General features: G+C 40.3%; 1 protein-coding gene and 1 non-coding gene across 3 annotated transcripts; both read left to right on the top strand.

Moving 5' to 3' along the window:
- Positions 1–19,613: 19,613 nt before the first annotated feature.
- Positions 19,614–58,260, top strand: LOC148008181 (uncharacterized). Of its 2 annotated transcripts, XM_087674442.1 has the most exons (5): positions 19,614–20,036; positions 20,958–21,082; positions 21,403–21,513; positions 21,630–21,720; positions 57,711–58,258. In XM_087674442.1, exons 1-5 carry the CDS (start codon positions 19,971–19,973, stop codon positions 57,819–57,821), a joined length of 504 nt encoding a protein of 167 aa, XP_087530568.1. In that variant the 5' UTR covers positions 19,614–19,970; the 3' UTR covers positions 57,822–58,258. The 2 variants fall into 2 exon arrangements, with proteins under 2 accessions (XP_087530568.1, XP_087530567.1); XM_087674441.1 differs by lacking the exon at positions 19,614–20,036 and having other exon boundaries at positions 20,871–21,082; positions 57,711–58,260.
- Positions 58,261–60,653: 2,393 nt separating this feature from the next.
- Positions 60,654–60,726, top strand: TRNAF-GAA (transfer RNA phenylalanine (anticodon GAA)). The gene has a single exon. It is a non-coding gene; the product is annotated as a tRNA-Phe (tRNA).
- Positions 60,727–72,089: the final 11,363 nt, after the last annotated feature.

Below are 72,089 nucleotides of genomic sequence, written 5' to 3'. Positions count from 1 at the left end.
TTGCTTGGTACTTGGCGTATATACATAGGCACTCTCATAATGATTCCAAGCCTATTCCAAAGTTGTGCATGAATGTCAATGTGAGCATTGATTCCCAACAGCTGGACATATTGTATTTTCATGCCCTTTATTTGCCTAGCAGATACTTGGTCTTGTTGGAAAGGATGTGCTGTCTCCAGTTTTTTCAAAATCCTCCTAAAAACTTTGTAGATGAATCCTTGTCTATGGATCGTTTCCGACAACATCAATCTTTCAAGAGGGATCATCTTCATTGATACCTTTCCAATGTATGGTGGATGCTTTTTAATGAAAATCTCTCTTTTTGGAGGAATCATTCAGATGGTTGTGTTGTGTATTAGTGTTTGTGTTGTGAGTTCATTTATGTCATACGAACGTGGTGGTTTCCTATTGGATTTCGTGTGCGAGCTACGTTTTGGAGAATTGTAGTGATGGAGTCATGGATGGAGAGTTGAAGCTGATGCTGATGACGAAGAAGCAAACTCTTATATCCTTTACAAATTTGTTGTGATTTTTAGTTTAATCAGAGGTGTTAATGTCTAAAGGGTTTTCCTTTCTTTGTATTTTTATATCAGAAACAGGTTATAAGTTGGGGACGTGGTGGATGGATTCTTTTTGAAGAGATATTGACGATCAAAGTTGAGCTTTTCAATGAACTTGTATTCCCTTTTTCCTGGGTCGCGAGGACGCTTCCTTATTAAGTGTGGGGATATGTTGAGTGTTGAAATGACTTGTTTTTTTGGCTGATTTTTGTTGTTTTTGAGAGCTGAATGGTTGATTTTATGAGATGATTGATTGGTTTAGAAGTGGTTTGAGAGTGTTTTGGATGATATTGATTGTGTTTTGGAAGTTCATGATGTTTGTTAGTAGTTCTGTGATGTTCTGATAGGTTCTGATTGGTTCTGTATACCTTCTGTTTTGGTCTGTTTTGTTCTGATTGTCTTCTGTAAGGAGGGATGGAGTATTGATTGATGAAGATTGAGATATTGAGAAAGCTTATTGAATGGTTTGTGAGAGTTTGGCATGGTTTGAGAATGAGTTATGAGGTTTTGATGACCTTCTGTAACCTTCTATAGGTCTTCTGTAGAGCTTCTGTTCTATTCTGTTCTGTTCTGTTCTGTACTGTAGCTGTTCTGGTACTATTCTGTGACTGTTCTGTATGCTTCTATATGTGTTCTGATGGATGAGAGTGTAGCTTGGGAAAGTTTTCTAGCCTTGGAAAGAGGTGAATACAAGTGTAAAAGAGCTGAAAGAAGTGGAAGAAGTAGCTGCTGAAGACTCAAATGAAGACTAGAGTGAAGTGACAGTAGTGAGCTATGAAAGGACACTGTAGTGGCTCTGGTGACTCTTCATATCAGACATACCTCTTGGGAGGGGTATCCACGACCTAAGAGGGATTATTGAGAGTGATTTTGAGAGATTGTAGAGAGGATATGATGTATTATTGATGGAGAGAGAGAGAGAGAGTGAGAGATAGCCAATTCTACTCAAACAGAGTAATTGTATATGAGAGATTGAGAGAGAAGACTATGAAGATATTGAAGATGAATACTATGTGATGTATTTCCATTTAAAGATGGTGTATTCCTTTGCTTTCTTTGTTCTATTGATGGATTTTGTGAAGATGTTGAAGAATATGGTTGATTCTATTAAATCCGTGGGAGGTCTACATGATGCTGCATGAAGATTTGTTGTGCCTGGTGTTCTTTTTTTCATTGTGATCATACAAAACATGATAAACAAGCTTGTTGATGTTACAAGATAGATTTTCTTGCAAGAGAATTCCCTTTTCCTTGGTGTTCCTCTCGGGGCTCCAATGCCAGTTCATGGAAGAAAGACTTGGGAGACCCTCCCAAGACTAGCTGATTAAAACTATGTTTGTAGTATCGAACAATAAAAAGAACTAGCCTAGTGGATAGTTACTTCGCAGTTAAGTGCACTCGGGTGATGACACTGCTGAGATGGATGACCTCTTGGGAAGATTTTCCTACATGCTAGTGGGAGCTTCTTACGCATACTCAACGGCACCAATGAAGCCTTTGTAGCCCATTGCCAAGTATGCCAAGCAAGCATTCTCTCTTTTATCCCCCCCCTTTGCAAAACTATAAATTGAGGGCTTGGGGATGACCAGGAAGGGAAAACAAGAGCAATCTTGATGAAGACGAGACATTGATTGAGAAGTAGGAGACTCTATTTCGTTAGAGAAAGAGATATCATTCCATTCAACCAAGGAAGGGGATATGGTGAAGGTCTCTCATCCTCTTCTACTCTAATCCGAGAAGAAAAGACACTGAAGAACTTTATCCTATTCTATCAATCCAGTTAGAAGTCACATCTCTACTCTCATCTCTATTCTGTCTACTAGAGAGAGAGAAGCATTGCTCTCCACAAGGCAAGAAGAACCATCTACGAGGCCTACATCATTGAATCCCGCAATAACCATCATCATCATTGAGAGTCTTACACCCTTGCCAATCGATATTACTGTCGTGTTCTTCTTCTTCTACAAATCATATTTCCGTCATGACCCTGAAGAAAAAGAATTCAAAAATGGAAATCGTGAATGACCCTACAAGTGTGGAAGCAACAGTTGGAGTTGCGAGCATAGGAGTCACTAACGGAATCACAGGTGTGGATAACAACCCTTTACCAATCGCGATACCACATGTTTTTCTAAAAATTTATATCTGAATTCAATAGAAATAAGATAAGTCTCTTGAGAAATACTGTGATCTTAGAGTATTCACTTGGTAAATTATTAGAACATCTTATAGGCTAGAAACTATTAGCTATGAAAACCTAGAACTCAAGAGAAATCATGATGAATTTTAATGTTAACTCCATAGAAAAGAAGACTAGTGAATTCAAGACGAATTTATTAAAAACGAAACCTTGAAGAAACTAGCCAAGGATATAGATTTAATCTAGAAGCTCTGATAGGAGATTAAAAAAAAAAGAAAATGACTCTAAGTTAAATAAACTGACTTAAGGCCAAGAAACTTGGTTACAAGAATAAACCTTAAACTGGGAAGTTAGAGATCCCAAAATCTAGATACCCTTAGTTAATTTCCAAGGGAAAGAGCTCACTATGTGAAATTCAAGTATCAATTGCTACTAGATTAATCATCACTTGAAATTTGCATGATTGACTAAAGCCATAACTACTTGAAGATATCAATATTGTTTGTGATTTTCTAGATTAGATCTTGATTGAATTGAGTATTGGAACAAAGGAAAAATTGAGGAGCCCTATACCTCCCCCAAGGATAGGTGCTAAATCTCTATACCAAGAGGGGATGTTTTTACCACCGCAGAAGCATGGACCAACCTTGATGGTGAGAGGTCTCCTAGCAAGGATCGTATTAAGTAAGAGGTGGTTAAGGTGCGAGGGGGGCTCTGGCTAGTAAATCCTTTACGCACCTAGGAACTACTTGGTCCCCTATATGGCCCATGTTCTACTTGGGACACCTAAAAATGCTAGCTATAGGTGGATTTGATCTTGGTGACATGCATATGTGATGGATGAGGCAGTACGTGAAATTGTAATTTTTCTCATGTATGGGTGGGAGAATACACATTATGGAACATAATCACTGAATTTGTTTTATTTTGATTGTATGTCCATGAGTAAATTACGCAAACGAACAACAGTGCATAAAATGATTCTTTTTAATTAATGAAGTTATTTTTTATATGTTTCACGTAATGTCGTAGGTAATTAGATTACTAAGAACTTCCATAGAGGAAAGCCGGTGGATGGATTCGCGACGAATCCAATCCTATGGCAAGGTGGTCTCGGTTAGCCGATTCATTGACTTACCTAGGGTTTGGTCTTAGATCCCGAACTATAAATTATCTTAGGGGAAAGGTACGACGACTGTGCTAGAGCATTGTGAGGGATTTCATAAATCCTTAGTTTGCTACTAGAAAAAAGCATTATACTCCATGAACCAAGGGTAATGGCAGTCGCTCCTTCTGGACAAGAAGCCTCTCGATGGACACCTTTGGATGTGACCTAGTTGTTGATAGGTGATTGTTAGGTCAATTAGGAACCTTCAGGTGGATCCTCCATGGGTAACGGCAGGATGCTTCCCTTGCAGGGTAGACCTAGGGTTTTAGAGCTAGACAAAATTTGATCATTCTAGTTAGAGTACAGATAGCGATGGCTGGAATGTAAACTTTGGGTGACTACTAAAATGTTACTCGTCAAGTAATAAAGGCGGGTATCTTACAACTAGTATCAAAGCCAAAATAAATAAAAACTTGGTAATTGTAGCCTGAGATATGAGTTTTTTTCCTTCCCTTGCTAATATGTGTTTTTATCCTACCCAAAGAGACAAAGATTGGGAGCAATTCCTAGTCTTTTGAGCAATGTTTACATCAGCAATGCATTTTGCAGATTATGGATGGAGAATGCAAATAATGCAGATTCTGGATTGCATCTATGATTCTTCTCCACTATATCGCGAAAGATACTGGATGATAAGCGGTGAATATTGTTATATTGATGCAAATCATCTTGCCTTCCTTCAGACCAATTTGAAGAGGATAAGATGGATGGAAAACCTTAAAGTCGTGAAGGTTTATTTCTTCCATGAAGCCAGAGTGAATTTGACTTTATTCACTAGAGGTTGGGAGGTTAAACTAAATTGATATATTTACAAGGAAGCAACAAAGTTCATCCCAGCAAACCGAATTATAGTTGCTGGTTGCTCTAAACACCGCAACTACGTCAAACATGGACTTCTTGATCTTCCTTTAAAGTACCAATTTTTATATATCCATTCTTCAAAGTCTGATTATTACCCATGGATGTATCCAAATGATATGCTTAGATTGTATTAAGGAAAATTTCTCTCCCAAATAACCAGCCATCCCAAAATAAACCATGTATTTTTCCCCTTTAGCAAAAGAAATTATTTTGTCTATCCATTGAATATGAAATTGGTTACCATTCTAGCAATTAAGAATTACGAGTCATTAGATATATCTGAAATCCATGGTTAGATTCCTTAAGTTAATTCAGAAAACTTTATCATTATGTAACCTTCTTTGAAAATTTAATATAAAGTATTTTTATCATTCTGAAATGATTTCTCTTTTTGAAAAGATACGAGAAAATTGTATAATAACATTCATAGAGTTGACTAGAGAAAATCTTACGATACCACATGAAGCTATTCCTACCCTTAATGCTGCTGAGATCCAAGAAGAGAAGTTCCTGCTTAAGCAAATCAAACCACCTGAGTTTGATGGCCAAGGCAAAAACGTCGAGGTTGAAGCAGAAATATGGGTTGAGTCCATGGAAGATTATTTCATTACTGCTGGAATCACCCAAGCTAATCAAGCAATGATAAGTAAGTTAAAGCTAATAGGAGAAGCTTGAATTTGGTGGAAACAATGGTGTAAAGACCAAGGAATCTCTGAAGCGTATGCTAGTTGGGACGTATTAAAGGATGCAGTGCAAGAGCTGATGATACTTTTGGTTGGAGTTTTCAATACGTGCAAATGAAAACCTCTCATATGGTCTCTTCCTAGGGGTTAGTGCTAGTCTTCTTATTGTGCACAAGACGTAGTTTGATTAGTTTGGGAGACATGTCAAAGAACTCTAGGCAAGCCAAGAGTAATGTCATGCACTCGAGGACCCAAACTCTGTATAGATTGTTGTGCATATATTATGTGAGTGCACGTGCATACTTAGATATTACATAGTTAGAAGACTACTAGTCTGGTTCCTTGTAGCAATGTGTGGATAAAGCAAGGGTTGAATGGGGTGGAAAAAATTTGTCGATGTTGAGGAGAAGTACACTTGAAGGCTTCTTGAGACATCATTTGTGATTTTGACAACACGATGTAGCATAATTGAGCTCATTGACGCCTTTGCTTTTGGTCAGGTAGCTGCTTGTAGTGTTTGAAGAGTACGTTGTACTTACCATGGTCTTTTGTGCCTTGCTTACCACTATTGATTGCAATGGTATTGAGATGGAGTGCGAAAAAGAATCGTACAAATGGTTCAAGGTGGTAGGTCTAACCATAGGTGAGACAAGCTCCCTATGTATGTTTGCCCTTAATGTGCCCTGAACAATTATGAGGGATGTGCGAAGGGCTAGGGGACTAGGGACAGAGCCAGCCGACTAAGGTCACTGGACATACCTAATTTGAGGACCCCGAGGTGCTGTGCTGTGATCGTGAGTGCTTTTTTTTCTTTCTTTTTCGTGATTTTTTTTCTTTTTGTTTTTTCTTTTGTTGATTTCTCTCTTTTTCTTTTTTCTCTTTTGTTTTGGATAAAATGAATACAACCAATGCAATACATTGAGGTTATCAGCCTTTCATTTGGACTAAGAAATGTCGAGATCCAAAGGTTGTGAAAAATAGATATTACAAGGATGATTGTGTTACTAGCCTCGATACCAGAGGAACAGTTGTTGAGATGAAGAGATACATTTGAGATTTTGCAAACCTCTATGTAACTTATGAGACATTGGAACAATTGAGGTAGCAACTACAATGAACCGAATGTAGAGTCTGGCTAAGAAAAGGAGAGTAGCCAATGACTATGCTTTGGGCCATGCTCAAATGCAATGTGTGCTTTTTGCAGGGGTGATTTTCTCTTCCAACAAGGCTTTCGTCACAGCTCTTTTTTTCTTGGTATTTCTGTTGCTTTCTCCATAATGGTTCTTGTGGGGTTGGTGGTCTTGTGGTGACTTGGACATTGAATGCTTTCATATAGAGACCTATGTCATCTTGCATTTACTTGGCAACTCGTGAGAGTACATGCAAGTCATATGCTTCGACCATAATGAACAGGTGCAACTAAAAGAGACATCACTTATCTGAATCCCACAATGTTGACTTCGATGCATATCACCTGCGCTTGATTATCATTGCTTGTGTGTGTGTGTGTGTGCTAGCTTTGCTTCTTTTGTGGTATTATTCATACATAGTCACAAAACATATTGTTTATTTATATATATGTTTATAAATCCATGTCACTTCATGAGGATAAAAACCAATTGTAAAACTCAGGATTGTACTAGAATGTGGCACACGCATCTAGTACTCGTGGTAGCCTACTCAATAATAACAAATATTTTGCAACATCGAGTAGCATGGTAACTTGTCCGAGTCTACTCACAACATGTAGCTCCTCCTCAGTGAGAATTTTATGAATTAGAGAGTTCTCTTGGCTAGCTCTCATACCCCGAATGGTAGTTAGTACTCGAAAGGAAGTTGGTGCCACATAGGTTGGGTCTCTTTGAGACTGCCATTTGGCCAATCACTCCTCTGAGACCATCATAATCTAGGCTCCAAGTTCGACCATTGTAGCGTGGTTTTCAAACCAATGTTTTTCAAATTAACTTCAACCCTTTGATTGCCACTTTAGTTTCTCTATCTCAAAGAGGTTTGGTTGGCAAAGCACTTCATTGAATGTCAATGTTAAGCATAGTTCGTCAACTTCCTCATCATAGATGAGTTGCATGTGTTCATATAGAAGACTTCCGTGGGTTAAGAGTGATACAAAATTGTCTGCAACGCTCAAAGCACTTTCTTAAGATAACCAACATCATTTCCCTTACAGTGGCTGCCCCCAGGTCATCAATAAATACTTTCAACTCATCTGGGGAAATGTCACCAAAGGTCTTGTCTGCTGTTCGTTGCCACGATCCAGGTGCATTGCATAAACCAAAGGCCATCACATGGTACACAAAAGTACCAAAGACAGTAATAAAAGTTGTTTTCAACTTGTCCTCTTCTGCAATTGCCATCTGGTTGCATCCTACAAAGCAATCCATGAACGAATATATTTCCCTACCCGCTAATTGATCCAAAATTTGGTCAATGAATGGCAACAAGTAGTAATCTTTAACTGTCTGCTTATTCAGCTCTCTAAAATCCACACATAATCAGATCTGGTTGTTTTTCTTCTTCCTGATAACAATGGGTGAACACCATTCTGTGTGTTGTACAGGGAAGATCAAACCAGCTTTCCTTAGCTTCTGTAACTCCTCAAACAGCCCGTCCCTCAATTCAAAAGGCATACGCCTTACCTTCTGACACACAGGATGACTGCCTTCTTTTACAGGAATAGTATGAACAACCAGGCTAGGAGGAATACCTCTCAGCTCGTCATAACTCCAAGCAAAGATATCGCAAAATTCTTGAATCAAGGACACATAGTCCTCCCTTTCTGCTAAACTAAGCATGGAACCTAATTGAATTGGCCGCGAATCATTTGGCGTGCCAAGATCCAACTCAATCACATCTGCATCTCTTATCTTATCTTGCAGCTCTATCGGCTCATTTAGAGTTATCTGATAGATATCCTCTGTAGTGGACCCCTCTTTAGATTCATCGCTGGATGATGTCTCACTACCAGATGGATCATCTGCTGTCTCTAATTCAGTAGACGATAAAGGAGCTCTCTCACTTTGAGGAGACTCAGGATAAGCATCAACTATTACTCGATTAGCACCTCTACCTAGAACTACTTGACCAACAGATATATCGACTTGACAGTCTGTTCATAAGATCCAAGGCCTACCTAGCAAAACCCGATAGCTAGGACGTCTTGCAAATCTTATCACCTTAAAGTCCAAGAAGCATTCTACACTTACAACTATAACATGGACCTTAGTAACACAACCTTCTGGTTGCCTTAAACTATCATCAGCCATTCTCAGAAGGGTGGAGCTGTCTTTCTAGATGCCTAGACCCAACCTCTCCATCAACTCTGAACTCATGATGTTGACGGAGGATCTAGTGTCTACAATGGCATGTTCCACTAATATTCCATCCACATAAGCTGGAACCCTAGGGCAGTTCTTTTTAGCATGGTCAAACCAATCTTCCCCTACTCGTGCTATGCCCAAGGGTTCTACAATGTACCTGATATGCAAGATCTTCTTAAATTCCTTGCGTACTCATGGAGATAATTTGATCAATTGCAAGAGGTTCACATCTGGTTTAACTTCGCAAAGAGAACTTGCTAAATCAAAGTCATGATAAGTAGCCAAAGCTCTCTTTTCTCGCCAAATCATCCTCTCTTTTGGTCTTTGGACCAGTTTCGGTGCTTCTTTCTTAGCTCTTACCTTCTTTCTTGGCACTTCCTCATCCTTTTTTTAGGGTCGCCTTTCTTGTCAATCGGTCTTAGTGGTCCCCCTTCTATGCTAGGATTTTGAACTTGTGTCCCCTTATCCCTTTGTTCAGGGTTTGCCTCAACCGGTTTTGTATTATCTTTGTCAACCTCTTTAACCTTTTGGCCTCTTGTCACGGCTCTTAAGTTAGAGGTTTCAGCATCATGGATTTGTACAGCCTCAATAAGGCTGACCCCATTGCCTTGTGGCAACTCTTCTATATTTGTTTTTCCCCTCTGCAATATTTGTCTTGGTGCATCATTATGCTACAAGTTATTTCCTTGCGCTCTATGATTCACTGGGCCTGGCTGTTTACTCCCTTGTTGGAGAGAACTAATCTTACTCAAACAGGTAGCAGCTAAATGACCCGACTTCCCACAAATGTCACATTTCACATTTGGACAGTTTCTAGGGAAGTGCTGTCCACCACACCATTTACAATTGAATCTAGAGGGTCCACCCTCTTCAGGGCGTCGACTCCCTATCAAATTTTGTTGCTTCTTTAAAAAATTAATGTTGACAGCTATTTGTCGATATTGTTCGGAAATCATATCGGTCTAATGCTTCATCATATCCTTGACTTCGCCAAGGACATTAGATGCACTCAACTCGTAGCCTCGATCGTCGATCCGTCGTTCCATTGGCCTAACAATCTGATTTGGCATTGGCTATTGACCCACAGGAACAACATTAGAATTGGAAACTTGGCCTCCAACATTTGGTGGAGCCAACTGACTTGCCATAGGCATAGTCACATTGGGAGGAGCTGGCAATAAAGGTACATTCGAAACCATACTCCCTCTCCCAATAGGGTTAGTCATAGGCATCCCTTGACTTCCATTCGTCAATGATGGATTGCCGCCAGGTACTAAACCCCCATTAACATTCATTCGAGAGGAGTAGGCCATTTGTAATCGTGCTTCTACTCCCTCTGCCCACGTAATAGCGGTGCCTCTATATCTGCCAAGGCCACACTGCTCAATTGTACTTGGATATTAAAATCCAACCCATGCAAAAAGTATTGCAATTGGGCAGCTGGTGGAATGAGAATGTAAGTTTGCAACTTACGGAATACTTCCTTCAACTTCTTAGAATATGCTTTCACATTCTCGTGAGGATCTTGACGTGTCACATTCAAGACCCGCAACCAATATTGGCCACCTCTTTTAGGGGCATATTCCGCTCGAAAGGCTGCATAGAATTGATCAATGGTGGTTATGGTTCCAGACTCTATGCTGTGATACCATACCGCAGCCCTTCCTTTTAACGTCATATTGAAGAACATCATGAGATGTCCCTCGTCTTGGATGCGATAATTCAACATCAATCTCTGAAATTCACAGATGTGAAATTTTGCATCCTCTTCTGCTAACCCATTAAAAATGGGCAAGGGAACTCCTAAGGCTGGTAAATCCGGCGTCCCTGCAGGAATCGCAATAGGCTGTGCCATGGTGACTATCAGATTAGCAATAGGAGCTTACAGTGAACGGATTCACACCCCCACTTGAAGTGGGTAAACTTAGTGGAGAAGAGGAAGAACTTATGCTTCCTCCTGCCCCTAATGGAATAGATGGAGCAGTTAAGTGACTCAGACCCCTGCTTCGTATACGTACTGGACTACTCCTTTGAGGAGAATAACGACTTACGATCTCTAACCGCCATCTAGCCCTCTCAGCACGTTCGACTTTTTGTATTTTGGCTTGACGGTCCTTGTCAGAGGACATAAACCAACTACCTTTTGGTCCCTAGAAACCCTAGATCCGAAAACCACCACTTATAAGTGGCTCCCGGCAGACACACCACTGATGGGACCTAAAACGGGCTAGCACTGGCTTATGCACTAGCCGGACCTCTATCATGCGCTCAACAACCCCACGGCCTCGCGGCCAGGGGCGTTGATGACACATACATTGCCTTCCTAAACATCTTGCGTTTGTATCACATCTCGTAGTCCAACTCTAACCCAATTAGCACTCCTCACAGGGAGTCCCAGCACATTGCCAAATGGCACGAAGTACAAACATAGGAGGTCCTCCCACGGCTGACTGTCGCTACCTCACTGCGACTCTCCTACATCTTGGGGATTGGCGCCTCGATGCGTCGCTAAACATATATAACACTTCGCACATAGTTCTCTCAAGGTACCAATTATTTCGTTCCAGGATGTACCATACCTCACTTTACTTTCCCCTTAGACCCAACGCTTAGCCTACAGCTTGGGACAACCTTACTCACTCAACGTTGGTCATGATCTAGAGAATACAGATGCTATGCATCCAAGAGGTATTGTCTGATACCTTTTATCATTTTATGCTTCATGCAAATTGTGAATGTCCATGTGCTCAAACAAAGAAAAATCAGCATTGTGCTTAGTGCAAAAGCATTCTTTCAATGAATTTCTCTGACGCGTAATTGCTACGTTGGACGAACCTAGCACTGAGGAGACCTCGTGCTACTAGATCATTGTTTTAAATTAACGACCGATCTATATGATATGTGTAGATGAAAACAATTAGCCTTTTCTTTCTCTCAGCACTTAAACACCACTCTCATTCTCTCTACCCCCTCGCCGTTTAGATTGTGCACGATGCATAGGTTTAGGGTAATATTTTTCCATGTTTTTTATTGTATAAAAAGCAATAAAAACTCACTAAAACATAAAGGTAGGACTGAACTGAGGCTAAACCTCATACTTCAGACCCCCCATACATACACAAACATGAATCTTATTTTTTAGTATTTTTCGCATACTCAAAACCTATTTTTCCCTTATTTTTACCCATTTTCCCTATTTTTCTTGTATTTTTTGCAATATTAAATAACTAAAAATGCAAAATGAGTTGTGGACTATGGCCCTTAGGTTCATTTGCAACAAAAACACAAATTTAGTTGGTGTGTCTCATTATATTTTCCATTTATATATCAAAAATACCCAATTTTTTCCTATTTTGCGTGTTTTACATGTTTTATTCTATTGTTTTCGGCCATACGGCTCATGATTTTCTGGTTTTCTGATTTCAAACAATTGGAAGACATTGCAAACTACATTATTATCCATTTATAGCCCATATGAACGATGTCTCATGTGAGAAATGCGGGATCTAGAGCATGGCATAACCGGAAGCTATGGAGGATGGAAAGAGAAGTGTAGACTCATGATGGAATGGACACTGTTTGTTACACAAGTGAATTAGGTTCCAAGATTGAGACTTGGACTCATAAACACAATCTTGTGTATGTCGACAATGACATTGACACTTTACTGAAATGAAAAGAGTACTCTCATTGCATTAAGAAAAGGAAGCAAGTACAATGCTTTATAGGAAAGTAGAAAACTGCAGTAGGCACCATTGTGCATATGGGATAAGTTAGCCTGCATGTCCTTGACCCTGAGACTCCATACAAAGAGGCTGTTTGAGTGTGATTGCTGATTCTCAACATCTCATGTATCAAATAGCATAAAGAATCAGATTTTCTTATAAAAACACATTACCAATTGTATTTTCGGGTTGCGGGTTTTTATGCCTCATTGCGGGACTGATTTCCAGCCGCCATTAATGCTCATGACGACTCACAATCAACAATCTTCGTTCCTCTTGAACCACGGAGCAATCCGGTCTTCATTGGACAAGCATCCGTCATCCATTCTTCTTCTTCTTCACTGCACGAATCTGCCCTTAGAGAAGAGAGAGGGAGTAGAGAGAAAGACTGATTTCTGTTCTCTCTCTATAGTCCACCATTTTGCGCGTGAAGGACAGCGATATGGAGCGAAGAAGTAGTGGATCAGCCCTGCCTTATCATTGCCATGGCTTACTTACAGCCATGAAATCGATTTTTTTGGGGGGGGGGCGTCGTTTTTCCCTGCGCCGATCTGGTTGACAACATGCCACCCTCCTTTTTTGTGAGATTTGGGGGTAGGGGGTTCCCAGGAGGCACCCCCTTTGGCCCCCTCGTTGGCCACCCTTTCAATTCTGGCCTGTTTCCCAGCCTTTCTTGCATATGATGTCCGAATCGCGTTCCGAAAAATCCTGGGCGTCTGCCTCGGCATCTCGAACTGGCCGGCAGCTTCCCTGACTCGCATAGGCACATGGAAAAATTACTAAAAATCCGCCAGTGTCACACGGGCATCTTTAGAGCTCTTGACGCTTAAAATCGTCCTAGGTCGAGCCACCGCCTTCTACGTTGAATATTTTTCCCTTGATATTCGTAATTTTTAGCTATTTTTAAGCACTTCTCGGCATCAAAACTCCGCTCTCACTGTATGGAAGCACGGATTGATAGTAAGAGCTATGTGTGTGTGAGAGAGAGAGAGAGAGAGAGAGAGAGAGAGAGAGAGAGAGAGAGAGAGAGAGAGAGAGAGAGAGAGAGAGAGATGAGATGTGGGAACTCTAATGATCATAATGTGTGACCAACCTTCCCTTTATTCAAATGTCACTAAAGGAAGAAAGAATGAAGTGACAATGATGGGCGCTCACCATATTGGGGGTAAATGCACCTATGCCTAGCTCCTTTTGTATTAGCTACACAGACAATGATGCACAGTGTATTAGTTACCTACACACTTGTATACTATAGAGGTGATGGGTGCCTATCACTCTCACTTTATTCTTGATCCTTTTAGTGATATTTGAATAAAGGGAAGGCCGGTCACACATTGTGACTGCTGGAGTTCCCACATCTTGTGTGTGTATCTCTCTCTCTTTTGCTCTTGCTCCTTCCACCATAGCTCTTGCTTCTGCTCCATGCTTCCACTTTAGAGCTCACTCCCTTCAATTGGTATTAGAGCTATCTTCTCGACTTGGCAGTTTGTGGAGTATACCTTTAGTCTACAATTTTAATGGTAGCCATAGCTTCTTCCATTCGAGGTGAGCTTTGACAAAGCTCTTTTAAGCCATGATGGCTTGTAATAAGCAAAATAATACCTTAGCCAATATTCAACATTAGGTCTACGACGCTAGAGATCTCTCTATTTGCAACCCATAGATATAACAACATCTATGGTAGCATATGCATTCCACACTACAACTTGCTTCCTCCAGCTTGTATTGTCTTATTCCAGGCCATGGGTAGACTTGTTTAAGTCTCATGAGGTGCTTCCCCAACCCCATTCCCATTAGCAAGAGTAGCAATTGGAGCAGCAACAACAACATAAATTGCACCTATTGCTGCCCCCCACTTCTTGATACTCTCACGTATATTCTTTAGCTCATGGCACTCTCCCAACTCTTCCTTGAAATTGGTCTTGTGATTCTAGCATCATTTGAAGCTCTTGGGATCAACCATTGATTCACAATTTGTGACAATTTGCTATCATATAGTTCATGTTTAGGGGGTCACTTATGCTTCATGGGATGTCTATCATTTGGGGATGCTATACTAATGTATTGGAATGCTATGGGATTGATTTGAGTACTCATTTGCTCAGTTTTATAGAGTTTTTTACTACTATAATAAGTAGGGATGAATACCATTATATCAAGGATCTTGTATGCCTATTGCCATTGGATGCTTTTTGAGCACTTTGGATGCTACATTGGGGTATATCATTGATCTTACATGCTTGGTTATGCTCTTTACATGCTCTTGAGTTGAGGTTGGAGCTTTGACTCTTGACATTGGTTGTCATTCACTATTATGTGAGGTCGTTTGATGCTATAGTAAGAGCTTTGCAAGTTACTTGGGTTAGATGCTCCCGAATATATATTACTTGGATGTTGGATATATGGATACCTTCCACATGATGTTTTGAGATTTTTTAGCTCATTAGACATTCAACTTTATTCTAGTGGGAATTGTTGCTTGACACTTGAATGTTACATTGAGCATTAGGTTTTCAATTGAGCTTGAGGGTCTTACACTAAGACCGTGGGACTTGGTGATATGTACATGCTCTCTCATGCTTATGTATGTAGTTGATGCCTACTAGGCTAATTTGACATTACTTTTGGGTTGGTACCTATTTCTATCACACTGTTGTCAATGATGTATGCATCTTGATTGGTTATGCATTGAGCTTCCATTACATTGCTCAATCCCTTATGCCTTTAGTTGGTCTATTCTGTTACCTGTGAGATCTACTCTATGCATAATGGTTATGCCTATGGGATACGTCTTAGTTTGATATATTGATCCTTTGATAGTTGTCATTGCCAATCTCATATTCACTCACTCCCAGTTGCAGTTATTCCCTGGCAGTTGTAGTTTGTCTTGTATCAGTGATTGCCCCTCTTTGGCATTGATTTCTTACTATTGTACTTCATTTTCAATATGTTGTAATTGCAATTTACTACACTATTTATGCGAGCCATCACCTCCATTTGATAGTTCTTTGCATTGAGTTTGTGGACAGCTCATTACTTTGTCAATATCCCTTCTTGATTTGGTAGACATTTTGCGGCTAATTAGTAGGTTATTATAGCAACTCGTTTTGCCCTTTTGTGTATTTGCTTGGTCTCAATATAGCTAGTGGTTCCAATGATAGAGTTATCTTTAATATTGATAAGTTGGATGGCACCAACTACAGCTACTAGAAGGCCCAAATCTTGCAAGTTTTAGTGCAGAAAATGTAGGTTAAGCCTTTGTTGAAACATGAGGGTGTTAAGCCCGAACTTATTGATGCAAAGGATTGGGCTTAATTGGATGAGCGATGTAAGACCACCATCATTTTGCCCCTCTCTAAGCAGGTGTTCTATAATGTTGAGTCAATCCACATGGGACTTGTGGGATAAGATTTGCAATGTCTATGACAAGTAGAGTCTCACTTCTTAGATGTATTGGTTGAAGCAACTCATGGACCTTCACATGAAGGAGAGCACTTCCATGTCAACCCACTTAAATGAGTTTCATTCTATTATCAGCCATTTGTCTTCACAAGGGATTGTAAATCTTCCCTCTATACATTTTGTACTGCTATATGTGTAAACATGCCTTCTAATGGGCTAAAGTTATAGGACATAGAGGGTGCACTCCTGGGAATGAAGAGGTTAATAGAAAGAATGTTGATGCTTCCCACACTTCTCATGCGTTGACAGTTAGAGGAAGTAATGGTAGGAGCGCTAATGACTGTCGTCGAAGAGACTCTCAACAATCTTGTTCTCAGTCACATGGAGAGTCTTGTAGTAACTCCTGTGGCCATAAGTCCTCATTGATTTGTCATTACTATGGGAAAGCAAGACATATTCGGCCACAATGACATAAAATGCATGACAACATGTGTAAGGAAAAGGGCGAGGGTAAAGTACAAGATAAAAATGATGATCACAACATTGTTCCTAGCAAGCCCAATGTTAAGATTGAAGAGATTAATGTCATGCAAACCGATTTTGATAATGATTTTATACTTGCAGCTTCTTCACCCCTCATAGAGAGTGGTTTCACTCCTATCATAGTTTGACTGGATTTGTCTGTTGGGCATTAGAGATTGTTGGTACTGGTGATGTCTAGCTATAGTTTGATTCAGGTAGCACATTTACATTTACTCTTTGTGATATATGTCATGTAGTACTGGCTCTCATAAAGAACCTCATCTTTGTTGGCACTTTGGATGATGTAGGTTATGTTATTTCTTTTGGTGATTTCTCATGAAAGATTACCTATGGGAATCTTGTCAATGCATGTGGTGTTAAGTCCCATACTCTGTGCCCCTTGCTTGTATTTGGGTTAGTTTACCATGTTTTGGCAATGGATGTAGTTCCACATGTATCTCTTTGGCATTGTTGACTTGGGCACATGTCCTTAAAAGGAATGAAAATGCTCACTCATTTGTAGTACCTTCCACTCCTTGACTATAAGTGCTTTGAGTCTTGTGATCATTATTTATATGGCGACATGTACACATGTAATACACATAAAAAGTCTGGTATGACACACATAAGTAAGCCTTTGGCTCTTGTTTCTTTGAATGTATGTGGTCCCATACCCTCCAAGTTGTTAGGTGGCGTGAAGTATTTCGTTACCTTCATTGATGACTATATACATAAGATTTGGGCATATTCTATTAAGCAGAAATCAACAATCTTGACTACATATGAGCATTGGCTTGCTTTGGTTGAGAACCACTTTGGGTATAGGTTGAAATGCCTTAGGTCAAATAGTGGGGGTGAGTATGTCTCTAAAGCCTTTAAGCAATTTTGTGACGAAAGGGGTATTAAGTATCAGTTGATTGCCCCAGACAACCCGCCCCAAAATGGTATGGTTGAAGGTGCCTATGCCTAGCTACCCATGTATTAGTTACGCTAATAGTACCTGCATTGTGTATTAGTTACTCACATAGTTGTACATTGTAGATAGCGGGTGCCCATCATTGTCACTTTATTCTTTATTCTTTCAGTGACATTTGAATAAAGGGAAGGCCGGTCAACCCATATCATCTCTTCTCTCTCTCTCTCTCTCTCTCTCTCTCTCTCTCTCTCCTTCCATTATAGCTCTTGCTTTCACTCCTTGCTTCCACTTTAGGACTCACTCCCTTCAACATGCCACCTGTAGTGTATAGGTGTGTGGGTGACTAATACACAGTGCGGGTATCGTCAATGTATGTAATATACACAGGCGGTTAGGCACATGTACCTTTACCCCCAATAGTAGCTACATTCCCCCCTACGAATAAGGCAGGTTTAGGTTTGCATGATCTAGAACATCATATTGACAAAATTGCCTCCAAATGGATAACAAGAAGTATTCTACACCCTCTCCATATTGCTTCACATGAATGTGGGTCATTTCTCTATTGAAGACTGTCTAAAATGGAAGAAATTGTTTGTACTAATTACTACATTCTCTAAGATCCCTATCTTTGTGGAAAAGTCATTTCACATGGTTAAAAACATATGATCTGCTTGGTTTATATATATTCTTTTAGCCATAAGATGAACTTCACCCTCCCATGGGCTCTCAAGTCTCAGTATGGGGTTCTATTTTTTCTATGGGTTTACATGAACAAACTACCTAAAGCAGGTTGGAGGCTTTGCAAAAAGGGTATTCATATGTGGGAAGACCTTTGGGATTTCCAAAGCAAACAATGGCTCGGCCTAGACATCATCCTTACCAAATTTAACCTTAAAAGGGGTGATCTTGCATTAATACAATACAAAATTGACAAGTTGAATCTGAGCCTCTTTAATGCCATCTAGATTAGAGGCCAATTTAACCATAGAGCCTTCACCTAGGATAATGGGCTCCCTCTCCACCATCTCCATCTCCTAGACTCCCCCCCCCCCAAAAAAAAAAAAAAGTAAACTGATAAATAAGTTGAATGATAAGTGGCACATTCGTTGGGATAGTAAATGTGAATCTGGATGAACATATATGTGGTCCCTAAATATGCCAGCTAGGAAGGCCACTTGTTGTGGTTAATCTTTCACAAAGGGTTATGGATAGGAGAATGAGCTTTAAAATTGGGTGTTGGAGATGGCAAAGTTCTAAATGTAAGTTTGATTTGGAAACCCTAACTCACTTGTTCATATATTGTAGGTATAATAAGGAAGTTATGGCTTTTCTCCATTGGGCAATTAAGGATTTTCACCCCCACAAAACCTCTTGGAAAGAAGTTCTATTAGGAGAGGCTAATGTCCTACCTACTGAATTCTAAAATTTCATTAGAGCCCACTTTCTTTACCAATCAGGTTTGAAAGAAATGATGCCTGGTTTAAAGGTAAATGCTCTTTAGTTGTCCATGAACTAAAGTTTAATTTGTTTGGTAGGTTGGTAACATGTAGCAAGGCCTTGTGAAGCAGTTAACCAAGCGGCCTAGAAAGACCTTCAAACAACTTGGAAGGCTCGCTACTAAGGCTCAAAAAGCCATTATTAGGTCCCTAAGAGAAGAACAAGAGCTTAGCTAGATCCTCACCACCATAAGAGATGCAATAAGACACTATTGATAGTCTTGATTGGCTCCCTCAATATGAGCCAGACCTCCTCTTTTGTTCACCTTGTGCCACTAGGCTTCTATGCATGCTTTTAGAATGCTGTGGAGTCTCCAAAACAATGGCTAGCTTTGTAAACGTTGTGATGTATCTATGACAATGACTATCCTTCCCTCTATCATGCTTAACTTCTCTCTTTTTTTGTGGGAAGCTTCTACCCATTCTGGATGGTCCTCAAGGCAAGTGTCTGGATACTTTATGTCCATGTTGTAATATTTGCTAGATAATATTTACACATTCAGCAAAGTGACATTATTTATTTATCTTTTTTTTTCTCATTCTTGGCGTTCAACTTTTTGTTTTTAGCTTTCATAGCTTTTAGATTTTAGATTTTCGATGGAGCTGTTTTATGGAATAAGAAACATAGACCCAATCAAGCAAGAGACACAGGAGACAGATTTTATTTTTCTACCTTTCTCAAAAAAAGGAGGAAATATTGCAGACCAAATATGTAACATCGGGGGACCGAGTCCCGCCCGTAAGACAGTGGGCCTGCCCACAGGAATGCCTAACGGCTTGTAAACTGATTGTAACGAACGCTGACAAGTCGCGGTGTTTTGACAAAAGTCTCCCTTCTCCTCTCTCTAATCCCCCCAACCATCACGCCCCTTTCCTTCCCGTTTTGTCAATGGCGGATGGATGAGAATTTCTAGCTCCTAACCTTCATTACTCTTAGTCGGTGATGGGATGGATCGTAGCCTCCCGCGCGATCGCGGTTCAATCTAGCAGGCACGCTTCATCCTTGCCTGCGGGAATTCAAAAACTTTAGGCCTGCATTCGAAGAAGAAGGAGGAGGAGGAGGAGAAGGAGGAGGTGGTGGTGGTGGAGGATTAACATGATCAACGTAATCCAAACGTAGGCCCGGGTTCAAACAAGAAAAAGAAGAAGAAGGATTACGATGATCAACGTTCGGCAGAGCATCGTCAACCGGCGGCCCAGACCTCCTACATCAACCAACGATGAGGTATGCTTCCACTTTTTCTTCCTTAATTTTTTATTTGACATCTTAAGGATCCGCACAGCTAATAAGATTTAATTAAATTACTACAGCTAGGCTAATTGCATATGGATCCTGGTTAGGTTTGACTAACATAAGCAGTGCAGTCACTTTGCTTTGATTTATACTGACATTTCTGCGCACATGCAATAATACACTATGATATTGGGCTAGCAGCATCTTTACCCTGGTAATTTCGCTTGCTGAGTAGTGTACCACAGGATATGTCACCTTTGCTGAAGTAATTTCATCGGCTGAGCTGTTTACCACAGGACATGTCACCTTCACCCTGATAATTTTGATTGCTGAGGTGTTTACAATAGAATCTTGATGTATTTTGGAAGAATAGACAGACCATATGTGACATTGAGTTGGATGGTGAAATTCCCAGCTTCTTTAGTAGGAATCTGACAGAAAGGATTTGGTGTTAAGGAGGAAGCCGAAAGTGGCTGAACCTGTCAACTGTCTCACTGCAGCCCTTTCATAAGGTCTCTCACTTTTGGGATGAGAAAGGTAGGATGGCAAAAGGGCTTGCTTGGGCATGAAGTGTCAGTTTATCTGAATATAGGTGATTGTTAAACATACATCATGTAAACTGCATATCTTGGACGTCTCTGCATGTGTGTGTGAGTGAGTGATCATTCCCACCTTTTCCCAGAGATTGCTGGATTATGTTAACTTCCCTCCACTATGAAGTGTTAGTATTGGGTTATTGATGTTATAATTAACTTTTCTGATATTTTGCTTTTCAAATACTCACTATATGTTTTTATGATATATCTGTGCAGATTTTGCTGCCTAATTATTTAACCTGCTATGGTAATTTGTTTCAGTAGTAGTCTCTATCTTGTCAATCAGACAGTTTTGACAAGTCTCTGCTATTTGCAGAGCATTGATAAGGAGTTCAATAAAGAATTGAGCTCTTTACACAGAAAGCAAAATCATTATGCTTGGAAAGAGGCTGAAGTACGCCAGTCTGTTTCCCCACAGAGAGCAGAAACTTTAAGACGGCAGTAAGATGCTGCTTTTGTTTTGTCACTCGATTTCTCTATAATGTCATTGCTGCTATGGTGAAAGAAAATTGTTTACAAGTCTTAAAATCATAAGTCTATACTTTGAAAGTATGGGTGACAGATGGACTCACATACTTAAGACCACCAATCTCTTTAAAATGTGTGATGTGGGAGATGGACTTACAGTAGAAACCACCAATTAATTAAGAATTTGATCTATTTTGTATCCAAATATTTCTATCCTGACATTGGATCTATAGACTACAACAATTGTAGCTCTATAAGTATATAATCAGTTCACGAATTGTCATGTAAAGCAGAGCTGAACTAAAAGCAGCCATGGATGAACAATTACAATTGCGAGAGGCTTGCCATCAGCAATTGGCTAACGAGGAGAAAAAATTCGACCGCTACAATGAGTACCTTAGAAGGTACCTACTGTATTGGCTGTTTTGGCAAGTGTGAGGTGATTGCCAATGTTAGAATGCTTATTTTTGTGCAGTAAACACTTTTGTTCACCAAGGTATTTTTATTTGCTTGGTCATAGGTTTTCTGGTCCTCATTCCTTGGAGGAAGAGATAGCAAGGCAGCAGCGCAGAAAAGACTATCTAAAAGGATTGATGGATGAAAACATTCGGGTGTGTTTTTGTTATTTTGTGTATTTGATTGACTTCTTTGTTTGAGATACATTAGTTAGACTTTTGCAATCGACTATTGGTTCTTTTAATAAAATGCTCTTGTTTTTTTAGTCTCCAACTTTACTGTTTGTGTCTTTGTTGGGTCTCCAACTGTTTTCTGTTGTTCTTTGATGGTGGCTTGGGTTTGGCACACAAAATTGTTATGGAAAACAAGTCTGTGCATACATGTGAAACCTAAAACTATTGCAGTCATGGTAAACTATTGATAGTCTTATTTTCGAAATTTGCTGTGCATACATGTGAAACCTAAAACTATTGCAGTCATGGTAAAATATTGATAGTCTTATTTTTGAAATTTACAACTGCAGAAACTTCTGGGATTTTTAATAAATCTTTTAAGGCAACCATGAGAATGTAGAGGACATAGATTGAACAAGCAATATAATCAAATGACAAACAAAAGCAGGCCCCTCATAGCTTTGCTCTCTTGTACTTCATCTTGATGTTTTGTGGACTCTACATGAGAATTTGGTGCAGCAAATTCCAACTCCTCAAGTTATCTAGCATGGGCAGCTGCAAAGAGAACCCATACTCGATTGTCTAAAGGAAGCTCAAGGGATAGTTGTTCTTGATTTTCTACTGCCAAGATACAATTCTCGCTCTTTGGACTGTGATATCCTTTGGATCTCTCCAAACATTTGTATATCTCTCTGTACAAAAGGATTGTTGGTCTATTTTCTAGGCCAAGCAAGGGTTCTTATAAGTTCCAAACAGTATTTTGTACATTTTCAAGAATCTTCTCTTGGTCTTGAAAAAGCTCATCCCACCTACATGCTTCATTGCCTTGTCAATCAACCACCTCCTTCTTCTATGCATTTAACATGGTTGACATCTTGTTCCTTCTTGGCTACATCCTTATCTTCATTTAGGGAATCTAGCGGCTGTTGTTTTGCTATGAATAGAAAACATGGGGATATATCCTCCTTATGACATGCTTCATTGGCCTCTTAATCTTCTTGCTGTTGTGGGGAAAGTCATGATTAAACTTACGCTGTGGGCATGGGTTAAAGATGCAGTGGTAGAGCACAAGACATTTGCATTTTGGTTTTGTGGGAAAGTCCTGATTGAACTCTGTGCTATAGGCTTTTATTTTGCAGTATGCTCTGATGTTGGTCTGGTATATCAGTTGGTTGTCATTGGCAAGAGTTTTGGGGGTTAGTTGTTTTGCATACTATGCCTTGGGACTTCCATTTTAAGCTTGGAGTTTATGAATTACAGCCCAATATTGGCATTATGGAATATACATGCATGCGCAGATGTGCATGCAGATGTAACCCACCCTATTGCATGCAATTCCAAATTTCAACCTTTTCAACTTCGTACAAGTTTGAACAGCTGGGCTATTTCGCAAGGTGATATGCACTGACTTTCAAACAAGTGGTTCAAAATAACAAGGGGATGCAAGTACAGCCAATCAATGATTTTAGCAACTACCTATCCTTCCTATCTTTAGTCTCCTAACAAAGTCCCAAAAAAGTGTGGACCAGGGTGGATAGAAAAGGGAAAGGGAAAGTTGAATTTGAATTTCCAGAAAAGGATGCTGTGTCATCTCTTTCTAATCCCTTTGCAAAATCGGTCCTTTAGGTGACTATTGATACTTCATTTTTACAGATCTAACAATATAAATACCAAGGACTTGTGGCTGACATATCATTGGCAAACTTGTTCTTGGGATAATAAAATATGTCATGGTCAATGCTGCATGGCAAGTTATGCATGTGTATATCTACTTTTCATTATTTGTGTGCACGCACACCTGCTTTTACGTGTGTGGTAAGAAATGCTAGGGAAAACATAGAGAAACATGGAAAGCATGACGAACACAATTTGATGGATGCTCAATGAAGATGGATGTGCATAGGAGTGTAGATGATGCAATGCGGCCTTGAATCTTTGTCTCAAGCACTAGGTTAAAGGTGAGCTGAACAGCTGTGAGAGTGTGTCAACCTCATGTTGGATTGCAAAATGTAGCAGCAATATATTTTGCTGTAGCATAGTCCTTCCATGAGCCATATAAGGGATGTTCAAGTGGTCCCACCAATCAGATGCAAGGTCAAAGTGTTGTGATTGGGAGTGAAATTCAGGTAAGAGGTCTTACATAAGCTTGACCATAGTTGAACATTTTTGCTTTTCAAAGAGCAGACAACCTCGTAAGAGGACTAATGTGGGTTGAAGCTAGTATTGTCATTAAATGAGTTGCTTGTAGTGGAGTCCTATCACGAGTTGCATAGTGGTCAGTCAAGTGAGCCCATCAATTAGATGCAAGGTCAAAGTGTTGTAATTGGTTGTGAAATTTGGGTAACAGTCTGTGCATAAGCTTGATTATGGCTGTGGCATTTCTGCTTTTTTAGGAGTAGACAATTGCATGAGAGGACCAATAGTGGTTAGGTTGGGTTTCTACCCCTATACAAGGTCCCACAAATCTTTTGAGTCCAAATCATGCCACATAGGGCTTGACCAAGTAGTGAAATTTGACAAGTCAAATCAAGTCTTGTCATTGAATGCATTTGTGGACATAGCAAAAGAATGAATGGTGAGTGAGGTGTCTGTTTGTGGGTCTTGTTGGATAGACAAATGCTTGGCTAGGTACATGTAGCACCAAGATGCTTGGTATGGTGACTCATGGTGGTTGATCCATTGAAGGTGGAAAACCTAATAGAAGGTAGATGGTCCACTAGGCATAGATATTTGTGCAAACTTTGTGGTCATCTGGGTTTGGGGTTTATTAACATGCGTGGGATGGTGTCATGAGGATATGTATTTTTGAGACCTCACTTAACATGTGGATTAATTTTTAATCACATGGTTAAGTGAATGCTGCACATGTGAGGTGTAACTGGGGTTAGAGTAAATTTACAAGCCCGGGACCCAAGGAAATCACGGGATGTCAAAGGCAAAAGTTGCTATAAGCTATGCCACACAAGTACTTGGTGGTATTTGGTGCCAATTGTTGGCCTAGGTCATTTATTTGGCCATAAGTGTTAGTTGGTGACACTAGAGAAGTGGCGTTCAATGGTACTTAATGTCAATCTGATAGTCAAAGATGACGCAAAGACACTCGGGAATGGAAGTTGCCTAGCTAATTTAATTATTGGCCAGTGAGATTATTTTTCAGGTCACTAAAATAATTATTAGATTAATTTTCAGTATTTAAAGACTGTAAATTAATATTTAATTATGGATAATGCTAGAAAATTTATTTGAAAAAGCTGCCACTTGTCAAAAATGCCCATGCAAGATTGAAAAACGTCTTTAGAGGTTGGAGAGAGGCATTTTAGTGTATTCAGCTTGCAAGAGAGGGGGAAGAGAGGTTGCTAGTTTGATTTGCAGCCATTGGAAGACCTTTTGAGGCAGCCAGGGTTAGGAGAAGACCAATCAACAGCAGGTGACATCATCTACAGGCTGTTGAGACAGGGCAGCAATAGTAAATGACCGATTTTCTTTAGTTATTTGCATCTACAAGCTGTTGAGATAAGGCAGTAGTAGTGAATGACAGATTTTCTTCAATTCTTCGTGAAGAAAGTCTGAATTTTCTCTCTCCTCAGCATTCTGTCTCATCTCCTAGCCATTCTACACCCTTGCTCCGAAGATTATAGCATTGAGATCACCAGAGGTTCAGAAATTTCAGATTTTTTTGCTGTAAATCCTAATCTATATTAAAAATTAGGGTTTACGAGTAGCCTCGGGAATCGTGCTAGAAATTGGAAGCTCCAAGACTTGGATTCAATAGGGCTGAAGCTGTTTTCAGTCAAATTCAGGTGGAGGAACCAACAAATCAATGAATTTGGAGCATTTTCCATCTCCATGAAAGCAGGAGAAAACCAATTGACTGCCGGAATGGAGGGGCAAATCAAATTGAAGACTTGCTGGTCATTTTGGACAATAAGGGGAGTTGGAATACCGAAAGCGATTGGGAGAATCCCATTGTACATCAACTTCTTTTTCAATTAAGTTAAATAAATACCAAAAGGGGCACCGGTTTTGGGGCCAACAGGATGTCCAATGCCCAAGATTATATGGTAAAGTGTGCATTTTAGTTTTGTGAATTTGTTAATTGTTGTAAATAGTGCTTAATCAAGTTATTTACCACCCTATCTGAGGTGGAAGGCTAGTTACATGGTTTCGTTGTTAGGACACCACTCAATCTCTTGATTTGGTGGGACCGAGGCACCTGATTGCAAGCCAAAGCTTTGTGTTAGTGCTGATTTTTACTCTCAACGAGAAATTATAGCAATATGTCTTCATACAATGAGATGGACTCAAGCAGTAATGATGTCTCTCAGTATGAATATTTACATGGGAATGGAGGAAATGCAATACCTGACCTTGGACAAGGGTCTGCAGACCATGGACAATAAGCTGAAAATGTTTCTGTTGGGCAAGATGCACAGTCTTCAGGGCATAAGGAGGTTGATGACCAGCAAAGTGAAAAGGAATTTGATGAATAGTTCAAGAATTGGATGAGATCAACAGCAAGTCTCTTTGCTGAATTGGCAAAGTATCCTCAATTTTCATGATTTTTGAATGCTCCAAGGAAGGACAACAAAGCCAAGAAGAAGAAGACGTCTTTTATACCTTTGAGACAGCATGGTGCACCAAGGATAATGCCAAACCCTTCATTTGAAGCTCCCAAAGAGATGCCAATGAAATAAAACAGTTTGTACCTACGGGGCAAGGAATGCAAATACAAGGCCATCATGGAAGTGTCAATCCAATGGATTTTGGACAGTCAGGTATGCATGCTATGATGGGGCAGCCAAGATATTTTTGTGGAAGCATGATTTTTCATGCTATGGTTGGATAAGAACCGCATATGGGAATATATGGCACAAATCCCTATGCAACCAATGCATGGTGTGCAAGGCCCAATGTATTCGGGTATAGTTGAAAATATGCAAAACCCTATGTATGGTAGTATTTGCTTGAGGCTTGGGACACAAAGTAGCATATTTGGTAGTTCATTTGCACCTCAAATGCTTATGGGGATCAAGGAATGAATGCTGGTCATGCAAATGCTCCGTTTGGCATTGGTTCTGATGTAAATTCAGCAAATGCACCCTTTTTGCAGTAGCCAGTGTATGACAACTTGACACCCAAAGGGGCAGCAAAAGACTATGATGAGGGTGGAAAAGCATTGAAGTTTGAGTCCTTCAATGGTGTCCAAGATAGGCTACTTTCATTCAGCAGTTTGATGCAGTCTATTCAGGGGAAAACTTCACGGAGTTCTCGAAGATTCGAAAGGCAGCCACTTTCTTGAAAGGAAATGGATTATAGTGGAAATTTCAGCATTTGAAAAGTTGAAGGAAAAGATGACTTTAGATCCTGTGCTTGTGTTGCTCGATCAAGGAAGTCATTCATAGTTCAATGTGATGCATGTGGTAACAACGTTGGGGCTGTTCTTATGCAGGACGGCTGAGTTGTGGCTTTTGAGAGCTGAATTCTCCACGGTGTAGAAAAGAACTTGTAGGTTTATGAGAAAGAGCTCTTGGCTGTAATTCATGCACTTACATGGAAACATTATTTGTTGGGGGACTGATTTTACAGTGCAGAAAAACCATTAAACTTTGAGGTGCTTTCTAACGCACACAAAGTTGTCAGAGAAGCATATGAGATGGGCAAATTTTCTCTTATGTTTCATTTTCAGATTGTATATATTGATGGTTAAAAAAATGTTGTGGTTGATGCACTGTTACGTAAGCCACAAATTTTAGTTGTTAGCATGGTTTATCACACTGAGTTGGATGCCATGAAAGAGCAATATGTTGCTGATTCGGACTTTGCTAATGTTTATGATCAGCTTTACAATGGCCAAAGGCATGAACACTTTGTGCTAAGAGATGGATTTCTGTGATGATGCATGGACGACTTTGTCTCACAAAGCAGTTAAGGCCTAGAGTTATCACTGAAAGTCATGCTTTTTCGTATGCAGGACACAGAGGTATTGATGTCATGGTCAAGGCAATGGAGCATTTCTTTTATTGGCCAGCTTTGAGACATGATGTAGAACAGTTTGTTAGGACATGTATCGTATGGGAGAAGGTAAAGTATAATAGGCAAAAGATGCCAGGATTGTTGTAGCCTTGCCTATTTCATTGCAATGAACTTTATTTTTAAGCTTTCTAAGACAGCTATAGGGAATGATGGGATATAGACTATCATTTGCAGATTTAGCAAACAAGCCCATTTCATTCCGCTGAGGATGAAAATAAAGGCTGATCATATGGCACGATTATTTTTGCAGCACATCTTTAAGTATCATGGTATGCTAGAGTTGATCTTTAGTTGTCGAAGACCCCTTTATGACCAGTTTATTTTGGAAGGGGCTGTTTGAGAATATGGGTACCAAGCTGAAATTCTCATCATCCTTCCATTCGCAGACAGATGGTCAGTTTGAGGAAGCAAATTCCACAGTATTAGTTCTTTTGAGGTGCTATGTTTCAGACCACAATACACAGTGGGAGTAATATTTGCCCTTGGTTGAGTTTGCTTACAACAAGATAGTGCATAGTTCTACGGGCAAAGCTCCATTTGAGGTGGTTGAGGGTGTCAAGAAGGTACCACCTATTTTGCAAACTAAGGATAATATCTTTGAGGTTGATCGTTATGTGGAAAACTTGGATGTAGCCTATGCAAAGATAAAATATGCACTTCAGAGATCGTAAAAAAAGCAAAAGAGGGCAACGGATCGCCACAGACGTGCTTTGCAATTTGTAGAGGATAATTATGTATTGCTATGTTTTGTAAAGGCAAGGTTGAAAAAGATGAAAGAAAGAGAAAGATTGTATCCAAAGTTGAGTATGAGATACTATGGGCCCTTCTAGGTATTGGAGAAGATCAACGATGTAGCATATCAGCTAAAATTACCTTCACATTGGTGGATATGCAATGCCTTTCATGTCAGTTTGTTGAGGCCTTAGGCTGAGGTTGAGAAGCTGGATGAGATTTTGGTACCCGAGCAAATTTTGGCACATAAGAAAAGAGAGGTCAAAGGTAAAGTTTCTAGGAGATACTTGGTGAAATTTTAGAATTATTCACCAATGGATGCCAAATGGATGGAAGAGGATAACTTGGCAGACCATCCTCAGTTGTTGTAGCTTCAGCTAGATGCCTTTCAGTTAGAGCAGACTTTAGTTCGGGCTCCGTCAAGTTCAATAGAGCAAGGGTTTGGAGTATTGCCTGATGCTTAGAGGTAGCACTTCCACTCCTCCAGTTATGGACAACTATTATATGTAGTGGATCTCGGATGTATTCAATATGTATCCAAGGTACTGCACTAACAGTATGTTTGCCATGAGGCCACTACTTAGTGTACTAGTCATTGTGAGATGTATGCAGATGAGTATGAGTTTCACTCGGGCATTGGAACTATACTTTTGTATTAGCTTATAATCAATTTGGCATGAATTTTGCCTCAATTTTGAGATAAAAATTATGATAAGTTTCAGCTCAGTTTTTGATTAGCTTGAGAACTATTTATAGTCACTTTTGGGATTAGTTTTGCATTGATTGCTAGTCAGTTTTTGCAATGAGTTTGTGATCAATTTGGGGTCACATTTGCAACAATTTGTGATCAGTTCTCAGATCAGGAAGTGATTAGTTTATGATTAGATTATGCTTAGTCAATGGTTTACATTTGGTTCCATGGACAACAACATATATTATGATGCCATTGATGTTTTAGCCATGGTTTATACTTGGTTATGCTATACTATGGTTTGGTTTTGCTACATGAGTTGAGCTCATGAAAAATAGACATATCACATGATAATCTGGCAGTGTTTCTAAGATTCTTTGTGAGTCTTATGTTATGTTATGATTGGTTGGTAATTTTTAGTATGTATTGGGCATATGGAATGGTTGAGCAATAGTGCGCAGTGTTGTGTTAACTATGATGCCTTGTGAAAATTCTAGTCCATTATTTTGCTTTTGATGCATCTGGCAATGCAATCGAGAGTGATTGCAAGGATTTTAAGGGGAAGGGCTATCATGAGGACATGTATTTTTGAAACCTCACTTAACATGTTGATTAATTTTAATCACATGGTTAAGTGAATGTTGCACATGTGAGATGTAATTGGAGTTAGAGTAAATTTACGAGTCTGAGACCTGAGGAAATCACAGGATGCCAAAGGCAAAAGTTGCTATAAGTTATGTCGCATAGATACTTGGTGGTATTTGGTGTGCCAGTTGTTGGTCTAGGTCATTCATTTGGCCATAAGTGTTAGTTGGTGACACTAGAGAAGTGGCTTTTAATGGTACTTAATGCCAATCTAATGATCAAAGATGGTGCAGAGAGACTCGGGAATGGAAGTTGCCTAGCCAATTTAATTATTGGTTGATTGTCATCGGGGACGTGAGATTTTGAGATGCTTTAATCGTACCGATAACATTTGATTAAGTTATTAAGGAAATGTATAAGGTTGTTTAGCACATATGATGCACATTGTAATTATTTCTTAGTAATAGATCAAGGACCTTGAGGATGTAATGGGTGTCAAAGGCAAAAATTGTATAAGCTATGGTTGATATGTACAAGGTGGTAGTTGGTGTTAGATTTGGGCTTAGACCAATTTATTGGCCATTAGTCGTGAGATTAGAGACTAGGCATAAATTAATTAATTAATTTATTTCTAAGGATCAATAATTGCTTAGGGATACTTGAAAGACAAATTGGCCTAGCCAATTTAATAATTATTCTAGTGCTTAGAAAATTAATTTCACGGACCAATAATATTTTGAAAATTAATCCAATAAGCTAGAAAATGCTAGAAAATGGTATTAAAAGGATGCCACTTGGCAAAACTTGCCCATGTAAGTGGGAAAAACGTTTTAGGGCCTGATGGAAGTCTATTCCAACATTGTGTGAGAAAATAAGGTTATTAGAGAACAAGGAGAGGCCGGTGATGTGATTTGCAACCACCAAGGATCAGTCCTATAGCATATGACAGCAGTTTGGAGCCCTCCATGAGTACATGACAACATCCCAAGGTCCTTCTGGTGCAGATGATAGCATACAGGAGGGGGCAAGAGTCTTTTTGGTGGTCCTATGCTATAGGTGACAGCATCCATGGCTATTTGAGCAGGGCAGTAGTAGCTTTTCAACGTTTCTTGCAATGAAACTTTGAAATTTCTCTCTATAGCATTCTCTCTCATTGTCTAATCATCTCTCAAGTTATCTCAGCATTTTCCAATACTTTGAGCCATCAGAGGAAGAGCTTTCAGTAAATCTCTGCTGTAAACCCTAATTTACAATAAAAGTTAGGGTTTAACAACCATCTCAGGATGCATGCTCAGAGCTAAGGCCTAGGACTTGAATTCCAGTAGCTGAAATCAAGGAATTTCAGGGAGATTCAAGAGACCAACCGGCCAATATCAAATTTGTAGCTGAATTAGTCTTTCAAGGAGCAAGGTGAAGGCCGATTCCCAAGCAAACCAAGGGGCGAATTGGTTTGGAGGCTTGTTGGTCGGTTTTGACAGAAAGAGGCACTTGGATTAGCGGAGGAGTTTAGAGGATCTCAATTGTACTCCTTCCATTTGCAATATGAGATAAAGAAATACCACAAGGGATGCTAGTTTTGGGGACAACAAGGTGTCCAATATCCAAGATTAAAGTGGTAAAGTGTGTATTTTCAATTTATGTGAATTTTATGCTTGCTGTAATTAGTGATTAATCAGATTATTTACCACCATATTTGAGGAGGAAGGTTGGTTTAACTGATCTACATAAATCCACTCTTGTAAGACACTATTCAGAAAGGTGGACTTAACATCCATCTGATAAGCAGACCAATGGTGGTGGGTTGCAAGAGCCAAGATAGCCCGAATAGCAGACATGGGGGCTATCAAAGCAGAAGCCTTTGTGACTAATCCAAGCCTGCCCATTGTGCAAAACCCTTGGCAATAAGCCTAGGTTTGTCAGGTTTTTGGCCTTATAGACTTCATATCAAGCACTTTACGCTTGTTTGGACGTGAAATACTTGGAGGAGGAGTTGGCAAGGGTGGGGGAGGCAAAAAAAGAGGTGGAGGGGGCGTCATTGAAGATGAAAAAGAGATGCCAAGTGGTACTTTGGAAGGTAACTGTGGTATTGATGGTGGAGAATGGGTGGAGTTGAAGAAGATCCACTTGAAAGAGATGCACCATCCATAAACCTCATCAAAGACAACATCCCGACTCACTACAATCTTAGGTTTCTTGGAGTCATAAAGTTTGTATTGTTTGATTACTTGATTATAACCGATGAAGATTGCTTCTTTGACTTGGTATCAAGCTTTCCCTTTTGTTTCTTGTCTATATGGACATAGGCATCGCATCCAAAGTTACAAAAATGGGAGATAGAAGGCAAGTCTGGTTTGGTGCTATGTCTTTCAAAGCTATCGATAGAGACTTGTTGACGATATGAAATATGATAGAGATTGTCTCCTCCCAAAGGGTGTGAGGATGACTCTTGAAGACTCTAAAGTGGAAACTACAAGCTAAGAGCCAAAGAATGGCTCATATGGAGTCCTTTGAGGGACAACCGCAGTGAGGCATTGGTTGAGGATGTACTGAAGTCTTAACAGCCCAACGACGCTCAAGGAACTCGGTTGTGAAGAGTATAGAGTGTGCCATGTTCATGATGGTCCGGTTGCTATGCTCTATGACTCCATTCTGAGAGGGGGAGTTGGTAGAGGTAAGCTAGCGAGAGATGCTATGCTCTTGTAGAAACTCAAAAAACTTGTGGAAGTTAAACTCATCACCACTATCACTCATGTATCCTACACGACTATATCGTCCAACATAGTGAGATTTGGGCCCTATCAATGGCAAAAATTGATGTGACCATGAGCCTGAATCTTGATTGAGGAGTTGTTTTCAACGCTAGCTATCTTTCATGTAGGGTCTTGGGAGATGAAAATGTCCAAGATGTAGCTTATATGATGAGTAGCTCCATTGTCCACAATCCAAGGGGTAGCTGAAGTACTTGGTTGTGATGAGTGGGCCTTTACTGTAACCTTGTCAAGAGGCAACTCGTAGATATGGACAAGACTTGCATCCTCAAATGTCTTTAAGGAGAAGATGTAGGCCAGTCAGAATGCCCTCTAGTTTTGAGAATGATATTGACTATGATGGTTAACCAATGGCAACGTGGGTTTGGTCTCACCACTATCCTTGTTGTTGGGGGTTGTTACCACCCTGCCTCCCTTGATGGGCGTTGCTTGATTGAGGGATGGGGGTTTGAGTCTTAGGTTTTGGTGTTGTGCCTCTTGCCATTGATTAATATTCCTCATCAAAGTGGCTAGTCTTTTGACATTGTTGATAATACCTATTTTTCTTGGGTATATTCTACCACCCAAGTTTTAGAGAGGACTAAGAGTTCCATGGGGTCTCACTAGCTTGGCTTTGGTTTTAAGTTTAATTTACATTTTGATTTTGGTTGCCCTTTCCTTATTGCCCCTTTTGAGAAGCAGCAACAAGAGCCCCCTCTGTAGAGATCATACTATGAAACTAATCGAATAGTTGAGTGTAACTACTAACTCAATAGTTAACACTCAAATTTATAGAATGTGGGTATAGTGGACTGTGAGATCACCTATTGCACAAAATGGAAGTATTTCCATGGCAACTTGTTAAGGAACAATGTGACTTGATTATTGGAGGACTTAGGAGCCCCTGTGGTAGAGAACTGGGTGAAAGTTGCTCGTGGTTAGCCAACTTGACTTTCGAGATTGGTTTGGGTTTTCAATCCTTACACAATATCCCATAGATTTTGTGAGTCAAGGACATATCTCATTAGATTAGATGAGGCAGGGTAGTTAGACCCGTTAAAATGAGTCTTGTTAGTGAAAGTGTGCTTGGTTGATGAGGAGAAAGAACCATGAGGTGTTGGATAGGTGGGATAAGAAGGATACTGTGGATAAGGAGGTGGTGGAGGAGGATAAAAAGGAGAAGGAAGAGGAGGTGGGTGGGAAGAAATAGGTTGTGAATGTCCAAAGGGTGCCGATTGATGCGAAGCCTTTGGAACATGAATGTTTCTATAAGGTGCTGGTGGAGGTGTGGACACCAGGACACATGAACCTTGTCCAAATGTCAGCTGAGGCAGAACAAAATGACTACAAGGCCCATTGGGTAGTGCCATGGAGGCAAATTGTGGTACCAACTGATCTACACTTGATAATGGTTGGGAGGGAATCCCAGGCTGTGTGATAAGACTGAAAGTGTGTAAAAGGGTTGTGAAGATATGCTAGGGTTTGCATTGAGGAAGCATAGCATGTACGACCAAGATTGAAACACAAAGACTCAGACAGAGACAAGCAAAACTCAAACCCTAAATGCAAAACGCAAAACTCAAAACTCAAATACAAAGAGAAGAAACTCTGAAGTGAATAAATGTTGTAAATGAATGTAAGAGTGTACAGAATGCTCAAGGGTAGAGCAATGCAGTATTGGAGAGTGATGCTCACCGGAGACGGATCCCAAGTGCAGTAACCAGCGTGGGAAACACCAAATGTTGATCATCAGAGTATCAGGAAACTGAAGTGATAATAGGAGAGGTGTTTGCTGATGTAGGCGGCTTGTTGGATAGCAAAGACGTGGGTACTACAACAGTGGCATGGTGGGAGAGATGGCAACAACCTATGGCATGGCACTAGATGCTAAAAACGTAGGCTGATTAGGTGCTATGATGACGCAGCAGATAGAGATCTCCAAATAGTAGGGCGATGGCTAAAAATAGGTCGCCAGTGATGGATTGTAATCGGTATGGCTGGACAGCAACTGGTAGGTGGCTAATGGCGAAAATATGCACTGTAAAGTGAGAAACCTACATAAAAGGATAAGGATGAATGGTGGTTAGTTTGTATATTTATAGATATTGAAGGGTGCATGAAAAAAGTAGGGTTTTGGTGGACCACCGAAACTCTCTCGAATCATGCATCAAATTTGTGTTTTTCATTAAGTATGTTTTGGGGCTATTTGAAAATACTAATCAGCTGTAAAGGGTGGTTTAACTCAACACACCATTTGAGGCCTAAAATTGAGCCTAAAAGGGAAGGTTGGCAATGTTCACCCCAAGGCGTACCATCTCAAAGTAGCCAGGGTAGTGAACCAAGGGTGTACGCCAATTGCCCTGTGGCCTACTAAGACTACAGAGGTGATGGTTACCTTACTAAGGGAGTCCAAGTAGTCACCCCAGAGAGGACAGGAAATTGGATAAAGGGTACTCGTCGGCTGCCTAGTGGCCTACCAAGCCCTACAAAGGCGATGGAACCACATTGAGCCTTTTTTTTATAAATTGGTAAAAAGTTAATTTTAGGAGTGGCGACCGATTAAGTAAAAGTGGCCTTGAAGATGAGAGTAGGAATGATACACCCAACACATTACAAAGCAGTGTAAGCTTACCTAACCACTTGAGGATATCGATGACGAGGGAAAGGTGATGAAGTATGATGGGAAGAAGGATGGTGGTATAATCCACTAGTGAAAACAACTGAGGATTTGTCCAGTGGTGCTTTGTACAATGGGATGCATAGTATGCTACATGTTGAAGAATGCTCATGTAGCAGATGCCACTTATGTAGACATCTAAAGTGATCTTTATAAAATTTTGAAGATATGACACGAGGATCATCTTGCTAACAAACAAGACCACATCTTGATGTGACATGACAAAACCAAGGCTCAATTATATGCAAATTGTTCACTTGCCCAAGCGTCCTAGTACAAAGATGATGAAATCATGCAATGCATAGGGGAAGGTACAAGAGGGGAGGAAAGGCCGATGTTGAAGACAAGTGCCGAAACCTGTAGAATACCAAGAAGGATAGGAACTCTTTCTCAACCTGGATGTCAATGCCGAAGAAGGAAGAGGAGCGTAAAGATGTTGGTCTTTGTGCGGTGCTGAGAACCATGTGGATGAAGATGATGAAGCATCCCTACTAGAAGAGTAAGGATTGCAGATACCGCCATGATAGTATCAAGAGAGATATTGCATGATTCACTTGGGAGGGGAAGCCTCCATGCTAGTAGAAGAGCAAAACTCCAAGTAGATGGAACCATGAAAGGAATGGCGCACAACTTCTCTCTCCAGCTCAGGAAGGACCGGTGCAAGCCTACATGTTAGCCCTATATTGAAATACAAAACCGTGCAAAAGAGAGAAAAAATCTGCAAGCACAGAGATTAGTGAGATGCTTTAAAAAACAAAACTGAAAATAAAAGAAAACAAAGCTAAGTGCAATGCAATGAGTATGTAAGTATGTGACAAAAGTCTAAAAAGGGAAAGGCTAAGTGTGTGGCCACTATTGCATAGGTGAGATGGGGAAGTGGTCCTAGAAGGTGTAGTGGATACCTAGTAATGGGTGCTTAAAGTTCAATAGGTGAGCCACTAGCAGACCAATTAGCTAAGCCTTTAGGAGTAGTGAAGGATATAGGCTACTAAGCTGTCCGTGTGCAGCAGCTGGATGTAACGTGTCCACCTGTTATCTTCAGGACATGTCTTAGCAGTCCATCGGAAAGGACGTCTAGAAAGCTCCGCCCGGCACTCCTATGGAATGTTACGGGGTTTGCGATCTAGGACTTTCTGTGTCTGCCACGTAGTGGAAGTATTCCGGCCGCTCCCACTTAGGGTTGACCTGAATTAGGGTTTTCCTATTAGTCATTTCCTAACGGTAACTAACGTCGAACCCAAGCGAACTACTTTACGCAGAAACTCCAGGTTCGAAGTGGATTCACGTTGCACTTGGTTCAAGGAGAATGGGAAACGAGAGGGATGCAAAGCTCAACCTCTCTGCCATAAGGCATAGTCCCATTCCGTTCCCCTAAAACAACGTAAATCGGGATCAATTATATCTCTAGGTCAATGCTTTTATTGTTCGTATTCTTTGATGATCTTCCTGCGGTCCATCGTGATTTTGAGAAAAGTTTCCAGCCAACCGGGACCACCCATCCGTAGGACGGACCTATGGCCCATCCTCCGCACTTTCCTCGAGTTGTTTTAGTTATCTAATTACCTAACACATTAAGTTGGACATGTAACAATTAGCTTCTTTAATTAGTCCGTTAGGCACTGGTTCTTTCACGTAATCATATCACTTGACATAGAAAAACAATGTTAAACAAGTTCCTTATTAACAGGTTATCATATTTATCTTTGAAATACAAGTCCACCCCGTAGGCTTATCCACAATTTGCCCGAAGGCTATCCAGCAATCCACAGGGATCACTGGTCCAAGTTTCCGCCCGTAGACTAGTATGCAGGCCTCGAGATCCAATCTCGAGTCACGTTAGCCTCTTGTGCAGGGCCCGGAAGGCGAGGGATTTACGGCCAGAGCCCCCTCTGGCACCCAAGCGTCCTCCTGCTCCAAGTAGCACTCAACGGAGAGACCTCTCGCGGCGGGTTCGCGGTTAACAATCCCCTTGGTTAGGGTCAGGCAGGCAGTCGGGGGTAACTGAAGCTGCCTCTCCCTTCAGGCCTTCAACTTGAAGTATTTAGATATCCATTTATCTTTTAATTCATTGATCAATCAAAGCCAAACAGTGCTCTTAAATCTGTAACAAGCAGAAACATATCCATTGGTCGTTTTTGTTAGCAAAGTGCAAAGGAATGAATCCTTCCTCTTGAATGCGTTCAGCATACGATCCGGGATGACTTGCGACTTGGCAAGATCCCCTATATCCTGGGTTAGGGCGTACCCTATTAATCCGACTCGGTCAAACCTTAAGTTCATAGATTATTCCAATTTATCGGCTGGTCTTTTGCTTCCAAGCGATTATCTTTACTCAAGAAAGATACTATATTAGGATGATTATTCTTGCAAGATAACTTGCGTAAGGACCTGCCAACCTCATTGCGAGAATTGGCCATTCCCTTGTGATCCAATCAGTATTATTTTTCTTTTTCACTAATAAAACATGTGTACCAAATGGAGAACTACTAGGTCTAATTAATCCTCTGTTAAGTAATTCTTCTATTTGATTTTGAATTTCTTTTTGCTCAATTTGGTTATGTCTATATGGTGCTTTACAGGGTGGTTGTGTTCCAGGAATTAAATCTATCTTATGATCTTCAGAACATGAAGGTAGTAATCCAGGTGGTAAATCAATAGCAAAACAATCTTGGAATTGGGCAAATTAAGATGGGTTGCAAGGGATGTATTAGCCTTCATATCCAACCTAAAAAACTCAATCAATAATCCATATTTTGAAGATTTAGAATGGGCACAAAATAGTGCGTCCAGTTGTTCCCAAGTGGCATGAGATGTATCACATGTGTCTACATGGTAGATATAACTATCATCAAGCTCAAGCTTGATGATGACTTGGGCTTTGTCATTATTCTTTTGCCATATTGCTACAAGAGCAGCATCTCTAGGTTTCTTTTCTTGGCCGCTCTTCTTTATCAGGATCAACTTGATCCTTGTCTGCCAAGTGTGGAAGCCTGTTTCTTTGAAGTGGCATGACGGTGAATCTTTTCTCATACTGGAGGGTAGGAGCAACAACAAATCAACTTCAATAATTGGTGTAAATCCAACAAGAGAGTTGGAAAAGAAAAAATTGTACCAAAAGACACAATAGCTATTAGTGTTTAAATAACACTATTTAGTATTAAGAGATACTATCTTGAAGCTTAATGTCGGACGTTGATGCTTGATCTTCTTGAACCTTCTTCTTGCTGAGTTTGAGGGTTGCACTTGTTGGAACTTTAGTGGTATAGTGGATTAGAGTTGTAGTGGGTTGTTTGAGTCAAGGGAGTGAAAAAATGAAGTAATTTTTGAGCTTGAGATTAAAATGGCCATGGTTGTCCTGTCAAATAGGGACCAACGACTAGTAAATCAGCTTTCACAAGCTCCACAAGTCGAATTCGCTCAAACGCTTTGAGATGGAGGACCCTTACTAATGGGTCTAAGCCCCCTTAAAAGGGTTTATACTTATTTTGCCTGAGTTGAGAGATCTAAGTCTTTGAAGTGGTCATTGTCAAAATTGTCCCCAGATTTGGGCAAATGCGATGCTGGGCATGATGCGCATCAATCTCCTCGATTTTTGGGCCAAGAAGTTATACTTTGACCTAAAAAACAACTCTCGGAAAGAAAGCTTGAAGAGATATGGCTGTTCCAACAAAGAGCTAAACCAAGCTCACCATGGCTCTGATACCATGTTGAGAAACACAGATCCTTGAGCAAGGTCTAGCTATGGAGGACGGAAGCCAATGACAAGAAGGATGATGAGTGAGACCAGACACATCAACTGTTACTCAAATGAATTAGGATCTAAGATAGATTAGCTCAGACTCATAAACACAATCTTGAGTAGAGAGACAAGACTGAAAGTACAAAGTACAATAGCATTTATTTTTTAACTCAATGTCAAGTACATGCTTTTATAGTTGTAGGATGAGGCTGTCTTAGGAATGTGATTGCATAAATCTCAACAATAGAGACAAGCAAAACTCAAATCCTAAATGCAAAATGTAAAAACTCAAAACTCAAACGTATAGAGAAGAAACTCTAAACTGAATGAATGCTGTAAATGAATGTAAGAGTGTACAAAATACCCAAGGGCAGAGCAATGTAGTGTCGGAGAGTGATGTCCATTGGAGATAGATCCAAGTGCAATATCCACTAGAGTGGAAAAGTGCAGAAAATACCAAACACTGATCACCAGAGTGTTAGGGAACTGAGGCGACAACAGGAGAGGTGTTTGCTGATGTAGACGGCCTACTGGATAGCAAAAATGCAGGTACTATAGTAGTCACATGGTGGGAGAGATGGCAGTAGCTTTTTGCATGACACGAGATGCTGAAAACGTAGGTTGATTAGGTGCTATGATGATGCATCAGATGGAGACTCCAAACAGTAGGAAAATGGCTGAAAATAGGCCGCCTAGGGCTTGATAGTGATGGGCTGTAGTCAGTGATGGTTGGATAGCAGATGGTAGGTGGTTGATAGCTGAAATCTGCACGGTAGAGTAAGAAACCTGCACAAAAGGATGAGGCTGAATGGTGGGCAATCTGTTTGTTTATAGATGTTGAAGGGTGCCCGAAAAAATTAGGGTTTTGGGGGACTACTAAAACTCTCTCGAATCGTATATCAAATTTGTGTTTTTCATTAATTAAGTGTGTTTTGGGGCTGTTTAAAAATGTTGCTCAGTTGTAAAACATGTTTTAGCTCAACAAGGGTGGACGAGCCTCCATCCTATATATACCACTCCGATTGAGGGCAAGAAGAGGTCCTAAAGGTTGTGCCTAAGGGTGAAGGATCCCTCGGTGTGATGTGTGAAGACATGTGAGATACACTTAATGGATATGTAATGGAAGGTGCAACGGAAGAAGTGGGAGGGATGGATTGGAGATTAAATGGATTTATGGTTGTAGTAGTGGGAAATGTTTGTTCCTTTTGTCCATTGAATGCATTGAATTGAAATGAAGAAAGGGATGATTTACCTCCTTCAATATGACCTTGAGATGAAGAAGCTAAAGGAAAAAACTTATAAGTGGAGAAATTAACCTTTTGCACTCTTCACCTTTCTTTGAGTTCAAAAACAAAAGTCTAACTTCTTCAGGACTAATTAACCAATCAATATCTTGATTGCATGGTGCCTTCTTCATGGGAGTCACCAAAATCTTGTGGAAAAGAGGAGGTGGGGTCAAAGATTGAGAAGTATGAAACTATGTACGTAGCATAGGAGTAAATGAGGGTAGAGATGTGAATAACATAGACAAAAGAGGTAGAGAAGTGAGTGGTGTAGGTGTAGATGAGAGTTAGTGAAATGAATGGTTTGTACTCCATGCCCGTTTCCACGACAGAATGGCTAGTCCCTTGTGGAGCATTCATTCTTCTTGCAAAAACATTAGACCAATGCATCAAAACTAAAGGAAAAAACTAACATTTACCTTTAAGTTGTTGGTAGTTTGATGTCTCTTTGGCCATGTTGGAACCTTGTGGAGTGAGTTGTGTAAAACTAGCCTTCTTCCTCGGATAGGGTGGTATTAATTTGATGTAATACTAATTACAATAATTATAAAATTCACATACACAAAAAATGCAAATGTGACAACTTAATCTTGGACATTGGAGAGCTTGTTACCCCCAAAACTTGGCGCTCCTTGCGGTATTTCTTTAACTTGTATTGCGAATGGATGGAGTATAATTGAAGATTCTTCAACCTCTTCCACTAATCCAAGTGCCTCAATGGATGATGTGGCCCTATGGGATCGGCTTAATTCTAGAGCTCGATCTTTCCTCTTTATGAGCTTATCGGATTGTGTCCTAGTGCATTTGCTCAAGTTGCGGAAAGCAACTGAAGTGTGGATAAAGCTTGCTTTTTGTACCATTAGAAGGCATTTGCCTACTGGATTACTCTCGAGAAGAAATTACGGATGGTCATTGTTGATGGTTCTCCTTCCATGAAGAATCATATCAATAGGTTGAAGAATATAAGGGATGAGCTTGCATCCCTTGGTAGGATAATCTCTTTAGAGGATATGGCTATAATTCTTTTGACTCAATTGCTATCTCTATGGTTTGATGTCGTCTTACACTAGTCGTCTTACATCGAGGACCTGTGAGAAGCTTTTATGGGAAGAGCTTGTGCTGATTGTTTTGGAGTATGACAAGCACGCCACAGAGGTAGCTAGTGGATCCACCTTCACCAAAGCTTTTGTTGCAAGTTTAAGAGGAGGAAAGAAGAAGACAGGGAAGTCAAAGGCTAAACAATAGGAGAGTTTTTTAGGCTTTGACTCCATTTCAGAGAAGCCTAAATGCCCATATTGTGGGAAGGGGATACATCCAGAGGAGAAATGTTGGAAGAAGTACCCTCACCTTTGTCCAGGAGTGAAGGATGGAGCTAAAATCTCCAAGCCTTCTACCTCTACTCCAAGGTTTACCCATGAATCAATGTTCCTTCATATTGTTGAGTTGGAGGAGCCTTCTTCAGTGGTTGCCTTGTCTTTTGAGAGGCCTTGGCTAGTTGATAGTGGACCTTCTAATCATATGACTCCATGAGTTGATCTGTTTGAGAATCTATGCTCTTTTGAGGGTTCCGTCATTGTTGATGACATTGGTGCCTATTAGTGGTATTGGCACTTTGCCTCCGTTTCCTAACCATGTGTCGAGCTCCCTTTCATAGGCTTTTTATGTTTTGAACTTGGGCTTTCCAGTTCTCTCAGTTTATGGCCTTACTAGGCTTGGTACCGAGGTTATTGCAATAGGTTGGCAGGAGAGCGAGCTTTACCAGCTTCATTCCCCTTCTCATATGTAGGGTTCTCTGAGGTAGTCTATTGCTACACCCATCTTTGCTTGTGTATCCTTTATTCCACAGGTTCCTTCCAATCCCCCACCTCCGATGGTTCCCTCGTACTCCCCATCCCTTTCAGAGGGGGATGATCTCAATGATGCGGCGTGGATTTCTTGGCCCCTAGTATTTCAGAGGGGGTTTCCTAGGATTGTGAGGACCGACAGACTTCATCGACATTGGCATTCCTTTTGCTACTTAGGATCCATTTTTTCCTTGGCCTTCTGCCACATCCAAGATTTGAGAGGGGGTGTTAGCAGTCATGATTGTCATGCCTTGTCATCTCCTGCCTGTGAGCCTCAGTCTGAGTCCAGGTGAGGACTTCAAGAGCTTTGACATGTTTGTCGCTTGTTTTGATGGAGGAGGTGGCTCATTTTAGAGAAGTCATTTAATTGCCTTTCAGTGCATTTTATCCTCCAGTCAAGATTTTGTGTGCATTTTTCGGGTAGTTAAATGGGACCAGCATTAAATGCTCGTTGGCCATATTTTAGGCCCCAGATGCAAGTTGGCTAGTTTTTTAGGGGTTTGACTATATATATAGCCCCAGTTGGTTGGTCCTTGGCATTCTTCAATCTTCCCTTTGGCAGATGCACACTCCAACTCCGTCTTCTTCCTCCATCTCTGGTGCTATCGTCATTATCAGCTTGATTTGGTACCCTCACTGATGTTGTGGGCTGAGTGCAGGGGCTGATCAGTCCTTCTGTATTCAGCATTTATTCCTTGTCTTGTGCAGATTTCTTTCTTCTTTTCTTGCAATTTCTCTCTATTCCTTTGTCTCTGTGTTCATGTTCCTTCTTCTGTTGCACACTCCCACAAAAAGTTATAATATGTTATGCTTGACAAGTACTAGATGGTGGCGAGTGCCAAAACTTGGCCTAGAACATTTAATTAGCCGTTAGTTAATGCTAGTGGTGATACTAGGGAATTTGCATTGATTAATTAAGTAATGCCAGTTCCGGGCTAATGAGTGCTCAGATCACTTGGTTGATAAATTGGCATAGCCAATTCAATTGTTGGTTGTTGGTAATATTATTTTTTTGGGCACAGGAATAATTAATAAATTAATTTCAGAATTTAAATTCTGAAGATTAATTAGTGGGTTGGATAATGCTGAAAACTCAGTTTAGAAGGCTACCACTTTTGGCAAAACTTGCCTATGCAAGTTTGGGAAAGCTGAATTGGGGACCAACCTCCCTTAGTTATGATATATGCAATTGCCTTCACGAAAATGGTCTCTAATGCTTGAAAAATGACCCCAAAGCATGCAGTAACCAACCTCTCTTCCCAATAGCTCCAAAATGCAAAAACGATATTTTCTTCTCCCTTCAGCTCCAATTCAGTTTTCCCAAGCTTGTATGGGCAAGTTTTGCCAGAAATGGCAGCCTTCTAAATTGATTTTCCAGCATTAATTAGCTCATTAAATTCATTTTCAAAATTTAAATTCTGAAAGTTAATTTAATAATTATTTTGGCGAGGCCAATTTATCACCCAAGTGACCTTGAGTACTCATTAGCTCAGAAATGGCATTAATTAATTAATTAACACCAATTTCCTAGTGTCATTGTTGACACTAACTAATGGTTAATTAAATGTTTAAGGCCAAGTTCTGACACTCGGTACCATCTAGTACGTGTCAGGCATAATTTATTACAACTTGTGTCTTTGGCACCAACTGATATCTCGGGGTTGTGTGTGCCACATTGTGAAATAATTACCTTGCACCTGTTGAGATATCGAGCTCCACTCGTGATACGCCAGGGTGACCGTTGTGTATTTATGTCACCGACTTGTCAGTTGCAGACGCGGTTGGTACACCGCCCATGAATAATAGCTACATGATAGCTATCCTTATCTACTCTAGTTCGTGGCTCAGTTAGTATGCCACCTTAGTTAGTTGAGTTTGGTTTGAGACCCATACATAGGGTTCTTCTATTTCTTTGTATTAGAGTTCTTTTGGCTTACACAACTAAGAAGAGGAAAACTGTTTTCAGCCTCCACCCTTGTGTGTCTTCCCCCATTGTGCAAGCAAGAAAGCTTCAAGCGAGACTCCTTCCTTCTCTCCCACAATCTTGACATGGTATCAGAGCCTTGTTCGTGGTAAGGAGCTCAAGAAAGCAAGCCAAGCTCGCGGTGTTCTGGTAAGAGGAGTTGTATTGCTTTCATTTTCTATTTTGGGAGCAGATCTCTGCAGGTAGCACAGCCGGAAATTGCAGAAGTGCATTGTCTCAGGTTGAGACGCCCTTCGCGGTGAAGCAAGAGGGCAGTATATGCTGCGGGAATGGGCTTTAGCCCTCGGCGACCTTGTTTTTTTTATTTGAGGCCATTTCGGGGCCTGTTTTGGAGGCGGAAGTTTTCTAGACGCACTCAGGAAAAGGCCCTGTTTTATGCTGTGCGACCACTGTTCTACAGGTCGGTGAAAAGTTATTGTAGAAATTGCATCGTATGCTTGTGCGCAGAGACATTGGGAGTTTCAGAATCATCCTTGGTTTCTGTTTATGCAAAATCGTCACTAGGAAGTGACTGTGTGGTCAAATATCACTTTCGCCAGTTTTGCAGATTTGCCCTTGTGAGGGTGAAGCTGAGTTTTTGCAGTGATAGAATTTTTCGTAGTGTTCTGTAATGGCGTCTGATTCTCTTTCACAGATTGTAACTGAAAAGCTTGACAAGAACAACTTCCAGGCATGGAAGTTTAGAATGACGAATTTCCTTATGGGAAAAGGATATTGGAAATTTGTTGCAGGAAATGAAGAAGAACCAGTTCTTCCTGATATTCCCAATTAACAGCAAATGCAGGCATTCAAAGCATGGCATGAGAGAGCCAGGAAAGTTATGTATTGGCTGTCTATCAGTATTTCAGACTCTATGATTGTGCATATTCAGGATGCAAGTACGCCAAAGGAGGCATGGGATACTTTGTCAAAAATGTATATCACAAATACGCAAGCCAGGAAAATGCAGCTCAAGCAAGAGTTGCACAATGTGCAAAGAGAAAATATGAGCATCAATGACTACCACATGAAGGTGAAGAAGATTGCAGATGCACTTGCTTCCATTGGGTCGCCAGTGGAAGATGATGATTTAGTTTCTGTGACCTTGAATGGTCTAGGAAAGGATTATGCACAGTTTCAGACATCCATTTCAGTTCGTGAAAGATTTCCTGATTTTGAGGAGTTGATTGCTCTTCTAATTTCTGAGGAACAGAGAAATGGTGGTGCATCTTCTTCAGGAGGAACTTCAAAAGAAGCTGTCTTCTACTCAAATGCTGGAAGAGGTAGAGGCAGAGGTAGAGGAGGCCGATTTGGAGGCCGTGGCAGAAATCAGAATATGCAGCAAACTCAAGAAAACCAGTCCTATGGAGGAGGACGTGGTAACTCTAGAGGCAGGGGGAGCCAAAGAGGTCGTGGTGGATGGCAAAGAGGCCAAAATGCAAACAGTAATGTTGAATGCTACTATTGTAGTAAAATGGGTCATATGGCTAAAGACTGCTATAAAAAACAGAATGACATCATGAATGGAAAACTGCAACAAGGGAATTATGCATCTTCTAGTAGACAAGGTGATGACAGAAATGAGCATCTGTTTATGGTGCAGCACATGAACAATTCTGTGACAAGTGCAGAAGAAAGCAATGATGTATGGTATGTTGACTCAAGTGCATCAAACCACATGACAGGTCATGCAGAATGGATGGAGGATGCAAGGAAAATGGAAAAACCAGGATTTGTGGAGACTGGTGATGATACTGCACATCCTATTGTGCAGATTGGAAAAATTCCCTTGTCTATGCAGGATGGGAAAAATAAATACCTGTCCGATGTATTTCATGTCCCGAATATCACCAAGAATCTGGTTTCAGTTGGTCAAATGGTTGAACAGGGCTTGCAGGTCAGATTTAATCCTCATGGATGCTTTGTTGAGGATATGAAAAATAAAGGTCGCTTGATAGCAAAAGGAAAGAAGAAGGGCAGAATGTTTACATTGGATGCAGACATGTCTGAATTGAGTGCAGCAATGTTTGCACATGGGACCGGTGTAGTTGCAGATATTGATATTTGGCATAAACGCATTGGTCATGTTAATGTACAACGACTTAAATCAATGCAGGCCTAAAATATTGTTGCAGGATTGCCCAAATTCAAGGTTGCAGAAATGCATAAGGTATGTGAAGCCTGTCAGTTTGGAAAACAGGCAAGGAAACCATTTCCTAGACATGTTCAAGAGAGTGAGAAGCCATTGGAATTAATCCACTCTGATGTGTGGACTACTAAAGCTGCATCTCTTGGAGGTTGTCATTATTTTGTCACTTTTATTGATGACTATAGCAGAAAAGTTTGGGTGTATTTTATGAAAAAGAAAAGTGAAGTTTTTGGGCATTTCAAAACTCTTAAAGCTATGGTTGAAAAAGAAACAGGCCTGCAGATAAAATGCCTAAGGTCAGATGGAGGGGGAGAGTACCTCTCAAATGAGTTTGCAAGGTTCTTGCAGGAGCATGGTATAAAGCAGCAATATTCATGCAGTCATACCCCACAACAAAATGGAATTGCAGAAAGGAAAAACAGGCACATTGGAGAGGTATCTCGTGCCATGCTCAATGAAAAAGACTTGCCAGATTTTTATTGGGCTGAAACAGTTGCTACAGCAGTCTACATAATGAACATGACTCCCACTGCAGCAATACATGGAATGACTCCAGAGGAGAGGTATACTGGTAGGAAACCAGATATTTCTCATTTGAAAATTTTTGGTTGCATTGCCTATGTACATGTGCCAGATGAGTTGAGATCCAAGTTGGATCCAAAAGCTGAGAAGTGCATCTTTATTGGTTACTCTCTGCAGCAAAAAGGGTATAGATGCTATAACCCTTCTACTCGTAAGTTTACAGTGAGCAGAGATGTTTTTGATGAGATGAGTAGCTGATATAAACCAGTAAATGTGATTGATGATGTAGATGCACAAAGTGCTAATGCTGCACAGAATTCACAGCAGCAGTCACAAAATATTAGTGGACCTGGAGCGTCCTCTAGCAGTGGTTCACATTCTTCGCCATGGACAGGCAGATTGAGATCAGGAGAATCTTCTCAAAGCAATGCAGATAGTGGTATGCAGGTATCACGAAAAGGAAAAGAGAAGGTTGATCAGCCCATGTTTGATGTGAATGCAGGTCACTCTTATGTGGATGGTGAATCCAGTGGCTCAGAACAGAGCATTGATGATGAGTTGGGTATTCCTTCTATTGTTACACCTGGAGTAAGGAAGACCAGGGATGTTTTGAGAGCACCTGGGAGTGAACCTACTTTGCGCAGGTCTACGAGAGCTAGGTATCCTGTGGATAGGCTGAAATATAATGGATTTACAGCCATTCACTATGCATATATGGTTAAAGTGATACAGGAACCAGAACCCACTTCTTTTGAGGAAGCCATGGGAAAAGAAAAATGGGAGAAAGCCATGGATGAAGAAATGGATGCCTTGGAAGCAAATGCTACATGGGAATTGGTACCTTTGCCTAAAGGTAAAAATGCAATTGGCTGTAAGTGGGTTTATAAGGTGAAGCACAATGCAGATGGTTCTGTGAATAGATACAAGGCAAGATTAGTAGTCAAGGGGTATGCACAAACATATGGCATTGACTATGAAGAAACATTCAGTCCGGTTGCAAGGATGGCAACCGTAAGAGCAGTCATTGCTATGGCTGCATCAAAGGGATGGTCTTTACATCAGATGGATGTAAATAATGCCTTTTTGCATGGTGATTTGCAAGAAGAGGTCTATATGGAGCAGCCACCAGGTTATGTGCATGCTGTTCATCCTGAGTTTGTTTGTAGGTTGAAGAAAGCCTTGTATGGCTTGAAGCAAGCACCTAGAGCATGGTCTGACAAGATAGGACAATATCTTGTCACTATTGGCTTTCAGATTTCCAAGGCAGATTTCTCACTTTATGTGAGAAAAACAGAGAAAGGTATTATGCTACTTGTCATTTATGTTGATGATTTGATTATGACAGGTGACAGTGATGAAGATATCCTTCATGTGAAAATGCTATTGAAGCAGAAGTTTGAGATGAAGCATTTGGGAGAGCTGCGTTATTTCTTGGGCATTGAGGTGATTAGATCACCAAGTGGGATACAGCTCTTGCAGAGGCAGTATGGATTGGACATGCTGTCCAAATATGGGATGACAGGCTGTAAGCCTATTTCAGTTTCTTTGGAGCAGAATGTGAAGCTGAGCACAGATGCAGGTGAGCTTCTAGAAGACCCTACTATGTACAGACGCATAGTAGGAAGTTTGATTTATATGACTATTACCAGGCCAGATTTGAGCTATGCTGTTGGATTGGTAAGTCAGTTTATGCAGGCTCCAAGAAAACCACATTTGGATGCGGCTAGACGCATACTCAGGTATGTGAAGTCCACATTGCAGTATGGACTATTTTATGAGACTGGGGTTCAGATACAGTTGCATGGATACACTGATGCTGATTGGGCTGGTAGTATTTCTGATAGACGATCTACCAGTGGATATGTGTTTTCTTTTGGGAGTGCTGCAGTCACTTGGAGCAGCAAGAAACAGCCTACAGTTGCCTTGTCGAGCACAGAGGCTGAGTACAGGGGTGCAGCAATGGCTGCATGTGAAGTAGCTTGGTTGCATAAGCTACTTTATGATATGCATCAGTCTACAGATGGACCAGTTGTCATTTGTTGTGACAACATGAGTAGTATACACTTGGCAAATAACCCAGTCTATCATGCTAGAACAAAGCACATTGAGGTGCATTATCACTATGTGCGAGAGAGGGTTTTACTAGGTCTTATTGATCTAGTTTATGTCAGCACAGAGGATCAGGTAGCTGACATATTCACGAAGGCATTGGGTGCAGAGAAGCTGCGCAAGTTCAGAGACCTGCTTGGTGTGCAGGAATTGGGATTGAGCTCGAGGGGGAGTGTTGAGATATCGAGCTCCACTCGTGATACGCCAGGGTGACCGTTGTGTATTTATGTCACCGACTTGTCAGTTGCAGACGCGGTTGGTACACCGCCCATGAATAATAGCTACATGATAGCTATCCTTATCTACTCTAGTTCGTGGCTCAGTTAGTATGCCACCTTAGTTAGTTGAGTTTGGTTTGAGACCCATACATAGGGTTCTTCTATTTCTTTGTACTAGAGTTCTTTTGGCTTACACAACTAAGAAGAGGAAAACTGTTTTCAGCCTCCACCCTTGTGTGTCTTCCCCCATTGTGCAAGCAAGAAAGCTTCAAGCGAGACTCCTTCCTTCTCTCCCACAATCTTGACAGCACCTCATATATGCAAGTCATATTTGCACATTTGATTAACTTTTAATCAAAGGCCAAGCAAAGCAATGAAACTTCACATCCTCATGATATTGTGAGATCCACCCCTACTCGTTTCTCAATGGATTTGGCTCGGGAGAATGAAGCAATGATGTAGTATTTGAAGTCATATTGTCCTCCCATTGTTCTTCCTTTTACGGAGAGCTTTCATATCCGAAGCCTAGGTTTCTTTAGAGAATATCAAGCTCAAATACCATGTGAAGAAATGCCCTAACGCAAGAAACACAAATACAATCATACGTCAAAGCACAAATCGATAATAGTAGGGTTAGGGTAACTTAGAGACAATGAACACAGTGAATAATCTGGAATGAATAAATTTGAATAATACAATGCTAATGTAGCAAACACACCATGCTATGAATGAATAGTGAACCTTGAACTCTTGTGTCTCATGGACTGTGGCAAAGATAATGAGGTGGAGAGTGTGTCATACTTTGACGGACCCCAAAATGCAGCAAGACAGCCCGTGAAGATATTTGGTAGTAGCAAATGTAGTAGTGTGGATGCCAGATTTGCGTCAGATAGGCAAAGGAGAGAGAAATCTGCAAACGCAGCTAGCAAAGTGTAGGTGACAGGCAGGTAGACACCAAGAAGATGAAAACGAAGATTGATGATGATGGCGATAGTTTAGAAGGTCAAACACAGCTCCTTGAGTGAAAACACAGCTTGTGTGTGATGTTGCCAGCAGTTGGGGTAGGTGATGATGCAGCAAATGCAGCCTGAACAGACCATTGCTGAAAATGCAGCCTCCTAGGTGTGGGTGTTAGCTTTGGCTGCTGCAGCAGAGGGTAGGAAGTGTGTGGAGAAGGCTGGAAACAAATGCTAGAATGTGGTAGATAGTAATGGGTAGATTCGGCTGCAGCAAAGGGTAGGAAATGTACGGGGAAGGCTAGAAACAGACACTAGAATGTGATAGATAGTGATGGGTAGCTTTGGCTGTGATATCCTCCGGGAACAGGGTGTGGGCAGCAAAGCTCTGGCACCTGCAAATTGCAAAAATAATATTGGAATGCATGGGAGGGTAGGCTGTCTATTTATAGAAAGTTTGGGGCCTCCCAAATTAGGGTTTACATGTGGGACACTGAAACTCTCTAAAACCACGTCAGTTTAAAAGAAATGGTTAAAATTCGTTTATTGACTTGAGTTTTGGGCCTGGTTAATGAAAGCTAATGATAATTTAGCTCAACAAAGGCACCTGATTAGGTTGATGATGCAGGAATGCATAGGCTGTGGAGAGAGGGTGCTGAACCTACAAAACTGAATGTACTGCAAGTGTGAGGGAGGGATGCTTTAAATGGGGGCCTGCTTTAAATAGGGACAGCAGCCCCAAACAGGCCTCCTGCCCTAAACAGGCCAACTGCTACCTAAACAGGCCGGCTGCGTCAAAAAATGGGCAACTGCATACTGGGCAGCTGCAATTAATGCAGCCGCCTGCACCAAACCTGATCACCAGTCCCATATGTGTGAATGCAGGCCTGGTTAGCACGACAAACTGAAACACACTGAGCTGGATGAGTGACAGCCAGCATGAACACACACAAAACTAACTAAAATTGAAATGCGCACTAATGCAAGGGCTGGAAACAGTCAGAACTCCTCTGTCTCTATTAGATTTCGATGGAGCTCACAACTAGCAAATGATTAACATGAAATAAGACGGGAGGCTAACAGGGACCCCCTAATCATGTGGCCATTGAACCTCCTCCTCAGCAGCCCTTGGTATGACAGCTGAGGGATTATTTGACTGGTCAGCCGCCCCTTCCATAGATTTTACTCTTGAGGCACTTCATGTCTCCCTTGAGGATTGATAGGATATGTCCCTGACTTCTACTTTTGAGTTGCTATCTCTTTCTAGTGTGCAGCTAGATGCAGCCAAGTCTACTTTTCCACAAGATCCTCCAGCCCAAAGAATTGTGGAGTGTGGAGTGTAGCATCTCTTGGTCCAGATACCTGGTATTGATCAAGTTGATACCCCTCTTCTAATCAGTGTATCTTTGGGTTCTAGTAGGGGAAAATTTTGGCCTTACATAAAAGCAACTAAAGCATCTTCATTGAAGTTGAGGTATGTGTGTTCCATGGCCTCATATTGTACTTATGCTTATTGCTCTTGTTTCAGTTATTAGGAACTAATTGGACCTATTGATTTTGATTGGGGTGGAGACTTGGATAGTTTGACACTAGTGAATTTTTCTCTTTGAGCTTTATATTCTTGGACAAGCATGGAGGCTTCCCCTGCCAAGGCTTAGTCATAGCCTTTCTTGGGGTAACCATGGAGATACTTTATCTTGCAAGTTTTTCAGCTGCGACACATGTTCACTCTTCATCATTATCGATTCTTTTTCTTCCCCTTAGGCAATGATAGAACGGAGTGAGAGGTGATGTTTAATTCTTCTTTCATCTTTTGGTAGTGAGTGGGGGAGACCTCTCTTTTGCAAGCCATGATGGCTTTTTGTACTAAAGTATGTGTGTCTCACACAGATGAATGAACCATTGGTTCTCTCTCTCTCTCTCTCTCTCTCTCTCTCACACACACACACACACACACACACACATGACTAGTCATAGCCTATTTGGTTCTCTGTTTTTTCTTTTTCCTATAAAAGGTAATTGTATTAATTATGAAAAAAAGTACAAGATTACATGGTTACAAGATACATGATGGCTCTAGGCCATCATGCATAAAATCTGAGACATCACAATCAAGGTACAAAGGAGGTAAGAGTGACTAGAGGGGGCTAGAAGAAACTGCAGTCTGCCAAGTAAGCAAATCTTGTCTAGGGCGAAAATCTATTAACTTAATCAAGTCGAGTTGCCACTAAAGAAGTCCTTTCAAGTAGACTATATGACTCTGCATGTCCAATGAAGCATCAAAGATGAATGCATTCCTCATGGTCCATGAATGCCAACAACCCTAGAAGCCTAAGAAAGAAAAGAGCACTTTCATATTAGCCTGCACAGGGTCCACAAACTTTGGATGTCCAAAGACCTAGTTCTTTGGAAGCATTGATAGCCCAACCACTTGGAATCAAATGGCCAATAGTAGTGACCAAACCTTCCTAGCCACTGAGCAAGTAAGGAACTGATGGTTGGGGGTTTCTATGGACGTCTGACCAAAGAAGTAGCAACCATTGGAAATCCTTTCCTTGGAGAGTGCAGAGGCAAGAGAAAGCGCACCAATCAACATTCACCAAGTGAAGACCTTGGATCGGAAAGGCAATTTGTTAAGCCAGTTTGTCATTACCACAAATTTCCACCACGGCTAGCCTTTTTGGAGACCCCACATAGTATTCCCTTTCTAGACAAGCCAACCCTTGTCGCAAATAAGAAAATGATATATCTATCTCGTTGAAGGATGACCCAAAAGTAGCTGACCATTAATCATCTACTCCCACCAAGGGGCATCTTAAGCCAAAGAGGGAAGAGGTTGCATGGCTTGTAAAGAGGTGGAGATTGCATTCCACAAAGTGCAATAGCCTCGGGGAACACGAAAGCAGGGTTGGACTGATTTGAAGGACATAATAATTTGAGCAAATATGTCAGTTCATGGTTGAGTTTGTGCATGTGTTTAGTGAATTAGGGCACTGGTATATTTCCTAGATTATTTAGGCATTTTATTTTGCTTGATTTGATGTGTGTTGGCATTTATTACAACCAATTGGCCAACATTTAATGTTGGTCGACTTGTCATTTTCATGACACATTTTCTACCTATATTAGTCAGTTTGCCTCCTCGTCCACAGTCATTCATCTTTCATCACAATGGACTTGGTGGAGAGAGGAGCCGGTGCTAGTGCCTTCACAGCCAATGACTCACATTGGTTCTGTATTGTCTCATATTTTGGTATATGGATTCTACTTCCCGAGCATTCTTCCCGAGTTTTCTTCTTTTGCAGTGTTCTTCTTTTCTATCTTGTGTTCATCAATCTATTTAAGCATATGTATACGCTTCCATTTACTACATCCACTTTTGACATGGTAGGAGACTATAGGATCTACACTCCTATTGATATTTTTCTACTGATTTCAGGTTTGATACTCCTCTTTTTTAGATGACCTGTTGTTGCCTCCTATTTAGCATGTCTACCATTTTCTATTGCCTGCGTTTTGTGCCTAGGAGCTTGCATTTTGAGCGTGTGACAATTTCTCTGATTGCCATTGTCAGTTTGCTGCCTTTATTGCTCCATAATCCATTAGGCCGCATTTTGGTTTTCTGAACCTAACTATGGCTGGGTGATTGTTTCTATAGGCCACTTTTTTGTTTCTGGTAGTTTTTGGCTGAGTTTTTATCCTTTTGCAATAGTCGCCTCTCTTTTCTGATTAGATTTTTGTTTACACTGCGTGTGAACTCTCATTTTGTGCAGTCTTTGCTGTTGGTTTGGCAATCTTCTCTCTCTGTCCATCCTCTATCCTCTATCTTCTCTTACTACTATCCTCTCTAGATTGCTCCTTTGTGCACTTCTACTAATGATAAGTTACATGGCCTTGACTATCTAACTTGAAGTGCTGTTATGAAAGCCTGGTTGGTGTACAAGTAGTTATGGTACATTGTTTGTAGAGTTGTTCCACATCCTGAGCGTCCTTTTCTAGTTCCAAAAGTTTTTGATGAGAACAATCATGAGGAAGTTGTGCTTACATGGAATATGGATGATGCATATGCCTATTTTGCTATTTTTCAATGTATTTCTAAAGGAGTTCTTTTGGTAGTTACCTCCTACAGAGGACATCTCCCAAAGTATGGTCGAAGCTTGAAATGTTGTATGAGGCACCTTCCACCATGTGTGTAGTGACACTTTATGAACAACTCCAACATATGAAGTTTGAGCCTAAGGACACTATTCAGTCATTTTTGCTCCATGTTACATCGGTACAGGACTAGCTCCAAAGGCACATCTTGTGGGGACAGTACTCTACAAACTCTCCCCAGAGTTTGATGGAGTGGCCAATGCTTTGAGGGTGCAGACATTTTCGACACCTTTGCTCATATGCCCTCCTTGCTGCTTGAGCATGAGGCATCTTTGTGTCTACAAGGCAGGCTTCTGTCTCACTAATTAGGTTCTGGTGAGGCTCTTGTAGCTTTTGAAAGGGGTGATAGGAAGAAGTCGAAAGACCAGTGTTATCATTGTAGTAAGAAGGGACACTTGTAGAAGGACCGTAAAGAGTTAGCGGCTTTGAGGAAGGAGCAGAAAAAGTAGGATCCGGACTCTTCTGCTGCGTCATCCTCTTTCTCAAACTCTGATTCAGATCCTCTGGCGCCGGCAAAGACCAAGGTGTAGAAAGGATCCTCGTCTTTTGATTGAGGGAAGGGATTGGCAGCTTCTCCATTTGCTTATTTTTGGTACAGGTGATGTGGTCATCCCTTATAACTCTTTGGTGCCAGAGAGGGAGTGTGAAAGGGTGGTGAGATAGGGTAGGTACACCTCATCTATACAGGTATACTGGTGCACAGGTTCTAGTGAGGGATGTCCACATCGACTAAAGTTTGGCAGGTTCAAATCTTGGAGTTGGGATTTTTCACATCCAAGTTTATGATGGGCTGGCCTTTGACAGAGAGTGGTCTAAGCTCACATGAGGGGACACTTTGGTGGTCTTGGCCAAAGGTAGGGAATCCATGGTTATTTATATTTGGAGGTATTTTTGATAGGATGGTCTTGTATGCTATTACGAGACATTTTTGAGAGACATTGAGAGCTGCTATTATTTTTCTCTATTTTTAGGAGTTGGTATCGATATCGACATCCGGTTTTCTTAGATGCCCCTTGTTGGTGGCTTGTGCATCCACTGTCTTGGTATCCATGGTTCTACTTTGGTGGTTCTTGTTGTATGTACTATGATGGGACATTATCATTGTATATTGTATTGTATCAGATCACCCATGATCTGAGAAAGGGTGTTAGTAGATATATCAGTTCATGGTTGAGTTTGTGCATGCAATTCAATGGGCTAGGGCACTAGTTCATTTCCTAGATTATTTAGGCATTTTGTTTTGTGTGATTTGACGTGTATTGGCATTTAAGGAAACTAGTCGGCCAGGATTTAATGCTGGCTGACCTATCATTTTCATGACACTTTTTCTACCTATATTAGTTACTTTGCCACCTCCTCCCCAATCATTCATCTGTCATCACTTCTAGCAGACTTGGTGGAGAGAGGAGTCGGTGCCAATGCTTTCTTAGCCAGTGACTCACATTGGTTTTGTATTGTCTCGTGTCTTGGTATATGGATTTCATTTCCTTGGCATTCTTTTGAGTTCTTTTCTTTTGTAGTGTTCTTCTTTTCTCTTAGTCTTGTGTTCAACAATCTATTTCAGTATATGTATACGCTTCCATATTCTGCATCCACTTCTGACACATAACAATCCCATTGATGGGTAGAAGAGTATCAACAACAATGATGAGACCCAAGCATGCCATCCTATTCAACATCGGCCTTTGTTCCTCTTGGCCTTGCCAGGAGAGAAGCTTCGTAACCGCTAGCTTTTCTGCTCTTAGGGAGTTTGTTGCCTCTCAATCCGGAGGTGGGTGCCAAGAATATTTAACAAGGACTGATCTCCAAGAGTGGACCAAATGATTCAAGCATACAAGACTTAAGACGGATAGGCTGTTCAGCATTAACCACATGCCACCATGAGACAAAAATCTTGATGTTCCCATGATTAATACCCTGAGTCTCAAAGGAAAACTTGGCAATCAAAAACCAAGGTTGCCTACCCTCGCATAAGGCCTGGAATAGTGACCAATAGAGAGCAATCATGTGTCTTTTGAAATCTAGAACAGCCCCACCGTCCATTCTTTGCAATCATATGTGACTTGAAGTCTAGAACAGCCCCATTGTCCATTCTTTTGGGAGTGCAAACATGGTGCCAAAAGATCCAGGAGATGCCCATCCATGTAGAAGCTTTTTTCCAAAGCAAAAACTGGATGGGTTGAGTAATTTACCGTAAATGAGACTTTGGCCAAGGGAGCAAGGGAAGGTAATATGAAACCATTGGTATCATGATTGTTTGCACTATTTTTAATCTTACATGGAAAGGCTAAGCTTGTGATTTCCAATACACAAAATTATCCATAATACCGGGCCGATTTAGATACATTAATGTGTAGTCTATTTGGCTCTCTCTCTCTCTCTCTCTCTCTCATGTATGTGTATTGACTATTCTTAGAGCTTTCCCTCTCATTTTCTCTCCTTGTCTCTCTCTTTCTTGTGACTAGTCGTAGCCTATTTGAATCAAGTGCTGGTTCTCTCTCTCTCTCTCTCTCTCTCTCTCTCTCTCTCTCTCTCTCTCATATACGTGCATTGAATATTCTTAAATCTCTTTCCCCTTTTTTTTCCGTAATGAGTAATTGTATTAATTACATGAGAAATACAAGGGTCATGACAGAGGAGGAGAAGAAAGTGCCATATGCCAAGCAACTAAATTCTCCCTAGGGAGAAGGCCAGCATGCTGAATAAGATCCCTCTCTCTCTCTCTCTCTCTCTCTCTCTCGTAACTCTCTCTCTTTTACAGCCATAATTTTGTTCTCAATCCCTACCCAAATAGTTTATTGCGTTAGGCAGGCCCTGATAACACAATCCAGTGGATGGACCTGATAAGTCACTTAAGTTTTATTTCATCATATTCCCAGCTAAGTCATGCACTGTATGGATGGGGCCAGAGTCCATGCTATAGCCCTTGCTTTTCTGTCTTCATCATTTTTGAAGCACTTTGCATTACTACTTCTGCATAGGTTATCAACTTCTCTTGCAAAGAACACTTAACTCACACCTTTGCCATATACAAAGCATTCTGATGCAATGACCTTCAGATATGTCCATAGTCACCTTTAAAATAGTTCCACATGTTAACCAATTTCCATTCAAAACGTCTAGTTGATTCTTCTTGCAATGGCACCGATATCTCTCTTGATGTATTAAGAACTTGATGCAGGAGGGCAGGAAAGGTTTATAAATCAACAAGATTCTCAACCGGGTGTATTTTGTTTAGTGTCTTTGGGCCTGTTGTTTCATGAATCCATTACAACATATCCACGAAATTGAGGTTATAAGTATTAAAGAAGCTCTTCATCCAGAATGATTGTTTGTTCAAGCCCGTCAATTATGGTTTCTTTTAGATTTGTCTTCCAAGCAACTAGCAAGTCATTGTGCTTGAGTTCAGTTTTACACCGGTTTTGCACAATTTTACAAGTTGAAACTGTTACCAAAGCAAAGATGGGTGATAACTTCTATCCTTACTTATACAAGCAATATAATGGTTAATGTGATTCATGCTTCTCTGTACGTAGTTTTGAAATGTAGAATCTGGCTGTGTGTCTCAGTTGTCAACCCTGAAGAAGGAATTATCCGAGAAGCAGAAAGAACTGGAAGCGGAGATGGATCGCATACGAGCTGCAACTCCTTGTACATGGAATCGCAGGCACTATTTGTAACTATGCTGGCAATTTTATTCACAGAAGCTGGCTTGTACTCTGGAATTTTGCTTACTTTGAAAACCATCGTACACATTATAACTGTGGTGCTTACAAGAGCATTCTTTACTCATCTTCACGACAATGAAATCTGGGAGGAAAAGGAAGTTCTTTTGGAATACCTCCAATATAATCTGTCCCTGAGTTGCCCAAGAGATGTATACCCACTAAGGACTGGGCAAAATACACTATCCAAGGTACAGACACCTTAGTGGACTTAGTTGTCTGTGGTGCTGGACATAAACTTAAAGAGATGAGTATCAAGCAAGACAGGCATGTCATAAGTCTTGTGTGTTGTGTAAATAATGACTTTTGCGAAAACTGTGGAGTCTTGTGCTTCTTTTAGTGCTTTCTTTTTTGCCACCATCAGATATGAGGAAAAACACATTTTTTTGCCAGTCTTATTATGCTGCTTATTGTGTTCAATGTTCAAGCTTAATTCTCTTTCCCTTTATTTAGCACAGGGTACTGAATCATTAGCAGTGATAGGAGAACGTTGTTTTGTAAATTGCAAGCAGCAGTCAATGGTTACAAATGTCACCAATTTTGCAACAGTTAAATCTCGTGCCTGGCTAAGTGCTCCTAAATATCTCACTAAATTTTAATGCTAAGTCAACTGAATGAGCTATGCACTATCTTTGTGTGCATTTTATGTTAATGGCTACAAATGTGACCAATTTTGCCACTGTTAAATGTGAAGGCTGACCGAATGCTCCCAAATATCTGACTAAATTTTCAGCCTACACTAGCATGGACAACATGGTGTTGATTCTATATCCTTGTGGCTTGGGACCTCTCCAGTGCTTCTGTTTTAGGTGCATCTTTACTTTTCAGGCTAAAAATATGGGTCCCAAACAAATTAGGTGACAAGTAGGGTTATTTTTGAGCCCCCAAATCATAATGATCGCCTACAATTGAAAATTCTGGTATAAAATTTGAGTTTTGATCACCTAAAATGTCTACTTCAGTGGAGAAATAGTATGGATATCCACAAACATCCATACAAAAGTATATCGCAATATATGATAATGAACCTCTCAAGTTAAGGACCTTGTTGCCAAATAATGATCAATTTTCAAAGAGAGGTCTTCGAAAAGAAAATCATTGGTCACCTATCACGTGGTCCACTCTAGACAAGGTTAGCTATGCTTTGGCCTATATCTATCCGTGTGCATGTTTATGTGGCTCTTGCTTGATTGCATGCTGATGTTTGGATGGGATAGCACCCCATGTTGTGAGTGCTTTGTGTGTGCTTCTCTAGAAAAGAATAGCTTAAGTGCATTAAAATGCTTCAGTTGCACCTTCTATAGGGGATTTTGCTCTTGCTATTTCACATGTATCATGGCTCTTTGTAATTTTCTAGCGCTTACATTGTATGCTATTCACATCTATATGTGGTTCATGGATAGTAAAGTTACTCTTTGCAGGGGAGATTTAGGGAATGACTGGTTGTGGGTTGCATTGATTTAATCATCATCTCACAAGCCAAAAGAGCATATAAATGATCTTATTTTTATACAATTGTCATTAAATTGGGGTATCTTTTGTCATGCTTATGTAGGGATATCATTTAATTGGCATGTTTACCCTAATGCTAAATTCAAAGGTGTCTCTTTTGACACTTGACTATGGGTCTAGCTTGATCTTTGCATATAATCTGCTTGATTTTTGTTGAGAATTTGCACAATCGAACTCTAGGGGATGTAAATAAACGGTACTCTAGGGGATGTAAATAAACATGTGTAGCACAAAATTAACCTTTTAAACGCATTTTGATATTTTTGGTCAACTTTATAATGTTGATTTGAACTTTAGAGGACAAGGATATAGTGGATGTATGTAAGAGTCCTTAAGCATGTCAGATACTTCAAAGCATAGTAGGGTCTCTCTAATGGCGAAACTAGTAATTTGAACTCAAATGCTTTGGTAGCCTAAGTGTATCGCATAGATAGGTTAGTGCTTGGTGGTCACCTTGTCAATTGTTCTAATAGACTTATATTGCAAGAGTTGTATAATATTAGATTTTTGTCTAACAATTAACAAGCTCAAGTAACATCTACAATCATTATGTTTTCCTTTTACAATCCATTCAAGTCTTACATCCTCTCAAGATTTGTATAACACAACTCTTAACACACTTAAATACATCAAATACATTTATTGAGGATGTTCCAATAACATTGAGCATATATGTGTAATCCTAGCTTGGTATTGAAGCCTTGGTGCAAACTAATGCTAGAGTTGGGGCTATTACATAAAACATCTCTCTTGCATATAAAAAGCTGTGAGAGATTATTATTTTAGTACGAATCCATTCTAAAGTAAATGAACATAGGAAATTTTGCTACTAGACAATTCACAAGTTATCTACTATATATTTGTATGCTACAACTAAGTATGGATTACAACTATGAATTCATAAGAATGTAATGGAATTCAGAGATACATATGTGCGTGCATACCTACACACACACACATCATCGATGATGTCATCATGGAACATTCTTGAAGACACAGACACGCTCTCTGTCTTTCTTGAAACTTACCATCAAAAGAATATCACCTGGCCTTTCAAAAGTGATAGATTATGATTAATTAATAATGTCAATTGTAAGTTGCCCTTCCAAAAAAGATTCTATGCTATCTTTTGAGTTTGTAGTTTGCGTGCAATGCTCGAGTTCCCTAATACGGCCATAGATAAAAAAGGGCCGGCTAACGATAGCAATTTGCTTATTGATTGTCCTTTTGATACTCTTTAGATAATAATCCTGCTGCTTAATCTCTTAGCAGCAGGCGGGGATAGCTCAGTTGGGAGAGCGTCAGACTGAAGATCTGAAGGTCGCGTGTTCGATCCACGCTCACCGCATTGCTGTCATCCAGCTTGTTTACGTCCCCACAAAACCAATGCAAGTGGTTTGTCTTCTTACCTAATTGGACGACGTCTTCGCAAGCTTTTCCTTTTACATAAGCAGGTAAAGGGAGTTGGTTTTCTCAATGCTTAGATTGTAAAGATAGGAAGAAGCAATGAACGAACTTGTTTGAGTTTGATTATTAAGTTGATTGATAGTTGTGATGGTGATACTTATTGCTTGATGTTGTTGCAAAGACTATTGCTATGAATTAAAAAGCATGAAGAAGTACCTTCATTATTAGTTTTATTTTAGAAAATTTATATGGATATATAATTCATAATGTTACTTGAATCCCATACAATAATATGTTGTAGAGTTAACATCACTCAAAAAAAAAAAAAGATGGGGGCCATGCCTCCCCCACCAACCAAAGTGCATGTAATAGTAATGTACATGCTTCAAGATCTAGAAACTAGCTTGTGAACCTGGTTTTCTAGCAACATTCGTTTCTCAATGCTCTTGTGGTGTTCATTGGTCCTCTTTTTTTGATTAAAATCAACTTCGTGCTGTCAATGTTTCTTGCTTAATGTCCTTGCAAATAATATTGCCATGGGAAAAAAGCATGAACCATGAGATCAATGGCAAACTTGAGTCAGAACATTTCTTGTTGAAATTTATGCGAAGGGAGGGATATTAAAATCATAATATCTAGAGCAATCTTGGATGATTAACTTTCACTAGGGCTCTTATAATCACATAGTTGGAGCCACTATATGAACTATAAAGTTGCAAGGAAAATGGGCATAATATCTACATCTAATCTTGCATGATTAGCTTTTGATAAAGTTCTTATCACCACATAATTGGCGCTACTATATGAACTATGAAGTTGTAAGGAAAATGGGCAATAAAATTTAATTGAGCTTCCCTCCTTGATGATGAAATCCATCATACACGTTTATATGACACTCTTGTTAGTTGGTGGCTCGTTAAATGTCATGCTAGCCCCATTGCCATACATAATGTGTATGTGTGACAGTGATGGCATGTGGTAGTTGTCCAAATGATGAGGGTTTTTTACAATCATCGACATGATAGGTTTATACATGTGGGTATGCAGCAACCATTGATAATGTAGTTCAAGTTAATGATCATATGTCTCCAACGAAGGCTATGTGTCGAACTAAGTGGTCAAGCACATTGTAAAACTTTAAGATTTGTGACATATGGCTTTATTAAATGGCCATTTCCTAAAATTGCTTTGGGCTACCAAGTAACAAGGATGGTTTATAAGAGTGCAAAACAAGAGTACCGATCTAATTTTTAGTTGATAGTAGAGCCTTACAATTATATGGTATCTTCTTGCTATTTATAATATATAGACCTTCACTTGTTAAACTGCCAATTTTACTACTATGGTATTTTTACCAGTTGAGTTCTTCCTTTTCTTTTTTCTTGCTTTGAAGCTTTCTCCTTGGTTGCTCCTTTTTTCTATGTTTACAAAAACCAATTTATATTACTCCCCTTGCTAGAATGTTTGATCCCGTGGCTCTCTTTGGATGTACTTAAGGTGCACAAGATGTTTTTAGTGCATTTGTTTTTGACAAATTTTCACATTTAGAATGCACCTTAGAATGTATTTCCAATCACACATACACACTTCCTAGGGGGTGTATTTAGGCTTATTGTGGGTATGCATGGGAAAGCACATGATTGGGAGATGGGTTCATACCTAGACAATTCGGGGATTGCTAGCTATGACCTATAGTTAAGGAGCCAATGGATGGGACATGTGCGATGGTGATCTCAAGCAAGCTTTCAATAGTGTCATGCTACTGTAGAGTGTGAAGTGGGAGAAAAGAAAGAACCAGTGAATGGAGGCAATCATACAATACTAATTCGACTTAGGCTTAATACAATGGGTGCACCTAGCTTTAAGGACAACTTTTGTTCTCTTTTTTTGCTTGAGAAGCAAGGGATAATTAAGGAGGGAATGGATAGAGCAACTTCGATAAGAAAGTTTTGCTTATAATATGTTTTCCAATTGACACCTAGTTTGCCAAGGGTGTCTATAGAATAGACAAAACCACTCTCCTTCTTTTCTTCCAATAGTTCTAAATCTAATGGATGTAAAAAGGTAGTGTGGAGATCGAGCTTATTAACTGTGGCAACATGGTCTACTCTAGCGTTTATATCAAATAATAGGGGTAGGTGATAGCCAATCTTCATAGGGTGCCAACCTTAGTTGGATTCGATAGATGAGAAGCTAGAGTTATTTACACATAATGATGAAAGACATATGGGGGCAATTGGTGAAGTATCTTGTAGATATTGAAGGACACCACAAGGTCTCGAGGTTGAAAGGTAAATATGAGTTAGGTGGCTTGCATAGACATTGGAAATGATTAGAAAGTTATACCTTCTATGCTTGGATCATAATAAAATCTATACCTCCACATATAGAGGAAAAATGTGAGATCCTATCTTGTTTGTATGAGTTGCAAAAGAAAGAAAACTACACGGTTGTTAGTATCTAGGATCTTATATGAGTTCCTCTATATATGCTTATTGTGACTTCAAGCTATGCTTGGTACACCAAGCCTTGTTATCTTTTCATGACTAGAAAAATTCTCTAGAATTTGATATGAAAGTGAGGAATCATCTTAGCCACAATCCATTCACAAGGTCCAATTCAAAGATTTTGTTATGGAAGCAATAAATAATATTGTTGTAAATTTTATGTGAGATTCACACTCACTCCAATGTAACTGGTAAAACTTTCTGATGGTAGAGTAGGTAATTTGATTCACTATAGATTGGTTGGGTCTCATTGACCTAAGGATATGTATAAAGGGTAAACCAAGGAGCCCCAAAAGTGGATTGGGTGCCTAACATTAAGTAAAAATCTTATGTATAAAAGCTAAAAAGTGAATGGAAGAGCTCACTATAGTGCGTTCCAACTTGCGAGTTCAAGCTCTTCCTTCTTGTTCTTGAGAGAGAGAGAGAGAGAGAGAGAGAGAGAGAGAGAGAGAGAGAGAGAGAGAGAGAGAGAGAGAGAGAGAGAGAGAGAGAGAGAGAGAGAGAGAGAGAGAGAGAGAGAGAGAGAGAGAGAGAGAGAGAGAGAGAGAGAGAGAGAGAGAGAGAGAGAGAGAGAGAGAGAGAGAGAGAGAGAGAGAGAGAGAGAGAGTGTGTGTGTGTGAGTGTGTGAGGGACTAAAAGAGAGGCACTTCATTGCATCCATCCTCTTCTCCTTCTTCTTTCTTCTCATCTCATCCTTGCAACAAGCATCCTCAAGCTTGGTGCTAGAGCATTGGAATGAATGCTTGGAGTGTAAGGGGCCACCACAAGGATCGTGAGACCATCTTTTCCACTTCAAGGAAGGACTACATTAAGAAGGAAACAAAGAGATGCGTCTACTACAACCTCATAGATTGTTGAGCTTGCTTCTTGCATGGTCATGGCGAGAGGTTAGTTTGGCCAATGATTTTGAGTCTGAAAGCAAGCAACCAAGGGAGAGCTAGTCTACCACAATCGGTTAAACTCTTGAATCATTAAGATATCCCACTCATGTCTTATTGTTGAGTGTGTGTAAGCCTCGATATTTTGTTCCATTGGCGGGATACAAGTGGAGTAAGCTAATTGAGGTGCTTGCTTTATTTCTATGCATAGGAATAGGAAGCTTGTGATTGTGTGCAGAAAGGATCAATGAGGAATTGATGTTTTTCATGCATGCTACGTGCTTCCAAAGCATGCATGTTAGGGTAAGAATTGAATGCATGTGTTTGGTTTAGGTTAGAGATTTGGGATATAAGCTAGGTAAGAACTATTTGATTAAAGAAAAGAAGAGAGACATTATTTTCCCAAAGAGAAAAAAAAAAACTACAATAGTATAAAAAGAAGAGTAGAGGTTCCATGTTATGGATAGGGACAAATTGTGTGGGCTTGAAAGGAGGAGTAGAATGCTGCAGCTGTAGTTGCTGCACCTGCAGAAGCTGAAGTTGGTGGAGAAAGACCAATAAGGCCAAGTCGCGCAAGAAGTTGATGTCGAGACTGTTCATCAGCATCCAGGTCGTCATCGTCGATGGCATCTCAGTCCTCGCGCTCAAATCTGCTCCTGCTACGACTATCTAATGACAGAATACCTCTTGTTCCACCCATCATTGACTTGTATGATTGTCAGATGTTGCCCTCAAGCTTTTCATCAGAGCGAGTCACCACTTATAGTGTTGGCTCTATGGCTTTTCTCATGAGTTTTAAGTTTCCATGTGTCATATACTTGGGCATCATGACATTTCACCCACCAATGCCCTTCATGCATGTAGAAAAAACATTATTGTCCTCTGAGGGCATGAGGAAAACCACCCTAATCACCTTCGTCCCATCCTTGACTTTCACAACCCATGCTAGAAGTTGGATAATCTTGTTAAGTATAAGTGACTGTGGGTCCCCGCACCATCGATGGCTCGAAGCACTCCAACTGTTGGCAAAGACATTCCCTCCCAAGCCTCCTTGCCATCCTTGGTGTACCATCAGACTATATGAGTTGTATTGACAAACCTTAGTTGATACTTGAGTGGAGCATGTTCACAATGGCCACAAATTTTCCTCTTCTGTGAAATAGGATTTGAAGGGTTTGAAAATTGAAACATCCAAACATTTGAAGGTTGTGATAGGTGTGAGTTGGAAGAATGACAATATTTATGCCAATATTTTTTGCCTTTTGCACAATTTTCAAGCCTCATGGGTTGCCATCCATCCACAATGAGCACATGTTGAGATGAAGGATAAGGTGAGGTTGGGACATCTTGCTGGAAATGCTCCAACGATGCCTCAAACAATTTCCCTATCATCCATGCTTTGTTTTGGAAAGACATTGTAGCCCTTTCTTTGCACTTTGCATGGATTTCTTGCCTTTGAAAATGTAGTACCCTAGCAAAGCATATCGAACAACATTTACACAACATAGGCCTCCCTACTATTAGATGTCATGCCATATATATTTTTGGACCCTTTCCTAGCCGAGACACACATACTCCTATCCTTGCTTCCTTGCATTCTAGTGTCATTTTCATTCCAAATATGTTGACAAGGGTAGTACTCGAGACCTTTCAAGACTCTCACACACATGAATTGTGAGCTTGACGTGTCGATGAAGAAATCCATCCCACCAACATTTCCTCGAGATCTTATTGGTGAAAGGTTGGTGCAAGATTGAACTATCTCTACTATCTTCAACTTTAAGCAATTTATAACTACTGAAGGCTCAATAAACAAAGGCCTTCTCTTCTTCATATAGTGTTGGAAGATAGAACAATGATATATGCTCTAGGAGAAAGGCTCAGAATCTCATAGCATAGTGAAGAAAGTGGAACTACCCAAAGGCTATGAAAACACATACTTGGTTCTCATTTCAATGCAATATATAGTACTTCTCTCTTTTGTGTCAACTCAAGACTGTGTTTATGAGTCCAAGCTAATCAATCTTGGAACCTAATTCACTTGAGTCACAATTTGTCATTCTAATAATGTATTGCGTTTAAGACTTGCTTCCACCATAGCCAACCTAGCTCTAGATTTGTGTTTCTTAACATGGTATTAGAGTCGGCTAAGCTAGGTAGCTAGTGGGTATACTCTCTTAACCATTCCCTCTCTTATCCTCTTCTATACTCAACTCATCAAACCATTTATTCCCCATCTCAAACTCCCAAGCTACATGTGGTGATTTCTAGTTCGGTCAAGAAGCTTGGTTCGAAGCTCATATTGGAGGTGCTAAGCAATGGGTGTGCTTGTTTTTCTATCACACTAAGACAGAGAGAAAGAAAGAGAGTTTGACTAGCTTGTGTAGCCTCCACAAATCCATTGCCTCTACTATAGCGCGAAGAGAATGTCCTTGCACAGATCGAGTACATCAAGTTCATATATTGAGAAATGTAGAGATTTGCACCGCTAGGTTCACACCTTTCACCTCATGAAAAGATTTAAAATATTTTCTTTACTTAAGCTAAAGTAAAGAATTATCTAATTGATCCTTTTATTCAAGCCTCTTTCACACTTACTCACTCCTCAATCTAGTTCAGCTTAAACCCCATTCACACCCTCTCCCTCACACTCAAAATCTTGTTCACATTGCTAGTTAAATTAGCTTCCTCCTTGTAAATTGGATGTAACTGATCTTGATCCCAAAAGTGATTCACATTCTTATGGAAAGCTATTGTGTGTGGAATGCTCCATTGATCAAATATTTGTAAACTCTCAACTTTATTATAAAAGGATAGACACTGCTCAAGTATACCATAAGCTTGTAGTAAGACCTCATCTAAAAATGATAGAAGATCTTGAGCAAATAGCTAAATTTAATAGTGAAGGTTTCCTTGTATTGAAAGAGAAGACCATGCATCATCTCATGTGCGAAGACCTAAGGGATCTATTTGAAGATGATGTAGGAGATGTAGATGTTGAGAAAGAAGATGTAGGAAGCGGGACCTTTGACAAAGTCCAACTAAAGACAAAATAATGGAAGAGAATGAACAAGGTTCTAGGCATCATTGCTTCAGTATTGACCAATGATGTGTTGCATCATATCTCTGGCATCAGGGATGCCAAAGTTGCATGGGATGAACTTGATAAAATCTTTGGGACATACACTCAAAACTCCAAGGTAAAACTACTCGTGCAATTTTACAAACTGGATGTAAAAGATAATTCTTCTATGACCATGAACATTACTAAGTTTAAGAGCCTAAAAGCTCAATTTTTCACTCTAAATAAGAACATTGATGAAGATGAAGCCATAGCAGTATTACCAGCAAGTGTAAATCAAGAGCTATATAAGAACCTTGTATCTACCTTAAGTAATGTTCCAAATCTCTCACTTAAGGACATTGAGCACTCTCTACTAGATGAAGAAACCAAAACAAACATAAAAATAAGGATGCAAAGGGAGTTGTCTCAACACCTAAAGACAATCTCTTGGACACTAAAGGAGCTTATGGAGCAAAAGGAAAAGGTCAAGTATTTAACATCGACAACAAAGATCGGATGACATGTCATTATTGTGGTAATATTGGCGACATAACCAATGAATGTTTCCAGGGGTAAAAGAGCACAATAGGTACACAATGGCAACCATCAAAACCAGTTCATGAATGAAGAAGATCCTTCCACTACTACCGACAACAACTTAGACAAAGTGTTCTGAATAAATTTCCATTGTATCTTCCATAGTGGATCCTTGTTTCCCATAGTGGATGTTGCTTTGTAAAAATCCTTGGCAAAGATGTAATGTTTCAAACTTTAACTTGACTAGGCTACTTATGAGCTAGTCTCTCGGGCCATGTATTCATGTAGGGGGGGCAAAAGCTAGCAAGTGTAGGAACTCATCATTTGGGGAGGAAGATAGAACAAATGATGTATGCTCTAGGAGAAAGTCTTAGAATCCCATAAGCACAATGAGGAATGTGGAACTACCCAAAGGATATAAAAACATGTACTTGGCTCTCATTTCAATGCAATATATAGTACCTCTCTTTTGTGTCAGCTCGAGACTATGTTAATGAGTCCAGGCTAATCAATCTTGGAACCTAATTCACTTGAGTTACAATCTCTCATTCTAATCATGTATCGTGTTTATGACTTGTATCCACCATAGCCAATCTAGCTCTAGATTTGTGTTTCTTAACATATAGCATGGTAGGTGGGCCATTCATCCTTTTCTTTGTTCTACCATCAATCTAGTTTGCCAATGAATGTCAAGCTCATTCCAATACATTGCCTACTACATTGTCTAATCGGCATATCTTCTTCATGAGCTGCAAATGCATTCATCAAATCTTCTTCAGTCAATTTTGGTTAGTGTCCCTTCTTGGCACTATGTTTACATCAATGCTTGGGTGGATGAGGCAAAGGGCTAGGTAGAGGCAAAGAAGGTTCCCCATTTGATTGGGCAAGTTGAGGAAAATAAGGCCCTTCACTAGGTTGAGATTGAATATAAACATGTTTAGTGGCTTTAGTAGGACGAGCCCTCTTGTACTAACGGACCTGCCCTCTTGTTGTGTAGATGAGTAGTTTTGGAAGGAGGAACAATTGACCAATTTTGAGGTATGTCTACAACCTTTCTTCACTAGATTTGTGACTTTGTACTCTTGCTATTTCTAGAACTTTTTGTGGTAAGTAGTTAAAGGAGAGCGGTTTGCAAATTGTAATAACCATCCAAAAACAGAACATCAGAAGCTAAGTCAATGTTGTAAAGAAGTTTTCTTAACTCTACATTATGTAGTGACTAACCCGATCAAGTAAGAATGCCATGATTCAAGTAAGAATGCATAATCATGGCATCAAACTTTCTTGTTCGGTTGCTATTCCAAGGGTGGATGTTTGGAAACTTCAACACTTTTAGCTTTTGGCACATTGGGGAGCTGAGTTTTTTGGTGATGGAAGGGAAACTTAGAATTTGGGAATCAATGGTGGTTTGGGGGGTTGAATTGTCAGGTTTCAATTGCTTCTTGACAAGGCAAAAAGCAAGAGATGCTATGTGGATTCCTCCATATTGGAAAATCCTACCCCCTTAGGTGAGAGTTAGAAGTGTTTGTTGACGACCTGTGTGTCCATTCAAGTTGGAAGGAACACCTAGACAAACTTCTTTTAGTGCACCATTTTATTTTCCATGCATTTCATTTCGTTTTTTGCAAAAGACATACATGTACTAGATTTTTTTTCTCATATGCCCAAAAGTATCCCATTTTTTACATGCATTTCTTTTCAATTTTTGTAAAAGAAATATGTATATTGAAATTCTTTTGTCATGCAAATCAATTTGACTATTTGGTAAATCTCTTCCTCACATAACCATTCTGTATGTGAATGAGAAAAGCTTTATGGCTTTGCATTTGGAAACTATTGACTTGGTGTTGAATTTATGTGCATTGTACATCTGGTGTTTACAAAATGTTTATTGCAAAATAGTGCAAGGTTCCATCAGGAAGATTGAAAGTTAGAATGTAATTCAAACTTAAGACGTAGTTGTTGTGGACTTGTCTTGACTAGGCCTGCATTCACCTAGCAGTAGGTTCTCCACTCCTTGCTATCATCACAATCACTAGCAACTATTGAGACCCCCACCCTATGAACCACTTATCAAGTCAAATGTTTCAAGTGAGTGGCAATGGCTACCTCTCACATAGCTGTGCATGCTCTCACACACGGATGTAGTGAGCTTACTATTGAATTCGATCATTGTAGTCCTCTTGAATCTTTCAATGACTCTACGATTCAAGGCACTAGCTCAAGCAAACTCCATCTCTGTGCTCCAAGCTCCAAGCTCCATAGCTACACTCGCAATGAAAGAGGAGAGAAGGAGAAGAAGCAGAGAGGAGAAGAAGAGCTTCTCCATGGTCCCTCGCTCTCACACACTCACACTCTCCATCTCTCACACACACTCTCTCCCTCTCTTGTGCACAAAAAGGAAGCAAGAGCAAGAGCAAGAACAAGAAGAGAGCTAGTTTGCACACACACCAAGAATAAGCTTATCTATTCACTTATTAACTTTTATACATGCCCTTCTCCCCTTGGGCACCCAACTCATTTCTATGACTGGCCGTTCATTCTTGGTCCTCTTTTTCACTCTTTTTCCTATTCTCATGGCTCCTTTACATGCGCCTTTTTATTTACAACTTGCGTAAGAGGAGGGACCCTGGCGCTCTTTTACAAAGGGGTAAAATGTGCATTTTTGTGTGCCTTGTTCTTGGTTTTTAAAAATTTCCCATGCTTCTTGGTCTTATTTTTCCAATGGGCTATCTTTTTATGCTCCTTCTTAAGCCTTCTTTTGCGCCTTGTGTCGTTTCAATGGTTAACATTATCCCCCTCCTAGCTAAGTGCATGTCCCATAGCATTGGATGGTATGGGTTGGAGAATTGAGGGTAGTCGGGAAAATGGTACTTAGGGCTTTTTGGAAATTGATCATATAGGATAAGCTTGTGATATATGATTGGAGATTGTTTTCCTCTTGAGGACATGTTGACTGATCGAAGAGGGCCTTTGGAGTTGTTGGCTTGTTGCATAGTTGCAAAATGTATATGTAAAGGAAGAATGGATGCACTACCTAAGGGGAGTGTTTGCCTTACCATGTAGTGCATTGTGTTAATTGTTGGTGGAATTGGGAGATGGGTCGAAACCACAAGCAAGCTTAAGGTGTTGTCCCACACTTGAGGACCCAATTCATGGAAGGGGGAGGTGTTGTGCATGACTTAGGGAGATATGCCTATCACAATGTCTTGCCCTTGATGTGCTCCAAGTGCGTTAAGTGGAGAGGGGATAGGGATTTAATGGTTCCTAGATGTAGTGTTTGTGGCACTCATACATCATAAGAATCTACCAAGGTCTCACAAGGTGACACTAAATCCTTTTCTTTCTACTCATTGTATTTTCACTCCAACCATCCTTCTAATTTTACAGACTTTGAAATGTTCCAATCCACTGAACTTTATCTTTTGTTTGTGGTCACCCTTTATAGAGTATAGCAACACTAAGTCTTCTCGTTCAAAGTCACATAGTTTGATATGCTTGTCAAACCAAATCTTGTGCATGCCTTCTCATAGAATAGGGAATCGGTTGCAATGAGCTGGGTCTTAGATAGACATTCTAGTTCTACTAGGCAATTTATCCATGCTTCCTTGCCAACCCATCTCTCTTGCATTGCTATTCTCAATCTTGGAACGAAGAACTCTACTGTAAGATTTCTTCAGTTCCATAGGTCGGCTTGAATGGTGTCTATCCTATAGCCATTTTATAGGTTGTCCCATAAGCCAATAATGTTGCTATTCATTTGTTGTCCTAGAGGCAAAGATCGCCTTGGTTAGGACAATTAGTAGGATTTTATTTATGGCTTTAGCTTGATCATTGGCTTGAGGGTAATACGATGAGGATTTTCGATGGATTATCAAGAAGGTGGATAACAAGTGGACAATCACTTCATTGATAAGTGTGCGCTTTAATCACCGAATAATTCTATGGAGCATTCGAACCGTGGGATCACTTGCTCTCAAATAAATTTAGCAGTGATCCTAGCATCATTTTTTTGAGTTGCCCGAGCTTCAGCCCACTTGGTGAGATAGTTTGTGGTTACAATTATGTACCTCACTTGTTGAGTATTGTGCTATAGGGCTGATTAGACTGATGAAATCAATACCCCGTTTTTCAAATGGTTGGCGTGCCATCATTGGAGTCAACATCTTCTTATCCTTACGAATAGGGACCTTGGTTTGTTGGCACTCATCACAGTGCTTTACAAAATTAGTTACACTATGGAATAGTATAGGCCACCACAACTGAGACTCGAGTACCTTAGATATTGTAGTGTCTCCATTGAAGTGTTCTCCAGTAA

The sequence above is a fragment of the Lygodium microphyllum genome, unplaced genomic scaffold, assembly GCF_053477565.2.
Source record: "Lygodium microphyllum isolate KBCC unplaced genomic scaffold, Lygodium_microphyllum_v1.1.10 scaffold_288, whole genome shotgun sequence".
NCBI lineage: Eukaryota > Viridiplantae > Streptophyta > Polypodiopsida > Schizaeales > Lygodiaceae > Lygodium > Lygodium microphyllum.
The sequence above is the reverse complement of the archived record's forward strand: the minus strand, read 5'-3'. Positions and strand labels throughout refer to the sequence as shown.

Bases quoted from the DNA above. Each gene is read 5' to 3' on its own strand.
- LOC148008181 (XM_087674441.1), top strand. From the start codon at position 20,886: ATGGTAATTTGTTTCAGTAGTAGTCTCTATCTTGTCAATCAGACAGTT. The intron at 21,514-21,629 runs GTACCTACTGTA...GCTTGGTCATAG, and splicing joins TACAATGAGTACCTTAGAAG to GTTTTCTGGTCCTCATTCCT. The intron at 21,721-57,710 runs GTGTGTTTTTGT...TGTGTGTCTCAG, and splicing joins TGATGGATGAAAACATTCGG to TTGTCAACCCTGAAGAAGGA.